The 70,394-nt window shown below is 44.1% G+C and overlaps 4 protein-coding genes across 4 annotated transcripts in view; 2 read left to right on the top strand and 2 right to left on the bottom strand.

Annotated features, from left to right (window-relative positions):
• ARMC5 (armadillo repeat containing 5) overlaps positions 1–7,111 on the bottom strand; it is a 13,067-nt gene extending 5,956 nt beyond the window's left edge. The window contains exons 1-3 of the mRNA XM_033084529.1: positions 6,757–7,111; positions 5,166–5,276; positions 3,305–3,738 (exon numbers count right to left, since the gene is read on the bottom strand). Coding sequence (XP_032940420.1) covers positions 3,305–3,738; positions 5,166–5,276; positions 6,757–7,033 — 822 coding nt within the window. The 5' untranslated portion in view covers positions 7,034–7,111. The remainder of the gene's footprint in view (positions 1–3,304; positions 3,739–5,165; positions 5,277–6,756) is intronic.
• Positions 7,112–7,930: 819 nt separating this feature from the next.
• Positions 7,931–18,685, top strand: NOP9 (NOP9 nucleolar protein). The gene is made up of 11 exons (XM_033084528.1): positions 7,931–8,075; positions 9,404–9,513; positions 9,658–9,778; positions 10,186–10,335; positions 11,255–11,396; positions 11,801–11,990; positions 12,159–12,299; positions 12,899–13,006; positions 14,895–15,110; positions 16,874–16,979; positions 18,540–18,685. Exons 1-11 carry the CDS (start codon positions 7,931–7,933, stop codon positions 18,683–18,685), a joined length of 1,575 nt encoding a protein of 524 aa, XP_032940419.1.
• A 20,758-nt stretch (positions 18,686–39,443) lies between these two features.
• On the top strand, positions 39,444–61,125 carry KAT8 (lysine acetyltransferase 8). Its single transcript, XM_033084527.1, has 12 exons — positions 39,444–39,496; positions 39,575–39,669; positions 40,765–40,839; positions 41,363–41,535; positions 42,708–42,761; positions 43,889–44,053; positions 45,602–45,691; positions 47,798–47,938; positions 51,332–51,425; positions 54,320–54,470; positions 59,062–59,216; positions 60,995–61,125. The coding sequence occupies exons 1-12, from the start codon at positions 39,444–39,446 to the stop codon at positions 61,057–61,059; spliced, it is 1,311 nt and encodes a 436-aa protein (XP_032940418.1). The 3' UTR covers positions 61,060–61,125.
• Positions 61,126–64,784: 3,659 nt separating this feature from the next.
• The window catches only part of LOC117010233 (serine protease 33-like), a 16,888-nt gene continuing 11,278 nt past the window's right edge, over positions 64,785–70,394 (bottom strand). The window contains exons 8-9 of the mRNA XM_033084526.1: positions 66,531–66,691; positions 64,785–65,060 (exon numbers count right to left, since the gene is read on the bottom strand). Coding sequence (XP_032940417.1) covers positions 64,785–65,060; positions 66,531–66,691 — 437 coding nt within the window. The remainder of the gene's footprint in view (positions 65,061–66,530; positions 66,692–70,394) is intronic.

The following is a 70,394-nucleotide window of genomic DNA, read 5'->3' as shown; positions in this document are numbered from 1 at the left end:
GGGAACTCCCAGGATCGGGTTTGGAGACCCCAGACTCGAATTGGGGGGGGAGGGAACCCCCAGACTCAAATTGGGGGGAGAGGGAACCCCCAGACTCGAATTTGGAACCCCCAGACTCGAATTTGGGGGTTTTGTGTGATTGGGAACCCCCAGACTCAAATTGGGGGCGTTTGGTTGATTTGGGACCCCCAGACTCGAATTGAGGGGACAGCGGGGGGAGGGAGACCCCAGACTCGAATTGGGAACCCCCAGACTCAAATTTGGGATTTTTATGGGGTTGGGAACCCCCAGACTCAAATTGGGAACCCCCAGACTCAAATTGGGGGGGCAGGAGGGGTTTGGTTGATTTGGGACCCCCAGGATCGGGTTTGGAGACCCCAGACTCAAATTTGGAACCCCCAGACTCAAATTGGGGGGGGAGCGGGGGAAGGGAACTCCCAGACTCGGGCTTGGAGACCCCAGACTCAAATTTGGGGTTTTTGTGTGATTGGGAACCCCCAGACTCAAATTTGGGGTTTTTGTGTGATTGGGAACCCCCAGACTCAAATTTGGGGTTTTTGTGTGATTGGGAACCCCCAGACTCGAATTGGGGGGGAAGGGAACACCCAGGATCGGGTTTGGAGACCCCAGACTCAAATTCGGGGTTTTTGTGTGATTGGGAACCCCCAGACCCAAATTTGGAACCCCCAGACCCGAATTGGGAACCCCCAGACTTGAACTTGGAACCCCCAGACTTGAACTTAGAAGCCCCAGACTCAAATTTGGGGTTTTTATGGGGTTGGGAACCCCCAGACTCAAATTGAGGGGGGAGGGGGGGGAGAGAACTCCCAGACTCGGGTTTGGAGACCCCAGACTCAAATTGGGGGGACAGGGAACCCCCAGACTCAAATTGGGAGGAGAGGGGGTGGTGGGAACCCCTAGGAACGAATTGGGGGGGGTGGGAACCCCCAGACTCAAATTGGGGGCGCAGGGAACCCCCAGACTCGAATTTGGAACCCCCAGACTCAATTTTGGGATTTTTGTGTGATTGGGAACCCCCAGACTCAAATTGGGGGCGTTTGGTTGATTTGGGACCCCCAGACTCGAATTGGGGGGAGAGCGGGGGGAGGGAGACCCCAGACTCAAATTGGGAACCCCCAGACTCGGGTTTGGGATTTTTATGGGGTTGGGAACCCCCAGACTCAAATTGGGGGGGGAGGGAACACCCAGAGTCGAATTGGGGAGGGAGGGGGGGTTTGGAGACCCCAGACTCGAATTGGGGGGGGAGGGAACCCCCAGACTCGAATTTGGGGTTTTTGTGGGGTTGGGAACCCCCAGACTCAAATTGGGAACCCCCAGACTCGAATTGGGAACCCCCAGACTCGAATTGGGGGCGTTTGGTTGATTTGGGACCCCCAGACTCAAATTGGGGGGAGAGGGAACCCCCAGACTCGAGTTTGGAACCCCCAGACTCAAATTTGGGGGTTTTGTGTGATTGGGAACCCCCAGACTCAAATTTAGAACCCCCAGACCCGAATTGGGAACCCCCAGACTCAATTTTGGGGTTTTTGTGTGATTGGGAACCCCCAGACTCAAATTGGGGGGACAGGGAACCCCCAGGATCGCGTTTGGAGACCCCAGACTCAAATTGGGAACCCCCAGACCCAAATTTGGGATTTTTCTGGGATTTGGAACCCCCAGACCCAAATTGGGGGAGGGATTGGGAACCCCCAGCCCCAAATTGAGGAGACTCTGACTCGAATTTGGGAATTTTGTGGGATTTGGAACCCCCAGACCCAAATTTGGGACCCCCAGACTCAAATTGAGGAGACCCTGACCTAAACTGGCAACCCCCAGACCCAGATTTGGGATTTTTATGGGATTGGGAACCCCCAGACCCAAATTGGGAACCCCCAGCCTCGAGTTTGGGACGCTTTGAGCCGGATTTGGAACCCCCAGACCCAAATTGGGGACTCCCCCCTTTTAATTTGGGACCCCCAGACCCAAATTTGGGATCCCCACCCTTTAATTTGGGACCCCCAGACCCAAATTCGGGCCCCCCATTCAAATGGGGACCCCCACCCAATTTGGGACCCTCAAATTTGGGACCCCCACCCAATTTGGGACCCTCAAATTTGGGACCACCCTCAAATTTGGGACCCCCACCCACTTTATCCCCCCCAAATTTGGACCCCCCACCCATTTTAGACCCCTCACCCATTTTAGATCCTTCAAATTTGAGACCCCCACCCAATTTGGGACCCTCAAATTTGAGACCCCCACCCAATTTGGGACCCCCACCCTCAAATTTAGACCCCTCACCCAATTTAAACCCCCCAAATTTGGACCCCTCACCCAATTTAGACCCCTCACCCAATTCAGACCCCCCAAATTTGGGACCCCCACCCAATTCAGACCCCCCAAATTTGGACCCCCCACCCATTTTAGACCCCTCACCCATTTCAGACCCTTCAAATTTGGGACCCCCACCCATTTTAGAGCCCCCAAATTTGGACCCCCCACCCATTTTAGACCCCTCACCCATTTCAGATCCTTCCAATTTGGGACCCCCACCCAATTTAAACCCCTCAAATTTGGACCCCCCACCCAATTTAGACCCCCCAAATTTGGACCCCCCACCCATTTTAGACCCCTCACCCATTTCAGATCCTTCCAATTTGGGACCCCCACCCAATTTAGAGCCCCCAAATTTGGGACCCCCACTCAATTTAGCTCCCTCAAACTTGGGACCACCCTCAAATTTGGGACCCCTACCCACTTTATCCCCCCCAAATTTGGGACCCCCACCCAATTCAGCTCCCTCACCCATTTCAGATCCTTCAAATTTGGGACCCCCACCCATTTTAGAGCCCCCAAATTTGGACCCCCCACCCAATTTAGACCCCTCACCCATTTCAGACCCTTCAAATTTGGGACCCCCACCCAATTTAGCTCCCTCAAACTCGGCACCACCCTCAAATTTGGGACCCCCACCCAATTCAAACCCCTCAAATTTGGGACCCCCACCCAATTTAGACCCCTCACCCATTTCAGATCCTTCTAATTTGGGACCCCCACCCAATTTAGGCCCCTCAAACTTGGGACCACCCTCAAATTTGGGACCCCAACCCAATTTAGACCCCTCACCCATTTCAGACCCTTCCAATTTGGGACCCCCACCCAATTTAGCTCCCTCAAACTCGACACCACCCTCAAATTTGCGACCCCCACCCACTTTCTCCCCCCCAAATTTGAGCCCCCACCCCAATTCCCCCCCCTCCAACTCCACCCCCTCCTCCCATTCCCCTCCCCCACCCCCCAGCCCCCTCCTCACCGCCTCCACCACCACCTCGACCACCCCCAGCTCCCCCAATTTGGGTCTGAGCCGGCCCTGAGCGCTCAGAGCCGCCAGCACGGCCAGGGCAGCCCCCCGGGACTCCTCGGGACCCCTCCCCAAATTCACCAGAACCTCCAGGGCGGGGGTGGCACCCTCGGCCACCACCCCCGGGCACGGCGGGGCCACCAAGGCTCGGAGGGACCTCAGGAGGAGGGGACAGCAGGGGTGGCACGGGGACAGCAGGGACAGGCGGGAGCTGAGGGTGGAGACGGCCAGGGCGCGGTGGGGGAGGGGCAGCGAGGGTGGGGGAGGGGTCTGCGGGGTGGGGGAGGGGCAGAGGATGCGGAGGGCGCGGGCGGAGTTGAGCAGGGGGGTGGGGGAGGTGCAGGAGGAGGCCAGGGAGATGAGGAGGGGGGCGGCGCCTGGGGAGGAAAGGGTTAAAAAAAATGGGTTAGAAAATTTGAATTATTTTAAAATTTTGGGGATTTTTTGGGATTTTTTAGGGAATTTTTGGGGATTTTTTGGGATTTTTTGGGGATTTTTTTGGGATTTTTTTTTTAATTTTTAAAGATTTTTTGGGGAATTTTTGGGGGTTTTTTGGGGATTTTTTTTATTTTTTGGGGATTTTTTGGGATTTTTCGGGGATTTTTTTTTGATTTTTTGGGGATTTTTTGGGGGATTTTTGGGGATTTTTTTTTTTATTTTTTGGGGATTTTTTGGGATTTTTTGGGGATTTTTTGGGGATTTTTAGGGATTTTTTGGGGGATTTTTGGGGAATTTTTGGGGGATTTTTTTAGGATTTTTGGGGATTTTTTTAAAGAATTTTTGGGATTTTTTTTGGAATTTTTGGAGGGTTTTTTGATTTTTTGGGGATTTTTTGGATTTTTTTAAAGAATTTTTGGGGATTTTTTTGGATTTTTTTGTGGATTTTTTGGGATTTTTTGGGGGATTTTTGGGGATTTTTTGGGATTTTTTTTGGATTTTTTGGGGATTTTTTGGGGATTTTTTGGGATTTTTTTTGGATATTTTAAAGATTTTTTGGGCATTTTTGGGAATTTTTCGGGACTTTTTGGGGATTTTTTAGGAATTTTTCGGGATTTTTGGGGGATTTTTTGGGAATTTTTTTGGGATTTTTTTTGGGATTTTTTAAAGATTTTTGGGGATTTTTTTGGGGGATTTTTTGGGAATTTTTGGGGATTTTTTGGGGATTTTTTTTGGAATTTTTAGGGATTTTTTAGGGATTTTTTTGGGGGATTTTTTGGGATTTTTTGAGGATTTTTTGGGTTTTTTTTAGGGAATTTTTGGGGATTTTTTGGGAATTTTTTTTTATTTTCGAAAGATTTTTTTACAATATTTGGGGGGATTTTTTTGGGTCATTTTGGGTGATTTTTGGCCGTTGTTTTGGGCTGATTTCAGGATATTTTTGGTCATTTTTTGGTGATTTTTTTGAGCTGATTTCAGGATATTTCTGTTGATTTTTTGGGCTGATTTCAGGATATTTTTGGTCATTTTTGGGGCTATTTGGGGTGATATTTTTGGTGATTTTTTGGCTATTTGGGGTGATATTTTTGGGCTGATTTCAGGATATTTTTGGTGATTTTTTGGTGATTTTTTTGAGCTGATTTCAGGACATTTTTGGTCATTTTTTGGTGATATTTTTGAGCTGATTTCAGGATATTTTTGTCATTTTTGGGGCTATTTGGGGTGATATTTTTGAGCTGATTTCAGGATATTTTTGTCATTTTTGGGGCTATTTGGGGTGATATTTTTGGTGATTTTTGTGTTGATTTTGGGTTGATTTCAGGACATTTCTGGGTTGATTCTGTGTCGTTTTTGTGTCTCCCCTCACCTGCCTCCAGCACCTCCCGCGCTCCCGGCGCCTCCAGGGCCAGGTTGGCCAAAGCTCGAGCGGCGCGGCCGGCCACGCCCTCGGGGACATTGGGGACAGCCAGGATGGACACTGGGGACACAAAGGTCAGAGGTTAAAGGTCACAGGGGTCACAGGCCGGCGACACCCTCGGGGACATTGGGGACAGCCAGGATGGACACTGAGGGACACAAAGGTCAGAGGTCAAAGGTCAGCAGGTTCAGGCATTCCCAATCATTTTCCCTCATTCCTGACACTTTTTTTCCCTCACACCCGACATTTTTTCTTCATTTTCTCTCATTCCTGGTATTTTTTCCCCTCATTCCCGCTATTTTTCTCTCATTCCTGGTGCTTTTTTCCCTCACACCCATCATTTTTCCCTCACTTCCAGCACTTTTCCCCTCATTCCTGGCACTTTTCCCCTCACACCTGACATTTTTTCCTCATTTTCCCTCATTCCTGGTGCTTTTTCCCCTCATTCCCGGCACTTTTTCCCTCATTTCTGTCACTTTTTCCCTCACTCCCATCACTTTTTCCCCTCACACCCGACATTTTTCTCTCATTTTTCCCGCACACCCATCACTTTTTCCCTCATTTTTCCCTCACTCCCAGCACTTTTTCCCTCACACTCGACATTTTTTCTTCATTTTCCCCTCATTCCTGGTATTTTTTCCCCTCATTCCCGCTATTTTTCTCTCATTCCTGGTGCTTTTTCCCCTCACATGTGACATTTTCCCCTCATTTTTCCCTCACACCCATCACTTTTTCCCTCAATTTTCCCCCACTCCCAGCACTTTTTCCCTCATTCCCGGCACTTTTTCTCTCACACCTGACATTTTTCCCTCAATTTTCCCTCATTCCTGGTGCTTTTTTCCCTCATTCCCGGCACTTTTCCCCTCATTCCCGGCACTTTTTCCCTCATTTCTGTCACTTTTTCCCTCACTTCCAGCACTTTTTCCCTCACTCCCAGCACTTTTTCCCTCATTCCCGAAATTTTTCTCTCATTTTTCCCTCATTCCCGGCACTTTTTCCCTCATTTTTCCCTCACTCCCAGCACTTTTTCCCTCACACTCGACATTTTTTCTTCATTTTCCCCTCACTGCCATCGCTTTCCCCCTCATTCCCGCTATTTTTCTCTCATTTCTGGTGCTTTTCCCCTCACACCCACCACTTTTTCCCTCATTTTTCCCTCGTTCTGGGCACTTTTTCCCTCACACCTGACATTTTTTCCTCATTTTCCCTCATTCCCGGCACTTTTTCCCTCATTCCCGGCACTTTTTCCCTCATTCCTGGTGCTTTTTTCCCTCATTCCCGGCACTTTTTCCCTCATTCCTGGCGCTTTCCCTCATTCCCGCTATTTTTCTCTAATTTCTGGTGCTTTTCCCCTCACACCCAGCACTTTTTCCCTCATTTTTCCCTCACTCCCAGCACTTTTTCCCTCACACCCAGCACTTTTCCCTCAATTTTCCCTCACTTCCAGCACTTTTCCCCTCATTCCTGTCACTTTTTCCCTCACACCCGACATTTTTTCTTCATTTTCCCCTCACACCCCTCACCTTTCCCCCTCACTCACCCAACCGCGGGACCCCCCCGAGGCTCCGGGCCTGCCGCCGGCAGCCGGGCTCGGTGCAGCAATTCCCGAGCACGCTCAGCGCCAGCTCCAGGACCCGTCTGGGCCTCTCGGGCCCCACCAGCTCCAGCAGGGGCCCGAGGCCTCCGCGTTCGCGGAACCGCGCGGGGCCCCCGGCCCGCCTCGTGTGGCGGCCGCGCAGGGCCTGCAGCGCCCGCGACAGCGAGGGCTCGGCCGCGGCCCGCACGGCCTCCACGCACCAGCCCAGGGACTCGGACATGGCGGGGGGAAATAAAAATTGAAAAATAAAAAAGCGGAACGGTGAGGGGCGGAACGGGCGGAGGGGGGAACGGCGGGGAGGGGGCACGGAGAGAGCGGGGGAAGGGAGAGGGGGAGGGACGCGGAGCGCGGGGGCTGATGGGAAAGGGGCGGGGCTTGGGGATTGACAGCGGCGTGTGAGGGGAAGGGGGCGTGGTGATCTGTGATTGACAGGTGTGTGAGGGAGAAGGGGCGTGGTGAGCTGTGATTGACAGTGGTGTGTGCGGGGGAAGGGGGCGTGGTTCTCTATGATTGACAGACAGTGTGTGAGTGGAAGGGGACCCATGGATGATTGACAGGTGTGTGTGACGGGGAAGAGGGCGTGGTAATCTATGATTGACAGGTGTGTGTGAGGGGGGAAGGGGCGTGATTATAAATGATTGACAGGTGGTGTGTGAGGTGGGAAGGGGGCGTGGTTATCTATGATTGACAGCTGGTGTGTGAAGGGAATTGGACCCATGGGTGATTGACAGGACTACGGATGATTGATTGATTTATTGATTGATGTAGAAAGGGGCATGATTCATCAGGTAATGATTAATTGATTGATTTAATTGACTAAGCATAAAGCGAGCTCCACAGACAAGAGAGGGGCCATGGATGATCAATAGCAAAACCGGTGATTGATCCATCGATTGATTGGCTAATTGATTGACAGGCAGCCAAAAGATTGAGGGGAAAAAAAAGAATAAATTATGCAAAATAGGCGGAGCAGCGAGTGATTGACAGCCCAGGGGCGGGATGATTGACAGCCCGGTGGGCGTGGCCACAGCCGCGGCGCGGGGGGCGGGGCAAGCGTTGATTGACAGCGGTGAAAACTCGCGAGATTTCCCGGGATTTGGCGCCGTTCCCGGCCAAGATGGCGGCGCACGCGGCGGCGCCCGCCGGGCCGGGCCTGTCGCGACAGCGGCGACAGTCGGTGCCTCGCCTCGATCCCGACACCGCCGAGTATTTCCGGAGAGCCCTGGAGATGCTGGAGGAGGGGCTGAGCGAGGAGGAGCTCGGTGAGGGGCGGCTTGGGGGGGGGGTTATGAGGGGATTTATGAGGGGATTTGGGGATTTATGGGGAAATTTCGGGATTTATGAGGGAATTTGGGGGTTTATGGGGAAATTTGGGGGTGCCTGAGGGGATTTATGAGGGGATTTGGGGGGTTTATGAGGGAATTTGGGGGGCTTATGAGGGAATTTGGGGATCCCTGAGGGGATTTGAGGGTTTATGAGGGGATTTATGAGGGAATTTGGGGGGTTTATGAGGGGATTTGGGGGTTTATGAGGGGATTTGAGGATCCCTGAGGGGATTTGGGGGGATTTATGAGGGAATTTGGGGGTTTATGAGGGAATTTGGGGGTTTATGAGGGAATTTGGGGGGCTTATGAGGGAATTTGGGGATTTATGAGGGAATTTGGGGGTTTATGAGGGAATTTGGGGGGCTTATGAGGGAATTTGGGGATTTATGAGGGAATTTGGGGGTTTATGAGGGAATTTGGGGATCCCTGAGGGGATTTGAGGATTTATGAGGGAATTTGGGGATTTATGAGGGGATTTGAGGATCCCTGAGGGGATTTGGGGGGATTTATGAAGGGATTTGGGGGTTTATGAGGGAATTTGGGGGTTTATGAGGGGATTTGAGGATTTATGAGGGGATTTGGGGGGATTTATGAGGGGATTTGGGGGGTTTATGAGGGATTTTGGGGATTTATGAGGGAATTTGGGGGTTTATGAGGGGATTTGTGAGGGGATTTGAGGATCTCTGAGGGGATTTGGGGGGATTTATGAGGGAATTTGGGGATTTATGGGGAAATTTGGGGGTGCCTGAGGGGATTTATGAGGGGATTTGGGGGGTTTATGAGGGAATTTGGGGGTTTATGAGGGAATTTGGGGGTTTATGAGGGGATTTGAGGGTTTATGAGGGGATTTGAGGATCCCTGAGGGGATTTGGGGGGATTTATGAGGGGACTTGGGGATTTATGAGGGAATTTGGGGGTTTATGAGGGGTTTAGGGGGTTTATGAGGGGTTTAGGGGTTTCTGAGGGGATTTTGGGGATTTATGAGGGGATTTGGGGCACTCTGAGGGCATTTTTGAGGGGACTTGGGGATTTATGAGGAGATTTTGGGGTCCCTGAGGGGAATTTGGGGGGCGTATGAGTGGATTCTGGGGTTTATGAGGCGATTTATGGGGGAATTTGTGGGGGATTTGCCATTTTTTGGCATTTTCCCCTCTCCTAACCCCATTTTATCGCATTCAATTCCGATCTTTTCGTACCTAATCTCCATTTTCTGTATTTAATTATTGTTTTATTATATTTAACCCAATTTTTTTTCTGTTTTTCAGCTCTCTTCGTCCCCGCCGTGCTCTCCGAAGCCGCCTCGGCCCCTCCCCAAATCCTGGCCGTGTCCCCAGGACCCTCCCGGCTCCTCCTGCGCCTCCTGCCCCTCAGCCCTGCCCCCTCCCTGCCCCCCCTGCTGCTCCCCCTCATTTCTGGGGGGCTCTGGGCCCACCCTGGGGGGTCCAGGCTGCTCCAGGCCGGCCTGGCCCGGCTGCTGGCCCTGCTGGGGGAGGGGCAGGGGGTGGGGGAGGGGCTGCAGGAGCTGCTGGAGGGGCTGGTGGGGGAGGTGGGCAAAGATTTGGGGGGATTGGCCCGGGACCCCAACGGGAGCTTCGTGCTCAGGGCGCTGCTGGGGGTGCTGGGGGGCACGGGGGATAAAGGTGAGGAGATTGGGGGGGAATTTGGGGATTTTTTTGGGGAAAATTGGGGGTTTGGGGGGGAAATTTGGGGATTTTGGGGCATTTTTAGGAGATTTTGGGGTGAAATTTGGGGATATTTAGGGGGAAATTTGGAGATTTTGAGAGAAATTTGGGGATTTTTGGGGGAAATTTGGGGATTTTGGGGAGAAATTTTGGGATTTTGGGGGGTTTGGGGGAGAAATTGGGGTGGGTTTAGGGAGAAATGTGGGGATTTTGGGGTGTTTTTAGGAGAATTTGGGGTGAAATTTGAAGTTTTTTGGGAGAAATTGGGGGTTTTGGGGGGAAATTTGGAGATTTTGGGGGAATTTTTGAGATTTTGGGGGAATTTTTGGGGAATCTCCCCCCCCAAATTTCTGTCCCTTCTCCAGTTCCTGACCCCGAGGGGGCGGAGCCAAAGAAGAAGTGGGCGTGGCCAGCGCTGGAAGGGGAGGAGCCAAAGCCAAAGGGGGCGGAGCTTCCGGCCTGGTTCCGCCCCCTGCTGGAGGAGCTGGCCCAGGGCTTGGAGAAGGAAATGCCAGGTGAGAGCCCCAAAATCACCTAAAAAAACTCCAAAAAAACCCCAAAATCTGCCCAAAAATCACTCCCAAAAAACTCCAAAATCACCCCAAAAAAACCCCAAAATCTGCCCAAAATCACCCCAAAAATCAGCCTAAAAATCACTCCCAAGAAAGCATTCAAATCTGCCCTGTTTCCCTGAAAATCCCAAAATTTCTCCTAAAATCCCCAAATTCCCACAAATTTGCCCTAAAATCCCAAAATTTCTCCTAAGTCTTCCCCCAAGTCCCCAAATTTCCCCCATTTTTGGTAAAATCCCCAAGTTTTCCCCTAAAACCCCCAAATTTCCCCTAAAATTTCCAAACTTCTTCTAAAATTCCCCAATTCCCCCAAAACTTCCCCAAAACTCACCAAAATCCCCAAATTTCTCCTAAATCTTCCCCAAAATCTCAAATTTCACCCAAATCCCCAAATTTCTTCTATAATCCCAAAATTTTCCCCAGATTTCTCCTGAAATCCCCAAATTTTCCCCCAAAATCCCAAAATTTCCCCCAAATTTCACCAAAATCCCCAAATTTTCCCCCAAAATCCCCAAATTTCCCCCAAATTTCACCAAAATCCCCAAATTTCTTCTATAATCCCAAAATTCCCCCAAATTTCTCCTGAAATCCCCAAATTTTCCCCCAAAATTTCCCCAAATTTCACCAAAATCCCCAAATTTTCCCCCAAAATCCCCAAATTTCCCCCAAATTTCACCAAAATCCCCAAATTTTCCCCCAAAATCCCAAAATTTCCCCCAAATTTTCCCCAAAATCCCCAACTTTCTCTTGAAATCCCAAATTTTCCCCCAAATTTCCTCCAAAACCCCCAAATGTCCCCCAAATTTCACCTAAATCCCGGATTTTTTCCCAAATTTCCCCAAATTTTCCCCAAATTCCCCAGCCCTGCTGAGCCCGGCCTGCGCCAGCCTCTGCCTGCAGGGGGCGCTCTCCGCCCTGCACCGCAGCCAATCCCCGGCCTGCTCCCGCTTCTGCCGCGCCCTGATTGGCTGCCTCGGCCAGGACAGCCCCGCCCACGGCCACAGGTGAGTGCTGATTGGCTGCTGCCTCCGCTGCTCCCTGCTGATTGGCTGGGAGGGATCATGGGCTCCCTGATTGTCTTTTCTCTGATTGGCTGCTGTTCCTGATCCCTTCTCTCTGATTGGCTGCTGTTCCTGATCCCTTTTCTCTGATTGGCCGCTGATTCTGATCCCTTCCCTCTGATTGGCCGCCCTCCCTGATCCCCTCTCTCTGATTGGCCGCCCTCCCTGATCCCTTCTCTCTGATTGGCCACTGTTCCTGATCCCTGTTCTCTGATTGGCCGCCGTCCCTGATCCCTTCTCTCTGATTGGCCGCTGATTCTGATCCCTTCCCTCTGATTGGCCGCCCTCCCTGATCCCTTTTCTCTGATTGGCCGCCCTCCCTGATCCCCTCTCTCTGATTGGCCCAGCCCCCTGCTGACGTCACTGCAGGACCCCGCCCGGTCCCGCCTCCTGGAGGCGGCCATGACAGCCCTGGACCCCCAGGGACTCCGGGAGCTCTTCCGGGGTCACCTCAAAGGTCACGTGAGGGGCGTGGCCTCGCACCGAGTGGCCAATCACGGCCTGCAGCGGCTCCTGGACCACGCCCCCGAGGATGTGGTAGGCGGGGCTTAAATTGGGGTGGGGCTTAAATGGCTGAAACCTTAAAGGGGTGGGGCCTAATGGGAGAATTTCATTGGCTGTGAGGGTGGTGGGCGGGGCTTAGGGTTGTGGGGGCGTGGCTTGGGTATGTTAATGAGTGCCTCACTTCCGGCCCCGCCCCCGCAGGTGTCGGAGGTGCTGTCGGAGCTGGGCCCCGCCCTGGAGGAGCCGCTGGCCCGGGGCCACCCCGGGGTGTTGATCGCCCTGCTGGGGGCGGCCCAGCGGCACCCGCGGCTCCAGGGCGACGCCCTCAGGTGGCTCTTCCAGGTGGGACACGCCCCCTTGGCGCTAGGCCACACCTCTTTGTGCTTAACCACACCCACTTTAGTGCTAGGCCACGCCTCTTTGTGCTTAACCACACCCACTTTTGTGCTAGGCCACGCCCATTTTGTGCCAGGCCACTCCCACTTTGTGTGAGGCCACGCCCCTTTGCTGCCAAAGCTTTGCTATAATTTTTTATTAAACCACGCCCAGTTTGTGCTAGGCCACGCCCCTTTATGCTAAACCGCGCCTCCTTGTGCTAAACCCTGCGTCCTTCAAGCCACGCCCACTTCCCATTAAGCCACACCCACTTTGCATTAAACACGATCAGATTTTATTTAAGCCACGCCCACTTTCTACCATTTAGACCCCGCCCCTTCAAGCCACACCCACTCAAATGTGCGCTCCCATTTTAAATACCCGAATTTGGTCCCACCCCTTTAGGCCACGCCCCTTTCAATTAAAAAGCCCCACCCATTTTAGACCCCGCCCATTTTCATTTTCAAATTAAGCCACACCCATTTACCGCAAGACCACGCCCATTATGAGGCCACTCCCCCCTTTTTTGGACCACGCCTGTTTAAGCCCCGACCCTTTCCCATCAGGCCTTGCGCTGCTGGGCCCCGCCCAAGCACCCCCAGTGCGTCGCCGCCCTGGCCCAGCTCCGCCCACTGGGGGGCGGGGCCGAAGACCAGGAGGGGGCGGAGCCTGAGGTAAGGGGGGAGGGGCTTAAGGGGTAAAGTAGGCGGGGCTTAAACTGGGATTGGTTTGTGGGCGGAGCTTAAAGTGGGTGGGGCTTAAACGCGGTGGGGTTAAAGTGGGCGGGGCTTGAGGGGGCGGGGTCTGACGGGGGCGGGGTTTTCCCGCCCAATTTTTGGTGCTGATTTGACTTCAATTTGATTTTTTTTGTGTTTTCTTTTTTCTCTCTTTTTTTTTTATAATCCTAAATTCCCATTTTTTCACCCTGAAATTTCCTTTTTTTCCCTCCAAAAATTTCATTTGTTTCCCCCTCAAAATTAACTTTATTTTTTCAACCAAAATTCCCATTTATTGCCTATAAAATCCTCATTTTCCTCCCCAAAAAATTCCCATTTATTATCCATAAAATTCCCATTTTCCCCACAAAAATTCCCAATTTTTGCCAAAAAAATTCCCGTTTTTTGCCCACAAAATTTTCATTTTTTTCCCATTTTCCCTCAAAAAATTCCCATTTTTTTTCCTGTTTTTCCTCAAAAAAATTCCCATTTTTTTTCACATTTCCCCCCGAAAAAATCCTTTTATTTTCCTATTGCTCCTCCAAAAATTCCATTTTTTTTTTCTCATTTCCACTCATAAAATTCTCTTTTTTTTCCCGTTTTTCCCTCAAAAATTCCAATTTTTTCCCCATTTCCCCCCATAAAATTTCCCATTTTTTACCATAAAAATCTCTTTTTTTCCCCGTTTTTCCCTTAAAAATTCCAATTTTTTCCCCATTTCCCCCCATAAAATTTCCCGTTTTTTACCATAAAATTCTCTTTTTTTTCCCATTTTTCCCTCAAAAATTCCAATTTTTTTTCTCATTTCCACTCATAAAATTCTCTTTTTCTTCCCCGTTTTTCCCTCAAAAATTCCAATTTTTTTTCCCGTTTTTTCCCATAAAATTCTCTTTTTTCCCCATTTTTCCCTTAAAAAATCACATTTTTTGCCCGTAAAATCCCCATTTATTACCCATAAAATTTTCTTTTTTTCCCCATTTTTCCCCCCAAAAATTCCAATTTTTTTTTCTCATTTCCATTCATAAAAATCCTTTTATTTTCCTATTTCCTCTCCAAAAATTCCAATTTTTTTTCCCATTTCCTCCCATAAAATTTTCCGTTTTTTCCCATAAAATTCTCTTTTTTTTCCCCGTTTTTCCCTCAAAAATTCCAATTTTTTTTCTCATTTCCACTCATAAAATTCTCTTTTTTTTCCCCCTTTTTCCCTCAAAAATTCCAATTTTTTTTCTCATTTCCACTCATAAAAATCCTTTTATTTTCCTATTTCCCCTCCAAAAATTCCAATTTTTTTCCCCATTTCCCCCCATAAAATTTCCCCTTTTTTACCATAAAATTCTCTTTTTTTTCTCCATTTTTCCTTCAAAAATTCCGATTTTTTTTCCCATTTTTTACCTTAAAATTCTCTTTTTTTTCCCCTTTTTCGCTTAAAAATTCCAATTTTTTCCCCATTTCCCCCCATAACATTTCCCGTTTTTTACCATAAAAATCTCTTTTTTTTCCCGTTTTTCCCTCAAAAATTCCAATTTTTTTTCTCATTTCCACTCATAAAATTCTCTTTTTCTTCCCCATTTTTCCCTCAAAAATTCCCATTTTTTGCCCATTTATTACCCTTAAAATTTTCTTTTTTTCCCCATTTTTCCCCCCAAAAATTCCCATTTTTTTTCCCATTTTTTACCTTAAAATTCTCTTTTTTTTTCCAATTTTCCCTCCAAAAATTCCAATTTTTTTTCTCACTTCCACTCATAAAATTCTCTTTTTTTTTCCTGTTTTTCCCTCAAAAATTCCCATTTTTTTCCCCATTTTTTACCTTAAAATTCCCATTTTTTTCCCGTTTTTTCCCCCCCAGCCCCTTCCCGCCGTGTCCCTCTGGGGGTCCCTGGCCCTGCAGCTCCTGCTGCGTTTCCGGGACCCCTCCCCAATTTGGGGGTCGCTGCTGGCGCTGCCCCCCCCGGCGCTGCCGGCGCTGGCGCGGAGCCCCCCCGGGAGCCGCCTCTGGGAGCGAATCCTCGACTCCCCAAACGTCCCCGGGAGCGCCCGGAAACGCCTCCTGCGCCGCCTCCAGGTAGGGAAAAAAATCAGAGGTTTTGGGGAAAAAATGGCATTTTTTTCAGCAAAAAAATGTGATTTTTTCGCAAAAAAATCTGATTTTTTAGGTGTTTTTTTGGCAAAAAAATCAGATTTTTTAGGTGTTTTTTTGGCAAAAAAATCTGATTTTTTTAGGTGTTTTTTCGGCAAAAAAATCAGATTTTTTAAGTTTTTTTAGCAAAAAAATCAGATTTTTTAGGTGTGCTTTTAGCAAAAAAATCTGAGTTTTTTTAGCAGAAATAATCTGACTTTTGAAGTATTTTTTGGCAAAAAAAGCTGATTTTTTAGGTGTTTTTTTGGCAAAAAAATGAGATTTTTTAGGGTTTTTTTTGGCAAAAAAGTCAGATTTTTTAGATGTGTTTTTAGCAAAAAAATTGGAATTTTTTTAGCAAAAATAATCTGATTTTTCAAGAGTTTTTTGGCAAAAAAATTTGATTTTTTAGGTGTTTTTTTGGCAAAAAAAGCAGATTTTTTAGGTGTTTTTTCGGCAAAAAAATCTGATTTTTTAAGTGTTTTTTCGGCAAAAAAATCAGACTTTTTAGGTGTTTTTTGGGCAAAAAAATCAGATTTTTTAGGTGTTTTTTTGGCAAAAAAATCTGAGTGTTTGGGGAAAAAATGTGATTTTTTTCAGAAAAAAAATGTGATTTTTTTCGCAAAAAAAATCGGAGTTTTTGGGGAAAAATGTGATTTTTTTCAGAAAAAAAAAGTGATTTTTTAGCAAAAAATCGGATTTTTTAGGTCTGTTTTTAGCAAAAAAATCTGAGTTTTTTTAGAAAAAATAATCTGATTTTTAAAGTATTTTTTGGCAAAAAGTCTGGTTTTTTTCGTGTGTTTTTAGCAAAAAAATCTGAATTTTTAGGTGTTTTTTCGGCAAAAAATTCTGAATTTTTTAGGTATGTTTTTAGCAAAAAAATCTGAATTTTTGGGGAAAAAATGTGATTTTTTTCAGCAAAAAGTGATTTTTTAGCAAAAAAATCAGATTTGTTAGGTGTGTTTTTAGCAAAAAAATCTGAATTTTTTTAGCAAAAATAATCTGGTTTTTAAAGTATTTTTCGGCAAAAAAATCAGATTTTTTACGTGTGTTTTTAGCAAAAAAATCGGAATTTTTAGGTGTTTTTTTGGCAAAAAAATCAGATTTTTTAGGTGTGTTTTTAGCAAAAAAATCTGAATTTTTTTAACAAGAACAGTCTGATTTTTAAAGTATTTTTTGGCAAAAAAATCAGATTTTTGAGATATTTTTCATCCAAAAAATAATTATTTTTTACAAAAACAATCTGATTTTTTAGGAAAAAATAAGTGGTTTTTAAGGTGTTTTTCAGAAGAAAAATCTGATTTTTAAGGAAAAAGATTTGTGGTTTTCAATGTAATTTGAAGTAAAATATAATTTTTTTAGGTGTTTTTAGGCAAAAAAATCTTGTTTTTTTAGGATAAAAATGTGATTTTTAAGGTGTTTTTCTGTAAAAAAATCTGATTTTTTAGGGAAAAAATGTGATTTTTATAGGAAAAAAATGTGATTTTTTTAAAGGTGCTTTTTGACAAAAAATCTGATTCTTTCAGAAAAAAATCTGATTTTTGAGGTATTTCAATGTAAAAAAAATCAGATTTTTAAGAAAAAAAATGTAATTATTTAGAAATAAAAAAGTGATTTTTGAGGTGTTTTTTAGCAAAGAAATTATGATTTTTTAATTTAAAAAAAAAAGGATTTTTTAGGATTTTTTTGTGATTTTTTTTCCCTCTCAGGGTCACTGGGCGCTGCTGGCGCGGGATCGGAGCGGGAGCCGAGTGCTGGACGCGGCCTGGACAGGAAGTGATGTCATCCAGAGGGCCAAGATGGCCGCCGAGCTCGGTACTGGGCCAAAATCCCAAAATTTGGGGAAAATTCACAAAATTGGGCATTTTTAGAGAGAATTTTTGGGGATTTTTAGGAATTTTTGGGGATTTTTTGGGATTTTTTAGGGACTTTTTGGGGGAATTTGGACAGGAAATGACGTCATCCAGAGAACCAAGATGGCCGCCGAGCTCGGTACTGGGCCAAAATCCCAAAATTTTGGGCAAATTCACAAAATTGGGCATTTTTAGAGGGGAATTTTTGGGGATTTTTAGAGATTTTTAGGAATTTTTGGGGATTTTTTTGGATTTTTTAGGGATTTTTTTGGGGAATTTGGACAGGAAGTGACGTCATCCAGAGAGCCAAGATGGCCGCCGAGCTCGGTACTGGGGGAAAATCCTGAGATTTTGGGAAAATTCACAAAATTGGGCATTTTTAGAGAGAATTTTTTGGGATTTTTAGGAATTTTTAGGGATTTTTTGGGATTTTTTTAGGGATTTTTTTGAGGAATTTGGACAGGAAGTGACGTCATCCAGAGAGCCAAGATGGCCGCCGAGCTCGGTATTGGGGGAAAATCCTGAGATTTTGGGAAAATTCACAAAATTGGGCATTTTTAGAGAGAATTTTGGGGGGTTTTGAGAGATTTTTTGGGAGGATTTTTTTTAATTTTTAGGGATTTTTTGGGGGAATTTGGACAGGAAGTGACGTCATCCAGAGAACCAAGATGGCCGCCGAGCTCGGTATTGGGGCAAAATGCCGGAATTTTGGGAAAATTCATAAAATTGGGCATTTTGTGTGTTATTTTGGTTGAATTTTAGCATTCTTTTAGGGAAAATTTTTGTGTTATTTTGATTTATTTTTGCATTAGTTTAGGATTATTTTATATAAAATTCCTGTGTTATTTAAATTTTAATTTAGAATTTTTTTGGATGAAATTTCGGTGTTATTTTGATTTGTTTTGATTTATTTTGAGATTATTTCATGTAATATTTCTGTGTTATTTTTATTTATTTTGGGATTATTTTAGGCAGAATTTTTAGAATATTTTGGTATATTTTGGGACTATTTTATGTAAGATTTCTGTGTTATTTTGATTTATTTTGATTTATTTTGGGATTATTTTATGTAATATTTCTGAGTTATTTTGATTTATTTTGGTTTATTTTGGGATTATTTTATGTAATATTTCTGAGTTATTTTGATTTATTTTGGTTTATATTGGAATTTTATTTTGGGATTATTTTCGGGCTAATTTTTACAATACTTTGGTTTATTTTGGAATTATTTTATACAAGATTTTTGTGTTATTTTATTTTCTGTTTTATTTTGGGATTTTGTTTTGGCATTTTTTTAGGGAGAATTTTTAAAATATTTTCATTTATTTTGAGATTATTTTATGTAACATTTCTGTGTTATTTTGATTTATTTTATTTTACTTTGGCATTATTTTAAAGCGAAATTTTAGAATATTTTAATTTATTTTGGAATTATTTTATTCCAAATTTTTTTGTTATTTTTATTGATTTTCTGACACTCCCTCTGACCCAATTTTTCCTTTTTTCTCCCCAAATTCTGCAGCCCCCCACCTGCAGGAGCTGCTGCGGGACCCCCACGGCCGCGGCGCCGCCCGGAATTTGGGGCTGGAATTTTTCCTCAGGGACAGGGGGGGATGGGAGCGGCTCCAGAGGGGGGAGGGGCGCAGGGGGCGGGGCCTGGGGCTCTGACCACGCCCCCTGTGAAATTTAAATTAAATTTTTTACATTTTTTTCCTTTTTTTGGTGTTTTTCTTTAAGTCTATTTAATGAGGGTGGGCGTGGCTTAATGGGAATGGGCGTGGATTAATGAGGGTGGGCGTGGCTTAATGAGGGTGGGCGTGGTTTAATGGGAGGGGCAATGGGCGGGGCCTGGTGCTCTGACCACGCCCCCTGTGAAATTTAAATTAAATTTTTTATATTTTTTTCCTTTTTTTGGTGTTTTTCATTAAGTCTGTTTAATGAGAATGGGCGTGGCTTAAGGGAACGGGCGTGGCTTAATGAGGGTGGGCGTGGTTTAATGGGAGGGGCAATGGGCGGGGCCTGGGGCTCTGACCACGCCCCCTGCAAAATTTAAATTAAATTTTTTAAATTTTTTTCCTTTTTTTGGTGTTTTTCTTTAAGTCTGTTTAATGGGAATGGGCGTGGCTTAATGGGAATGGGCGTGGTTTAATGAGGGTGGGCGTGGTTTAATGGGAGGGGCAATGGGCGGGGCCTGGTGCTCTGACCACGCCCCCTGCAAAATTTAAATTAAATTTTTAATGTATTTTTCGTTTTTTGGGTGTTTTTCTTTAAGTCTGTTTAATGAGGGTGGGCGTGGCTTAATGAGGGTGGGCGTGGCTTAGTGTGGGGCTGGGGGCTGGGGCTCTGACCACGCCCCCTGCAAAAATTTAAATTAAATTTTTTACATTTTTTTCCTTTTTGTGGTGTTTTTCTTTAAGTCTATTTAGTGAGGGTGGGCGTGGCTTAATGGGAACGGGCGTGGTTAAATGAGGGTGGGCGTGGTTTAGTGGGAGGGGCAATGGGCGGGGCCTGGTGCTCTGACCACGCCCCCTGCAGAATTTAAATTAAATTTTTTATGTATTTTTCCTTTTTTGGGTGTTTTTCTTTAAGTCTGTTTAATGAGGGTGGGCGTGGCTTAAGGGAACGGGCGTGGCTTAATGAGGGTGGGCGTGGTTTAGTGGGAGGGGCAATGGGTGGGGCCTGGTGCTCTGACCACGCCCCCTGTGAAATTTAAATTAAATTTTTTTATGTATTTTTCCTTTTTTGGGTGTTTTTCTTTAAGTCTGTTTAATGAGGGTGGGCGTGGCTTAATGGGAATTGGCGTGGCGTAATGAGGGTGGGCGTGGCTTAGTGTGGGGCTGGGGCTCTGACCACGCCCCCTGCAATATTTAAATTAAATTTTTTATATTTTTTTCCTTTTTTTGGTGGTTTTCTTTAAGTCTGTTTAATGAGGGTGGGCGTGGCTTAATGAGGGTGGGCGTGGCTTAATGAGGGTGGGCGTGGTTTAGTGGGAGGGGCAATGGGCGGGGCCTGGTGCTCTGACCACGCCCCCTGCAAAATTTAAATTAAATTTTTTATATTTTTTTCCTTTTTTTGGTGGTTTTCTTTAAGTCTGTTTAATGGGAATGGGCGTGGTTTAATGAGGGTGGGCGTGGTTTAGTGGGAGGAGCAATGGGCGTGGCCTGGTGCTCTGACCACGCCCCCTGTAAAATTTAAATTAAATTTTTAATGTATTTTTCCTTTTTTTGGATGTTTTTCTTTAAGTCTGTTTAATGAGGGTGGGCGTGGCTTAATGGGAATGGGCGTGGTTTAATGAGGGTGGGCGTGGTTTAATGGGAGGGGCAATGGGCGGGTCCTGGTGCTCTGACCACGCCCCCTGCAAATTTTAAGTTAAATTTTTTAAATTTTTTTCCTTTTTTTGGTGTTTTTCATTAAGTCTGTTTAATGAGGGTGGGCGTGACTTAATGGGAATGGGCGTGGTTTAATGAAAGTGGGCGTGGCTTAGTGTGGGGCTGGGGACTGGGGCTCTGACCACGCCCCCTGCAAAATCTAAATTAAATTTTTTATATTTTTTTCTTTTTTTTGGTGGTTCTCTTTAGGTCTGTTTAATGGGAATGGGCGTGGTTTAATGAGGGTGGGCGTGGTTTAATGAGGGTGGGCGTGGTTTAATGGGAGGGGCAATGGGCGGGGCCTGGTGCTCTGACCACGCCCCCTGCAAAATTTAAATTAAATTTTTTACATTTTTTTCCTTTTTTTGGTGGTTTTCATTAAGTCTGTTTAATGGGAATGGGCATGGCTTAATGAGGGTGGGTGTGGCTTAATGAGGGTGGGCGTGGTTTAATGGGAGGGGCAATGGGCGGGGCCTGGGGCTCTGACCACGCCCCCTGCAAAATTTAAATTAAATTTTTTATATTTTTTTCCTTTTTTTGGTGTTTTTCATTAAGTCTGTTTAATGAGAATGGGCGTGGTTTAATGAGGGTGGGCGTGGTTTAATGGGGGGCAATGGGCGGGGCCTGGTGCTCTGACCACGCCCCCTGTAAAATTTAAATTAAATTTTTTATGTATTTTTCCTTTTTTGGGTGTTTTTCTTTAAGTCTGTTTAATGAGGGTGGGCGTGGCTTAATGGGAACGGGCGTGGCTTAATGAGGGTGGGCGTGGCTTAGTGTGGGCCTGGGGCTCTGACCACGCCCCCTGCAAAATTTAGTTTAAATTTTTTATATTTTTTTCCTTTTTTGGGTGTTTTTCTTTAAGTCTGTTTAATGGGAATGGGCGTGGTTTAATGAGGGTGGGCGTGGCTTAATGGAAATGGGCGTGGCTTAGTGTGGGGCTGGGGGCTGGGGCTCTGACCACGCCCCCTGCGAAATTTAAATTAAATTTTTAATATTTTTTTCCTTTTTTTGGTGGTTTTCCTTAGGTCTGTTTAATGGGAATGGGCGTGGCTTAATGAGGTTGGGCGTTGTTTAATGGGAGGGGCAATGGGCGGGGCCTGGTGCTCTGACCACGCCCCCTTTAAAATTTAAATTAAATTTTTAATATTTTTTTCCTTTTTTGGGTGGTTTTCTTTAAGTCTGTTTAATGGGAATGGGCGTGGCTTAAGGGAACGGGCGTGGCTTAATGAGGGTGGGCGTGGTTTAATGGGGGGCAATGGGCGGGGCCTGGTGCTCTGACCACGCCCCCTGCAAAATTTAAATTAAATTTTTAATGTATTTTTCGTTTTTTGGGTGTTTTTCTTTAAGTCTGTTTAATGAGGGTGGGCGTGGCTTAATGAGGGTGGGCGTGGCTTAGTGTGGGGCTGGGGGCTGGGGCTCTGACCACGCCCCCTGCAAAAATTTAAATTAAATTTTTTACATTTTTTTCCTTTTTGTGGTGTTTTTCTTTAAGTCTATTTAGTGAGGGTGGGCGTGGCTTAATGGGAACGGGCGTGGTTAAATGAGGGTGGGCGTGGTTTAGTGGGAGGGGCAATGGGCGGGGCCTGGTGCTCTGACCACGCCCCCTGCAGAATTTAAATTAAATTTTTTATGTATTTTTCCTTTTTTGGGTGTTTTTCTTTAAGTCTGTTTAATGAGGGTGGGCGTGGCTTAAGGGAACGGGCGTGGCTTAATGAGGGTGGGCGTGGTTTAGTGGGAGGGGCAATGGGTGGGGCCTGGTGCTCTGACCACGCCCCCTGTGAAATTTAAATTAAATTTTTTTATGTATTTTTCCTTTTTTGGGTGTTTTTCTTTAAGTCTGTTTAATGAGGGTGGGCGTGGCTTAATGGGAATTGGCGTGGCGTAATGAGGGTGGGCGTGGCTTAGTGTGGGGCTGGGGCTCTGACCACGCCCCCTGCAATATTTAAATTAAATTTTTTATATTTTTTTCCTTTTTTTGGTGGTTTTCTTTAAGTCTGTTTAATGAGGGTGGGCGTGGCTTAATGAGGGTGGGCGTGGCTTAATGAGGGTGGGCGTGGTTTAGTGGGAGGGGCAATGGGCGGGGCCTGGTGCTCTGACCACGCCCCCTGCAAAATTTAAATTAAATTTTTTATATTTTTTTCCTTTTTTTGGTGGTTTTCTTTAAGTCTGTTTAATGGGAATGGGCGTGGTTTAATGAGGGTGGGCGTGGTTTAGTGGGAGGAGCAATGGGCGTGGCCTGGTGCTCTGACCACGCCCCCTGTAAAATTTAAATTAAATTTTTAATGTATTTTTCCTTTTTTTGGATGTTTTTCTTTAAGTCTGTTTAATGAGGGTGGGCGTGGCTTAATGGGAATGGGCGTGGTTTAATGAGGGTGGGCGTGGTTTAATGGGAGGGGCAATGGGCGGGTCCTGGTGCTCTGACCACGCCCCCTGCAAATTTTAAGTTAAATTTTTTAAATTTTTTTCCTTTTTTTGGTGTTTTTCATTAAGTCTGTTTAATGAGGGTGGGCGTGACTTAATGGGAATGGGCGTGGTTTAATGAAAGTGGGCGTGGCTTAGTGTGGGGCTGGGGACTGGGGCTCTGACCACGCCCCCTGCAAAATCTAAATTAAATTTTTTATATTTTTTTCTTTTTTTTGGTGGTTCTCTTTAGGTCTGTTTAATGGGAATGGGCGTGGTTTAATGAGGGTGGGCGTGGTTTAATGAGGGTGGGCGTGGTTTAATGGGAGGGGCAATGGGCGGGGCCTGGTGCTCTGACCACGCCCCCTGCAAAATTTAAATTAAATTTTTTACATTTTTTTCCTTTTTTTGGTGGTTTTCATTAAGTCTGTTTAATGGGAATGGGCATGGCTTAATGAGGGTGGGTGTGGCTTAATGAGGGTGGGCGTGGTTTAATGGGAGGGGCAATGGGCGGGGCCTGGGGCTCTGACCACGCCCCCTGCAAAATTTAAATTAAATTTTTTATATTTTTTTCCTTTTTTTGGTGTTTTTCATTAAGTCTGTTTAATGAGAATGGGCGTGGTTTAATGAGGGTGGGCGTGGTTTAATGGGGGGCAATGGGCGGGGCCTGGTGCTCTGACCACGCCCCCTGTAAAATTTAAATTAAATTTTTTATGTATTTTTCCTTTTTTGGGTGTTTTTCTTTAAGTCTGTTTAATGAGGGTGGGCGTGGCTTAATGGGAACGGGCGTGGCTTAATGAGGGTGGGCGTGGCTTAGTGTGGGCCTGGGGCTCTGACCACGCCCCCTGCAAAATTTAGTTTAAATTTTTTATATTTTTTTCCTTTTTTGGGTGTTTTTCTTTAAGTCTGTTTAATGGGAATGGGCGTGGTTTAATGAGGGTGGGCGTGGCTTAATGGAAATGGGCGTGGCTTAGTGTGGGGCTGGGGGCTGGGGCTCTGACCACGCCCCCTGCGAAATTTAAATTAAATTTTTAATATTTTTTTCCTTTTTTTGGTGGTTTTCCTTAGGTCTGTTTAATGGGAATGGGCGTGGCTTAATGAGGTTGGGCGTTGTTTAATGGGAGGGGCAATGGGCGGGGCCTGGTGCTCTGACCACGCCCCCTTTAAAATTTAAATTAAATTTTTAATATTTTTTTCCTTTTTTGGGTGGTTTTCTTTAAGTCTGTTTAATGGGAATGGGCGTGGCTTAAGGGAACGGGCGTGGCTTAATGAGGGTGGGCGTGGTTTAATGGGGGGCAATGGGCGGGGCCTGGTGCTCTGACCACGCCCCCTGCAAAATTTAAATTAAATTTTTAATGTATTTTTCGTTTTTTGGGTGTTTTTCTTTAAGTCTGTTTAATGAGGGTGGGCGTGGCTTAATGGGAATGGGCGTGGCTTAGTGTGGGGCTGGGGGCTGGGGCTCTGACCACGCCCCCTGCAAAATTTAAATTAAATTTTTTATATTTTTTTCTTTTTTTTTGGTGGTTTTCTTTAGGTCTGTTTAATGAGGGTGGGCGTGGCTTAATGGGAATGGGCGTGGTTTAATGGGGGTGGGCGTGGTTTAGTGGGAGGGGCAATGGGCGGGGCCTGGTGCTCTGACCACGCCCCCTGCAAAATTTAAATTAAATTTTTTATATTTTTTTCCTTTTTCGGTGTTTTTCTTTAGGTCTGTTTAATGGGAATGGGCGTGGTTTAATGGGGGTGGGCGTGGTTTAGTGGGAGGGGCAATGGGCGGGGCCTGGTGCTCTGACCACGCCCCCTGTAAAATTTAAATTAAATTTTTTATGTATTTTTCCTTTTTTGGGTGTTTTTCTTTAAGTCTGTTTAATGAGGGTGGGCGTGGCTTGATGAGGGTGGGCGTGGCTTAATGAGGGTGGGCGTGGCCTTGGTTCTGACCACGCCCACAACCTCCAGGCCCAGCCCCTTTAAGAAATTTAAATTACATTTTTTAACATTTTATTTCATTTTTGTCCTTTTAAAAGTCTGCCTAATGAGAGTGGGCGTGGCTTAATGAGGGTGGGCGGGGTTTAAGGGCTCTGGGTGGGGTTTAACCAAAGTAGGTGGGGCTTAAGGGATTGGGCGGGGTTTATCTGCTGTGGGCGGGGTTTAAAGGGCTCTGGGCGGGGTTTAAAGGTTGTGGACGGGGTTTATCTGAGGTAGGCGTGGTTTATCCAAGATGGGCGGGGTCTCACCGATGTGGGCGGGGTTTAAGGGCATTGGGCGTGGTTTATCTGATGTGGGCTGGGTTTATCTGAGGTAGGCGGGGTTTAAGGGCATTGGGTGTGGTTTATCCGAGGTGGGTGGGGTTTATCCAAGGGGGCGGGGTTTGAGGGCTGTGGGTGGGGCTTATCTGAGGTGGGCGGGGCTTATACTAAGTGGGCGAGTTTTAAAGGGCTCTGGGTGTGGTTTATCCGTGATGGGCGTGGTTTATCCGAGGTGGGTGTGGTTTATCTGAGGTGGGCATGGTTTATCCGAGGTGGGCGGGGTTTCTCCGAGGTGGGCGGGGTTTATCTGAGGTGGGCGTGGTTTATCTGAGGTGGATATTGTTTATCCGAGGTGGGCGTGGTTTATCCGAGGTGGGCGTGGTTTATCCGAGGTGGGTGTGGTTTATCTGAGGTGGATAAGGTTTATCCGATGTGGGCGTGGTTTATCCGAGGTGGGCGTGGTTTATCCGATGTGGGTGTGGTTTATCCGATGTGGGTGGGGTTTATCCGAGGTGGGCGTGGTTTATCCGAGGTGGGCGTGGCTTATCCGAGGTGGGTGTGGTTTATCTGAGGTGGGCGTGGTTTATCCGATGTGGGCGTGGTTTATCCGAGGTGGGCGTGGTTTATCCGTGGTGGGCGTGGTCTCCGGGCCCGGGCTGGGTGTGGGGTCCCTCCAGGAGGGGCCGGAGGGTCCCGGCGAGCCCCAGCAGGGCCTGGCCCAGAGCTCGGCTCAGCCAGGCCAGGACCCGCAGCAGCTCCCTGGGGAGGGGAGGTGGGCTCAGGGGACGGCGGGAGCAGCCGAAAAACTGCCAAAAATAACCCAAAATAACCCAAAAACCCACCCAAAATAACCCAAAAACAGCCAAAAATAACCCAAAATAACCCAAAACCCACCCAAAATAACCCAAAAACAGCCGAAAATAACCCAAAATAACCCAAAACCCACCCAAAATAACCCAAAAACTGCCAAAAATAACCCAAAATAACCCAAAACCCACCCAAAATAACCCAAAAACTACCAAAAATAACCCAAAATAACCCAAAACCCACCCAAAATAACCCAAAAACAGCCAAAAATAACCCAAAATAACCCAAAACCCACCCAAAATAACCCAAAAACAGCCATAATCACCCAAAATAACCCAAAACCAACCCAAAATAACCCAAAAACTGCCAAAAATAACCCAAAATAACCCAAAACCCACCCAAAATAACCCAAAAACAGCCGAAAATAACCCAAAATAACCCAAAAACAACCCAAAACCAGCCAAAAATAACCCAAAACCAGCCATAATCACCCAAAATAACCCAAAACCAACCCAAAACCAACCAAAAATAACCCAAAATAACCCAAAACCAACCCAAAACCAGCCGAAAATAACCCAAAAACTCCCCAAAACAACCCCAAAACAGCTGAAATCAGCCCGAAATAACCCAAAACCGTCTGAAAACAACCCAAAAACATCCAAAACCACCCGGAAACAGCCCAAGAGAACCCAAAGCCAGCTGAAATCAGCCAAAAAACACCCCGAAAACAACCCAAAATGACCCAAAATCACCAGAAAACAACCCAAAAATACCCCCAGATGCTCTAAAACGGTTCAAATCAGCCCCAAAACATCCAAAATCACCCAAAACTCGCCGAAATCAGCCCAAAATCTGCCCAGAACAACCCAAACCCACCTGAAAACACCCCAAACCCGGCTGAAATCACCTGAAATCAGCCAAAAAACTTCCAAAAAACCCAAAATCAACCCAAAAATACCTGAAAACATCCCAAAAACAACTCAACACCACCCAAAATCACCCGAAAAAAAACCCCAAAACAACCCAAAACCAAGCCCAAAACACCCTAAAACAGCCGAAATCACCCCAAAAACATCCAAAAACACCCGAAAACAACCCAAATACAACCGAAAAAACCCTGGAAACAACAAAAACCAATCCCAAAACACCAGAAATCAGCCCAAAATCCCCACCAAAAATCCAAAATCACCCAAAATCTGCCCAAAACGACCCAAAAAACCCCAAACTCAGCCCAAAAAAACCCCAAATGACCCAAAATCAACCCAAAAAAAACCCGAAATCAGCCCAAAACGACCCAAAAACCCAAACTCAGCCCCAAAAAAACCCCAAATGACCCAAAATCAACCCAAAAAACCCCGAAATCAGCCCAAAAACACCCAAAACCAACCCCGAAAAATCCAAAATCACCCAAAATCTGCCCAAAAAAACCCAAACTCAGCCCAAAAAACCCAAAATCAGCCCCCCAAAAAAACCAAAATCCACACCAAAAAAACCCAAATAAACCCCAAAATCAGCCCAAAAAAAAAACCCAAATTACCCAAAATCGACCCAAAAAACCCCAAAATCAGCCTAAATCAGCCCAAAAAAGCCAAAACTCAGCCCAAAAAAAACCAAATTACCCAAAATCAGCCCCAAAAAACCCCAAAATCAGCCCCAAAAAAACCCCAAAATCAGCCGAAATCAGCCCAAAAAAGCCCAAAAAAACCCAATCCCATTAATTTTGGGGTCAATCCCATTAATTTTGGGGTGAATCCCATTAATTTTGGGGTGAAATCCCATTAATTTTGGGGTGAATCCCATTAATTTTGGGGTGAAATCCCATTAATTTTGGGGTGAATCCCATTAATTTTGGGGTCAATCCCATTAATTTTGGGGTGAATCCCATTAATTTTGGGGTCAATCCCATTAATTTTGGGGTCAATCCCATTAATTTTGGGGTCAATCCCATTAATTTTTGGCTGAATTCCCATTAATTTTTGGGGTGAATCCCATTAATTTTTGGGGTGAATCCCATTAATTTTGGGGTGAAATCCCATTAATTTTGGGGTGAATCCCATTAATTTTTGGGGTGAAATCCCATTAATTTTTGGGGTGAATCCCATTAATTTTGGGGTGAAATCCCATTAATTTTGGGGTGAAATCCCATTAATTTTGGGGTGAATCCCATTAATTTTGGGGTGAAATCCCATTAATTTTTGGGGTGAATCCCATTAATTTTGGGGTGAAATCCCATTAATTTTGGGGTGAATCCCATTAATTTTGGGGTGAATCCCATTAATTTTTGGGGTGAATTCCCATTAATTTTGGGGTGAATGCCATTAATTTTGGGGTGAAATCCCATTAATTTTGGGGTGAATGCCATTAATTTTTGGGGTCAATTCCCCATTAATTTTGGGGTGAATCCCATTAATTTTGGGGTGAAATCCCATTAATTTTTGGGGTGAATCCCATTAATTTTGGGGTGAATTCCCCATTAATTTTTGGGGTGAATCCCATTAATTTTTGGGGTCAATCCCATTAATTTTTGGGGTGAAATCCCATTAATTTTGGGGTTAATCCCATTAATTTTGGGGTGAAATCCCATTAATTTTAAGGTGAAATCCCATTAATTTTTGGGGTTAATCCCATTAATTTTTGGGGTGAATCCCATTAATTTTGGGGTGAATTCCCCATTAATTTTGGGGTGAATTCCCCAATTTTTGGGGTTACCTGAGCAGCCTCTCGGGGCCCAGCCGGGGAATTTCCGGGGGGGCTCCCCCAGGAACCCCCAAAAAATCCCAGAGGGGGGAGGGGCCCTGGGGAGAAATTTGGGATTTTTTTGGGATTTTTTGGGGATTTTTTGGGATTTTTTTGGGATTTTTTGGGGTTTTTTGGGATTTTTTTGGGATTTTTTGGGGATTTTTTTGGGGTTTTTTGGGATTTTTTTGGGGATTTTTTGGGGTTTTTTTGGGATTTTTTTGGGATTTTTTGGGATTTTTTGGGATTTTTTTGGGAATTTTTGGGATTTTTTGGGGATTTTTTTGGGAATTTTTGGGTTTTTTGGGGATATTTTGGGGGTTTTTTTAGGAGATTTTGGGGTTTTGGGGGATTTTTGGGGGCATTTTTGGAAATTTTTGGGGATTTTGGGGAGATTTGGGGGATTTTTGGGGGGGATTTTGGGAAATTTTGGGATATTTTGGGGGAATTTTGGGGATTTTTTGGATATTTTGGGGTGGTTGGGGGGATTTTTTTTTTAATTTTGGGATTTTTTAGATGGAATTTTTTTAAATTTTGGAATTTTTTGGGGGATTTTTTTTTGGAATTTGGAAATTTTTGAATTTTGGGGAATTTTGGGGGGATTTTTTAAAAATTTTTTGTATTTTTTAGAGGGAAATTTTTTTAATTTTGGAATTTTTTGGGGAATTTTGTTTTAATTTTAGGATTTTTTTTTTGATGGAATTTTTTTTGAATTTTGGAATTTTTTTGGGGGATTTTTTTTTAATTTTTGGATTTTTTAGATGGAATTTTTTTTAATTTTGGAATTTTTTAGATGGAATTTTTTTGAATTTTGGAATTTTTTGGAGGATTTTTTTTAATTTTGGGAATTTTAAAATGGAATTTTTTTGAATTTGGAAATTTTTAAAATGGATTTTTTTTGAATTTTGGAATTTTTTGGGGGGATTTTTTTTTTTAAATTTTGGGATTTTTTGGGATAGAATTTTTTTGAATTTTGGAATTTTTTGGGGGGATTTTTTTTTTTGAATTTTGGAATTTTTTTGGATGGAATTTTTTTGAATTTTGGGAATTTTAAAATGGAATTTTTTTGAATTTGGAAATTTTTAGATGGAATTTTTTTGAATTTTGGAATTTTTTGGGGATTTTTTTTTCAAATTTCGGGATTTTTAAAATGGAATTTTTTTGAATTTGAAAATTTTTAGATGGAATTTTTTTGAATTTTGGAATTTTTTTGGGATTTTTTTTTCAAATTTGGGGAATTTTAAAATGGAATTTTTTTGAATTTTGTTATTTTTTGGATGGAATTTTTTTGAATTTTGGAATTTTTTGGATGGAATTTTTTTAATTTTGGAATTTTTTGGATGGAATTTTGTTTTAATTTTGGGATTTTTTAGATGGAATTTTTTTGAATTTTGGGATTTTTTGGGGATTTTTTTTTAATTTTTGGGAATTTTAAAATGGAATTTTTTTGAATTTTGGAATTTTTTTGGATGGAATTTTTTTGAATTTTGGAATTTTTGGGGTTTTTTTTTTTTTTAAATTTTGGAATTTTTTTGGAGGATTTTTTTTAATTTTGGGAATTTTAAAACGGAATTTTTTTGAATTTGGAAATTTTTAGATGGAATTTTTTTGAATTTTGGAATTTTTTGGGGATTTTTTTTCAAATTTCGGGATTTTTAAAATGGAATTTTTTTGAATTTGAAAATTTTTAGATGGAATTTTTTTGAATTTTGGAATTTTTTTGGGATTTTTTTTTCAAATTTGGGGAATTTTAAAATGGAATTTTTTTGAATTTTGTTATTTTTTGGATGGAATTTTTTTGAATTTTGGAATTTTTTGGATGGAATTTTTTAATTTTGGAATTTTTTGGGGAATTTTGCTTTAATTTTGGGATTTTTTAGATAGAATTTTTTTGAATTTTGGGATTTTTTGGGGATTTTTTTTTAATTTTTGGGAATTTTAAAATGGAATTTTTTGAATTTTGGAATTTTTTTGGATGGAATTTTTTTGAATTTTGGAATTTTTGGGGTTTTTTTTTTTTTTTAAATTTTGGAATTTTTTTGGAGGATTTTTTTTAATTTTGGGAATTTTAAAACGGAATTTTTTTGAATTTGGAAATTTTTAGATGGAATTTTTTTGAATTTTGGGATTTTTTTGGGATGGAATTTTGGAATTTTTTTTTTTTGGGGGGGGTCTCACCTCGGGGGGCTCCCAGCGCTGCCCCTCCCCCAACACCTGCAGGGGGGTGTGGGGGGGGAGGCTCCCAAAAAATTCCTCGGATTCCACCAAGGTCCCGTCCTGGGCCAGGGCCAGGCAGGGGTGGCCAGCCTGGAAATTCGGGAATTTGGGGGAAATTTGGGAATTTTGGGGGAAATTTGGGAATTTGGGGGAAATTTGGGAATTTTTTGGGGAAAATTTGGGGAAATTTTCGTGATTTTGGGGGGATTTTGGGGAGAATTTGGGAATTTTGGGGAAAATTTGGGAATTTGGGGGGAAAATTTGGGAATTTTTTTGGAAATTTGGGAAAATTTTCAGTGATTTTGGGGGCATTTTGGGGAATTTTGGGGAAAATTTGGGAATTTTGGGGAAATTTTCAGTGATTTTGGGGGGATTTTTTGGGATTTTTGGGGACAATTTGGGAATTTTGGGGAAAATTTGGGAATTTTTGGGGAAATTTGGGAAAATTTTCGTGATTTTGGGGAATTTTGGGGGAATTTTGGGGAAAATTTGGGAATTTTGGGGGAAATTTGGGGAATTTTGGGGGGAAATTTGGGAATTTTGGGGAAATTTGGGGAAATTTTGGGAATTTTGGGGAAATTTGGGGAAATTTTCGTGATTTTGGGGGATTTTGGGGGAATTTTGGGGAAATTTGGGGAAATTTTGGTGATTTTGGGGGAATTTTGGGGGAAAATTTGGGAATTTTGGGGAAATTTTCAGTGATTTTGGGGGATTTTGGGGGAATTTTGTGGAAAATTTGGGGATTTTTGGAGAATTTGGGGGAAAATTTGGGAATTTTGGGGAAATTTGGGGAAATTTTGGTGATTTTGGGGGGATTTTGGGAGATTTTGGGGGAAAATTTGGGAATTTTGGGGAAATTTGGGGAAATTTTGGTGATTTTGGGGGAAAATTTGGGAATTTTGGGGAAATTTGGGAAAATTTTTGTGATTTTGGGGGGATTTTGGGGAAAATTTGGGGATTTTTGGAGAATTTGGGGGAAAATTTGGGAATTTTGGGGAAAATTTGGGAAAATTTTCGTGATTTTGGGGGGATTTTGGAGAAAATTTGGGGATTTTTTTTTGGAAATTTGGGGAAATTTTGGTGATTTTGGGGGGATTTTGGGGAATTTTGGGGAAAATTTGGGAATTTTGGGGAAATTTGGGAAAATTTTCAGTGATTTTTGGGGAATTTTGGGGAATTTTGGGGAAATTTTGGTGATTTTGGGGAAAAATTTGGGAAATTTGGGGAAATTTGGGGAAATTTTCGTGATTTTGGGGGAATTTTGGGGAATTTTGGGGAAAATTTGGGAATTTGGGGAAAAATTTGGGAATTTTGGGGAGAATTTGGGAATTTTGGGGAAAATTTGGGAAAATTTTGGTGATTTTGGGGGAATTTTGGGGGAATTTTGGGGAAATTTTCGTGATTTTGGGGGGATTTTGGGGGAAATTTGGGGAAATTTTCAGTGATTTTTGGGGAAATTTGGGGAAATTTTGGTGATTTGGGGGGAATTTTGGGGGAATTTTGGGGAGAATTTGGGGATTTTGGGGAAAATTTGGGAAAATTTTTGTGATTTTGGGGGATTTTTGGGGAAAATTTGGGAATTTTGGGGGAAAATTTGGGAATTTTGGGGAAATTTGGGGAAAATTTTCATGATTTTTGGGGATTTTTGGGGAATTTTGGGGGAAAATTTGGGAATTTTGGGGGAAATTTGGGGATTTTTGGGGAAAATTTGGGAAAATTTTCGTGATTTTGGGGAATTTTGGGAAAATTTTCGTGATTTTGGGGGAATTTTGGGGGAATTTTGGGGAGAATTCGGGGATTTTGGGGGGAATTTTGGGGAAAATTTGGGAATTTTGGGGAAATTTGGGAAAATTTTCAGTGATTTTGGGGGATTTTGGGGGATTTTTGGGGAAAATTTGGGAATTTTGGGGAAATTTGGGAAAATTTTTGTGATTTTGGGGGGATTTTGGGAAAATTTGGGAATTTTGGAGAAATTTTCAGTGATTTTGGAGAAATTTTCAGTGATTTTGGGGGAATTTTGGGGGAAAATTTGGGAATTTTGGGGAAATTTGGGAAAATTTTTGTGATTTTGGGGGATTTTGGGGAGAATTTGGGGATTTTTGGGGGAAATTTGGGAAATTTTTCGTGATTTTGGGGGGAGGTTAATTTATCAATTCAGGGTGATTAATTAACTCTAATTGACGGGTATTAATTAATTAATTGGCGCTAATTACTGGAGGTTAATTTATCAATTCAGGGTGATTAATTAGCTCTAATTGACGGTTATTAATTAATTAATTAGCGCTAATTACTGGAGGTTATTTTATCAATTCAGGGTGATTAATTAGCACTAATTGACGGGTATTAATTAATTAATCAGCCTTAATTACTGGAGATTAATTTACCAATCAGGGTGATTATTTAGCGTTAATTGATGGGTATTAATTAATTAATTAGCGCTAATTACTGGAGATTAATTTATCAATTCAGGGTGATTAATTAGCTCTAATTGACGGGTATTAATTAAATAATTAGCATTAATTACTGGAGATTAATTTACCAATCAGGGTGATTAATTAGCGTTAATTGACGGTCATTAATTAATTAATTAGCGTTAATTACTGGAGGTTAATTTATCAATTCAGGGTGATTAATTAGCTCTAATTGCCGGTTATTAATTAATTAATTAGCGCTAATTACTGGAGCCTAATTAACTAATAAATGGTGATTAATTAATGCTAATTGACGGATATTAATTAATTAATTGGCGCTAATTAATTGAGGTAAAATTATCAATTCAGGGTGATTAATTAGCTCTAATTGACGAGTGTTAATTAATTAATCAGCGTTAATTACTGGAAGTTAATTTATCAATTCAGGGTGATTAATTAGCGTTAATTGATGGGTATTAATTAATTAATTATTGCTAATTACTGGACCCTAATTAACCAATAAATACTGATTACTTAATGCTAATTCACGGATATTAATTAATTAGCGCTAATTAATGGAGGTAAATTAACCAATTAATAGTGATTAATTAATGCTAATTGACGGATATTAATTAATTAATTAGCGCTAATTAATTGAGGTAAAATTATCAATTTAGGGTGATTAATTAGCTCTAATTGCCGGTTATTAATTAATTAATTAGCCTTAATTACTGGAGATTAATTTACCAATCAGGGTGATTAATTAGCTCTATTTGATAATTATTAATTAATTAATTAGCATTAATTGACGGGTATTAATTAATTAATTAGTGTTAATTACCAGCTCGCGGAGCTCCCCCAGTGACGCCGCCAGGACCCCCCGGGGCCGCCCCTCCCCCACCGGGAAGAGCCAGAAGGGGCGGGGGGGGGTGGGGGAGGGGCGGGGGGTGGGGGAGGGGCCCCGCACGAGCCGGGTCAGGGAGCTGGGGGGGGGGGGAGGGGAGGGGTAAAAAATATTAAAAAATAAAAAATAGATCAAAATTAAACCCCAAAAAACCCAAAATTGAACTCAAAAAACAGCCCCGAAAAACCTCAAAAATGAACCCAAAAATAATCCGAAATGAACCCAAAATAGCCCAAAATTAACCCAAAATAAACCCAAAATTAACCCAAAATGAACCCAAAATAAACCCGAAATAAACCCAAAATAAACCCAAAATAAACCCAAAATAAACCCAAAATAAACCCAAATTTAACCCAAATTTAACCCAAAAATAACCCGAAATTAACCCCAAAACAGCCCCAAAAAAGCCCAGAATAAACCCAAAATAAACCCAAAATAAACCCAAAATGAACCCAAAATGAACCCAAAATAAACCCGAAATAAACCCGAAATAAATCCAAAAAACAAGGAAAATAAACCCAAAATAAACTCAAAATAAACCCAAAATTAACCCAAAATTAACCCAAAATAAACCCAAAATAAACCCAAAATTAACCCAAAATAAACCCAAAATAAATCCAAAATAAACCCGAAATAAACCCAAAATAAATCCAAAAAACAAGGAAAATAAACCCAAAAATAACCCCAAATAAACCCCAAAATAGCCCAAAATAAACCCAAAATAACCCCAAAAACCAAGGAAAATAAACCCAAAATAAACCCAAAATTAACCCGAAATAAACCCAAATTAATCCGAAATAAACCCAAAATAAACCCAAAAAACAAGGAAAATAAACCCAAAAAACCCCAAATTAAACTCAAAAAACAGCCCCAAAAAAGCCCACAAAAAACCCAAAATAAATTCAAAAAACAACGAAAATAATCCCAAAAATAACCCAAAATAAACCCAAAATAAACCCAAAATAAACCCAAAATAAACCCAAAATAAACCCAAAATAAACCCCAAATTAACCCGAAATAAACCCAAAATTAACCCTAAAATAGCCCAAAATTAACCCAAAATAAACCCAAAAAACAAGGAAAATAAACCCAAAATTAACCCGAAATAAACCCAAAATAAACCCAAAAAACAAGGAAAATAAACCCAAAAAACCCAAAATTGAACTCAAAAAACAGCCCCAAAAAAGCCCACAAAAAACCCAAAATAAATTCAAAAAACAACGAAAATAATCCCAAAAGTAACCCAAAATAAACCCAAAATAAACCCAAAATAAACCCAAATTTAACCCAAAAATAACCCGAAATTAACCCAAAATAAACCCAAAATAAACCCTAAAATAGCCCAAAATTAACCCAAAATAAACCCAAAAAACAAGGAAAATAAACCCAAAATTAACCCGAAATAAACCCAAAATAAACCCAAAAAACAAGGAAAATAAACCCAAAAAACCCAAAATTGAACTCAAAAAACAGCCCCAGAAAAGCCCACAAGAAACCCAAAATAAATTCAAAAAACAACGAAAATAATCCCAAAAATAACCCAAAATAAACCCAAAATAAACCCAAAATAAACCCAAATTTAACCCAAAAATAACCCGAAATTAACCCAAAATAAACCCAAAATAAACCCAAAATTAACCCCAAATTAACCCGAAATAAACCCAAAATAAATCCAAAAAACAAGGAAAATAAACCCAAAAATAACCCCAAATAAACCCCAAATAAACCCCAAATAAACCCAAAATTAACCCCAAATTAACCCGAAATTAACCCAAAATAAATCCAAAAAACAAGGAAAATAAACCCAAAAGTAACCCCAAATAAACCCCAAAATAGCCCAAAATTAACCCAAAATAAACCCAAAAAACAAGGAAAATAAACCCAAAATAAACACAAAATTAACCCGAAATAAATCCAAAATAAATCCAAAAAACAAGGAAAATAAACCCAAAAAAACCCAAATTAAACTCAAAAAACAGCCCCAAAAAAGCCCACAAGAAACCCAAATTAAATTCAAAAAACAACGAAAATAATCCCAAAAATAACCCAAAATAAACCCAAAATAAACCCAAATTTAACCCAAAAATAACCCGAAATTAACCCAAAATAAACCCAAAATAAACCCTAAAATAGCCCAAAATTAACCCAAAATAAACCCAAAAAACAAGGAAAATAAACCCAAAATTAACCCGAAATAAACCCAAAATAAATCCAAAAAACAAGGAAAATAAACCCAAAAAAACCCAAATTAAACTCAAAAAACAGCCCCAAAAAAGCCCACAAGAAACCCAAAATAAATTCAAAAAACAACGAAAATAATCCCAAAAATAACCCCAAATAAACCCCAAAATAGCCCAAAATAAACCCAAAATAAACCCAAAATTAACCCGAAATTAACCCAAAATAAACCCAAAATAAACCCAAAATTAACCCCAAATTAACCCAAAATAAACCCAAAATAAACCCAAATTAACCCGAAATAAATCCAAAATAAATCCAAAAAACAAGGAAAATAAACCCAAAAAAACCCAAATTAAACTCAAAAAACAGCCCCAAAAAAGCCCACAAGAAACCCAAAATAAATTCAAAAAACAACGAAAATAATCCCAAAAATAACCCAAAATAAACCCAAAATAAACCCAAAATTAACCCCAAATTAACCCAAAATAAACCCAAAATAAACCCAAAATTAACCCCAAATTAACCCGAAATTAACCCAAAATAAACCCAAAAAACAAGGAAAATAAACAGAAAATAAACCCAAAATAAACCCAAAATTAACCCGAAATAAACCCAAAATAAATCCAAAAAACAAGGAAAATAATCCCAAAAATAACCCAAAATAAACCCAAAATAAACCCAAATTTAACCCAAAAATAACCCAAAATAAATCCAAAAAACAAGGAAAATAAACCCCAAAATAACCCCAAATAAACCCCAAAATAGCCCAAAATAAACCCAAAAAACAAGGAAAATAAACCCAAACTAAATCCAAAATAAACCCAAAATTAACCCAAAATAAACCCAAAAAAACCCAAATTAAACTCAAAATAAACCCAAAATAAACCCAAAATTAACCCAAAATAAACCCAAAATAAACCCAAAATAAACCCAAAATAAACCCAAAATAAACCCAAAATTAACCCCAAATAAACCCAAAATAAACCCAAAATAAACCCCAAAACTAACCCAAAATAAACCCAAAAACCAAGGAAAATAAACCCAAAAAACCCAAAATTAAACTCAAAAAACAGCCCCAAAAAAGCCCACAAGAAACCCAAAATAAATTCAAAAAACAACGAAAATAATCCCAAAAATAACCCAAAATAAACCCAAAATAAACCCAAAATAAACCCAAAATAAACCCAAAATAAACCCAAAATAAACCCAAAATAAACCCGAAATTAACCCGAAATGAACCCAAAATAAACCCAAAATTAACCCAAAATAAACCCAAAATAAACCCAAAATTAACCCCAAATTAACCCGAAATAAACCCAAAAAACAAAGAAAATAAACCCAAAATAAACCCAAAATTAACCCAAAATTAACCCGAAATAAACCCAAAATAAATCCAAAAAACAAGGAAAATAAACCCAAAATAAACCCAAAATTAACCCGAAATAAACCCGAAATAAATCCAAAAAACAAGGAAAATAAACCCAAAAGTAACCCCAAATAAACCCCAAAATAGCCCAAAATTAACCCAAAATAAACCCAAAATAAATCCAAAAAACAAGGAAAATAAACCCAAAAAAACCCAAATTAAACTCAAAAAACAGCCCCAAAAAAGCCCACAAAAAACCCAAAATAAATTCAAAAAACAACGAAAATAATCCCAAAAATAACCCAAAATAAACCCAAAATAAACCCAAAATAAACCCAAATTTAACCCAAAAATAACCCGAAATTAACCCAAAATAAACCCAAAATAAACCCAAAATAAACCCAAAATAAACCCAAAATTAACCCAAAATAAACCCACAATAAATTTAAAAAATAACGAAAATGACCCCAAAACCAGTCCCAAAAAAACCCAAAATCAACCCAAAATTCCCTCAAAATCCCCTCCAAAATTCCCGAAAAAATTCCCCCCAAATCCCCAAAATTCCCTCAAATCCCCTCAAAAAATTCCCCAAAATTTCCCCAAATCCCCCCAAATCTCCCCAAATCCCCCAAATCCTCCCAAAATCACCAAAATTCCCCCAAAATTCCCGAAAATTCCCGAAAATTCCCGGTACCGCAGCGCCTCCATGGCAGGGGGGGGAGGGGCAAAGTCCGAAAGTCCGCGGTGACGTCACGGTGACGTCACGGAAAGGGGAATCCCGGATTTTGGGGTTCAAAAAAAAAAGGGAATTCAAACGCGAAAATCGGGAATTTGGAACCAAAAATCGGGAATTCGGGGTGAAAAACCCGGAATTTTACCCCAAAATCCCCAATTTCTGTAAAAAAAAAATTCTGATTTTACGACACCCCCGGCTGCCGCGCTTTACGGCGCTCCCTGACAACGGTTTTCACGACACTTCCGCGCTTTACGGCGGTCCTTAGTAGCTGCTTTTGCGACACTTCCGCGCTTTACGGCGTTCCCTAGCACCCGGTTTCCACGCTTTACGACGCTCCCTGGTAAACGCTTTTACGACAGTTTGCGTCACCCCCGGGTTCCCCACGCTTTGCGGCACTCCCTAGCACCCGGCTTCCGCGCTTTACGCCACGCACGCCACTTTTACGACAGCCCCAGCAACCGACTTTTGCACTTTAAGGCGCCCCCCGGCACCCAACCCCCGCTTTACGGCATCTACCCGCGCCCCAACCGCGCCGTTTCCGGCGTCTCCTAGCAACGGCTCCCGCCGCCTTGAGTCACTTCCGGCGTCTCCCTGCAACGCTTCCCGGCTCCCTGTGCCACTTCCGGCGTCTCCCAGCAACGTAAACCGCCGCCTTACGTCACTTCCGGCGTCTCCCAGCAACGCGTCCCGCCGCCTCGTGTTACTTCCGGCGTCTGCAACCAACGCTTCCCGACGCCCTGTGCCACTTCCGGCGTCTCCTAGCAGCGCTTCCCGCCGCCCTGTGCCACTTCCGGCGTCTCCCAGCAACGCTTCCCGCCGCCCTGTGCCACTTCCGGCGTCTCCCAGCAACGCTTCCCGCCGCCCTGTGCCACTTCCGGCGTCTCCCAGCAACGCTTCCCGCCGCCCTGTGCCACTTCCGGCGTCTCCCAGCAACGCGTCCCGCCGCCTCGTGTTACTTCCGGCGTCTCCCAGCAACGCTTCCCGCCGCTCTGTGCCACTTCCGGCGTCTCTTAGCAACGCCTCCCGCCGTGTTACGTCACTTCCGGCGCGCTCCAAGATGGCGGCGGCGAGCGGCGGCGGCCCCGGAGCGGCCGCGGAGGCCCCGGGAGGGCCCGGGGGGGCCCCGGGCGGGCCCCGAGCGGCTCCGGAGGCTCCCGGGGGGCCCGGGGGGGGTCCCGGGGCCGCTCGGGGCGCTCCGGGAGCGGCGGGGCCCGCGCGGGACGCGGAGGTGGCGGTGGAGATCGGGGAGACGTACCTGTGCCGCAGGGCCGACGGCAGCTGGCGTCAGTACTGGGATTGTACTGGGAGTGTACTGGGATTGTACTGGGAGGGTACTGGGGGGGTACTGGGGGTGCTGGGATAGGATACTGGGAGTTACTGGGATGGGATACTGGGGTGTATTGGGGGTGTACTGGGAGTTACTGGGAATGGGATCGGGGGTGGGGAGCTGCTCCCAGTCCTTCCCAGTTTGTTACTGGTTCAGAACTGGTCCCAGTCCCCTTCTAGGCCCCGTTCCCACTTTGTAACTGGTCCCAGTTTGTTCTCAGTTTGTAACTGGTCCCAGTCCCATTCCCAGTTTGTTACTGGTTCCAGTCCCAGTTTGTAACTGGTCTCAGTTTGTTCCCAGTTTGTTCCCGGTTTGTAACTGGTCCCAGTTTGTTCCCAGTCTGTTCCCAGTTTGTAACTGGTCCCAGTTTGTTCCCAGTCCATTCCCAGTTTGTAACTGGTCCCAGTTTGTTCCCAGTTTGTTCCCAGTCTGTTCCCAGTTTGTAACTGGTCCCAGTTTGTTCCCAGTCCATTCCCAGTCCGTTCCCAGTTTGTAACTGGTCCCAGTTTGTTCCCAGTCCATTCCCAGTCCGTTCCCAGTTTGTAACTGGTCCCAGTTTGTTCCCAGTCCATTCCCAGTTTGTAACTGGTCCCAGTTTGTTCCCAGTCCATTCCCAGTTTGTAACTGGTCTCAGTCCCAGTTTGTAACTGGTCCCAGTTTGTTCCCAGTCTGTTCCCAGTTTGTAACTGGTCCCAGCTTGTTACTGATCCCATTCCCAGTTTGTAACTGGTCCCAGTTTGTTCCCAGTCCATTCCCAGTTTGTTTCCAGTCCGTTCCCAGTTTGTAACTGGTCCCAGTCCGTTCCCAGTCTGTTCCCAGTTTGTAACTGGTCCCAGTTTGTTCCCAGTCCATTCCCAGTTTGTTCCCAGTCCGTTCCCAGTTTGTAACTGGTCCCAGTTTGTTCCCAGTCCGTTCCCAGTTTGTTCCCAGTCCATTCCCAGTTTGTTCCCAGTCCATTCCCAGTCCATTCCCAGTCCATTCCCAGTTTGTAACTGGTCCCAGTTTGTTCCCAGTCCGTTCCCAGTTTGTAACTGGTCCCAGTTTGTTCCAGACTCGGCCGAGGTGATCCAGTCCCGCCTGAACGAGCAGGAGGCGCGCGAGGAATTCTACGTGCACTACGTGGGCTGTGAGTACTGGGCAAACTGGGCAAACTGGGAGGGACTGGGAGGGACTGGGAGGGACTGGGAGGGACTGGGATGGACTGGGATGGACTGGGAGGGACTGGGAGGGGACTGGGACAAACTGGGAGGGACTGGGATGGACTGGGATGGTTCCCAGTGCTCCCAGTATAAACCAGTGCTCCCAGTTAACCCTAGATCAGGAGCACTGGGATGGACAGGATGAGCTGGGATGGCTCCCAGTACAAACCAGTGCTCCCAGTACAAACCAGTGCTCCCAGACCGTGGGAATTTCGGGGAATTTCGGGGATTTGAAGGCACTGGGCTGTACTGGGGGTGTCCCAGTGCTCCCAGTACAAACCAGTACTCCCAGTTAACCCCAGTTTAGGATGATTTGAGGGGATTTGAGGGAGCTGGGATGGTTCCCAGTAACTCCCAGTACAAACCACACCGTGGGAATTTCGGGGATTTGAAGGCACTGGGCTGTACTGGGGGTGTCCCAGTGCTCCCAGTACAAACCAGTGCTCCCAGTTAACCGGCGCCTGGACGAGTGGGTGGACAGGAACCGCCTGGCCCTGTCCAAGAGCCTCAAGGAGGCCGCCCAGAAGAGCTCGGAGCCGTTCCTGGGCGAGCTGGCCGAGCCCGAGCGCAAAATCACCCGCAACCAGAAACGCAAACACGACGAGATCAACCACGTGCAGAAGGTACTGGGAGCACTGGGAGGGGACTGGGAGGGACTGGGAGGGACTGGGATGAACTGGGGTGGACTGGGAAGAAGCAGGAAGGAATTAAAGGGGACTGGGAGGGAATTGGAAAGGGATTGGGAGGGACTGGGATGGACTGGGAGGGACTGGGATGGATGAGGAGTGAGTTAAAAGGAACTGGGAGAGACTGGGGACCACTGGGATGGGACTGGGAGGGACTGGGAGTGAGTTAAAGGAGACTGGGAGGGACTGGGAGGGACTGGGATGGACTGGGAGCGAGCTAAAGTGGATTGGGAGTGGCTGGGAGGGAGTTAAAGGGGACTGGGATGGACTGGGAGCCACTGGGAGGGGAGTGGGAGGGGATTGGGAACCACTGGGAGGGACTGGGAAGCACTGGGAGGGGACTGGGAGGGACTGGGATGGGCTGGGATAAACTGGGAGGAACTGAGAGGGAAGTGGGAGGGACTGGGATTGAGTTAAAGGGGACTGGGAGGGGATTGGGAGGGACTGGGATGGACTGGGAGGGGACTGGGAGGGACTGGGAAGGATTGGGAGCGACTTAAAGTGGATTGGAAGGGACTGGGAGGGAGTTAAAGGGGACTGGGATGGACTGGGAGCCACTGGGAGGGGAGTGGGAGGGACTGGGATGGACTGGGAGGGACTGGGAGGGACTGGGATGGACTGGGATGGGCTGGGATAAACTGGGAGGGGACTGGGAGGGACTGGGATGGATGAGGAGTGAGTTAAAAGGAACTGGGAGGGACTGGGAACCACTGGGATGGGACTAGGAGGGACTGGGAGTGAGTTAAAGGGGACTGGGAGGGACTGGGATGGACTGGGAACAAGTTAAAGTGGATTGGGAGGGACTGGGAGGGAGTTAAAGGGGACTGGGATGGACTGGGAGCCACTGGGAGGGAATGGGAGGGGATTGGGAACCACTGGGAGGGACTGGGAGCCACTGGGAGGGGACTGGGAGGGACTGGGAGGGACTGGGATGGACTGGGAGGGACTGGGAGGGAAGTGGGATGGACTGGGAGGGGACTGGGAGGAACTGGGAAGACATTGAGTACTGGTCCATACTGGTCTATACTGGTCCATACTGGTTGATACTGGTCTATACTGGTCCATACTGGTCCTTACTGGTCCATACTGGTCCATACTGGTCCCCACAGACCTACGCCGAGATGGACCCGACCACGGCGGCGCTGGAGAAGGAGCACGAGGCCGTGAGTGGGGGAGGGGGGGATCCCAATTTTTTGGGGATTTTTTTGGGATTTTTTTGGGATTTTTTGGGGGATTTTTTTGGGATTTTTTGGGGATTTTTTTGGATTTTTTGGGGATTTTTTGGGATTTTTTGGGGATTTTTTTGGGATTTTTTTGGGATTATTTTGGGATTTTTGGGAGATTTTTTTGGGGATTTTTTTGGGATTTTTGGGGATTTTTTTGGGATTATTTTGGGATTTTTTGGGGATTTTTTTGGGATTTTTTTGGAATTTTTGGGGGATTTTTTGGGATTTTTTGGGGGGATTTTTGGGGATTATTTTGGGATTTTTTGGGGATTTTTTTGGATTTTTTTGGAATGTTTTGGGGATTTTTTGGGGATTTTTTGGGGAATTTTTTGGGATTATTTTGGGTTTTTTTGGATTTTTTTGGGATTTTTTTTGGGATTTTTGGGGATTTTTTAGGGATTTTTTGGGGATTTTTTGGGATTTTTTTGGGATTATTTTGGGATTTTTTGGGGATTTTTGGGATTTTTTTGGGGATTTTTTTTGATTTTTTGGGGATTTTTTGGGATTTTTTTGGGGGATTTTTGGGGATTTGTTTGGAATTTTTTAGGGATTTTTTGGGATTTTTTTGGGATTTTTGTGGGATTTTTTGGGGATTTTTTGGGGACTTTTTTGGGGATTTTTTGGTGGGAATTTTGGGATTTTTTTGGGATTATTTTGGGATTTTTTGGGGATTATTTTCGGATTTTTTTGGGGATTTTTTTGGATTTTTTGGGATTTTTTTGGGCATTTTTTGGGATTATTTTGGGATTTTTTGGGATTTTTTTTGGGGATTTTTTGTGGGATTTTTTGGGGATTTTTTTGGAATGTTTTGGGGATTTTTTTGGCATTTTTTGGGCATTTTTTGAGTTTTTTTTGTGGGATTGTTTGGGATTTTTTGGGATTATTTTGGGCATTTTTTGGGGATTTTTTGGGGATTTTTTGGGATTATTTTGGGATTTTTTGGGATTTTTTTGTGGGATTATTTTGGATTTTTTTGGGGATTTTTTTCAGGATTTTTTCAGGATTTTTTTTGGGGATTCTGGAGTCCCCAGGTGAGCTCACCTGCCTCACCTGTCCCTCCCCAGATCACCAAGGTGAAGTACGTGGACAAGATCCACATCGGGCACTACGAGATCGACGCCTGGTACTTCTCCCCGTTCCCGGAGGATTATGGGAAACAACCCAAGCTCTGGATCTGCGAATTCTGCCTGAAATACATGAAATACGAGAGGAGCTTCCGGCTGCACCTGGTGAGCACACCTGGGGACACCTGGGGGGGCAGGGACACACCTGGGGGGTGCAGGGACACACCTGGGGACACCTGGGGACAGCTGGGGGGGGCAGGGACACACCTGGGGACACCTGGGATACACCTGGGGACACCTGGGGACACCTGGGGGGGTCAGGGATACACCTGGGGGGGTCAGGGATACACCTGGGCACGCCTGGGGACACCTGGGGACACCTGGGATACACCTGGGGACACCTGGGGGGGTCAGGGACACACCTGGGCACACCTGGGGACACCTGGGATCCATTGGGATACACCTGAGCATACCTGGATACACCTGAGCTCACCTGAGTGAGGTTTGAGGTCACCTGGGGACACCTGGGCCTCACTTCTCTCACCTATCTCACTTGTCTCACCTGTCTCACCTCTCACCTGTCCCACTTGTGTCACTTGTTCATCTCTCGCCTGTCTCACCTGTCCCTGTCTCACCTGTCTCACCTGTCTCACCTGTCTCACCTGTGTCATCTCTCTTACCTGTCTCACCTGTCCCTGTCTCACCAGTTTCTCCTGTCTCTCACCTGTCCCTATCTCACCTGTGTCTCACCTGTCTCACCTGTCCATATCTCACTTGTCTGACCTGTTTCTATCTCACCTCTGTCACTTGTCTCACCTGTCCCACCTGTCTCTCACCTGTCTCTCACCTGTCTCACTTGTCCATCTCTCACCTGTATCTCACCTGTCCCTATATCACCTGTCTCACCTATTTCTATCTCACTTGTCTCACCTGTCTCACCTGTCCCTGTCTCACCTGTTTCTCCTGTCTCTCACCTGTCCCTATCTCACCTGTCCCTCACCTGTGTCTCACCTGTCTCACCTGTCCCTCACCTGTATCTCACCTGTCTCACCTGTGTCTCACCTGTCTCACCTGTGTCTCACCTGTGTCTCACCTGTGTCTCACCTGTCTCACCTGTGTCTCACCTGTGTCTCACCTGTGTCTCACCTGTCCCTCACCTGTATCTCACCTGTCTCACCTGTCTCACCTGTCTCACCTGTCTCACCTGTCCCTCACCTGTATCTCACCTGTCTCACCTGTCTCACCTGTCTCACCTGTCTCACCTGTCCCTCACCTGTATCTCACCTGTCTCACCTGTCTCACCTGTGTCTCACCTGTCTCACCTGTGTCTCACCTGTGTCTCACCTGTGTCTCACCTGTCTCACCTGTGTCTCACCTGTGTCTCACCTGTGTCTCACCTGTCCCTCACCTGTGTCTCACCTGTCTCACCTGTGTCTCACCTGTGTCTCACCTGTATCTCACCTGTCTCACCTGTATCTCACCTGTATCTCACCTGTCTCACCTGTGTCTCACCTGTCTCACCTGTCTCTCACCTGTCTCACCTGTGTCTCACCTGTCTCACCTGTGTCTCACCTGTGTCTCACCTGTGTCTCACCTGTCTCACCTGTCTCTCAGCTGTCTCACCTGTATCTCACCTGTCTCTCACCTGTCTCTCACCTGTCTCTCACCTGTCTCACCTGTGTCTCACCTGTGTCTCACCTGTCCCCCCTGCAGGGTCAGTGCCAGTGGCGCCAGCCCCCCGGGCGTGAGATTTACCGCAAGGGGAACATCTCGGTGTACGAGGTGGACGGCAAGGACCACAAGGTGAGCCCAGGGGTGCCCAGGTGTGCCCAGGTGTGCCCAGGTGTGCCCAGGTGTGCCCAGGGGTGCCCAGGTGTGCCCAGCTGTGCCCAGGTGTGCCCAGGTGTGCCCAGGGGTGCCCAGCTGTGCCCAGGGGTGCCCAGGGGTGCCCAGGTGAGCCCAGGTGTGCCCAGGTGTGCCCAGGTGTGCCCAGGGGTGCCCAGGTGTGTCCCAGGTGTGCTCAGGTGTGCCCAGGGGTGCCCAGGTGTGCCCAGGTGTGCCCAGGGGTGCCCAGCTGTGCCCAGGTGTGCCCAGCTGTGCCCAGGTGTGCCCAGGTGTGCCCAGCTGTGCCCAGGGGTGCCCAGGGGTGCCCAGGTGTGTCCCAGGTGTGCTCAGGTGTGCCCAGGGGTGCCCAGGTGTGCCCAGGTGTGCCCAGGGGTGCCCAGGTGTGCCCAGGTGAGCCCAGGTGTGCCCAGGTGTGCTCAGGGGTGTCACCTCACCTGGGCTGGTTTTGGGACATTTTTAACGGGATTTTTTGGGCATTTTTTGGGATTTTTTGGGATTTTTTGGGGATTTTTTGGGGATTTTTTTGGATTTTTTTGGGATTTTTTTGGGATTATTTTGGGATTTTTTGGGCATTTTTGGGCATTTTTTGGGCATTTTTTTGGGATTTTTTTGGGATTTTTTGGGATTTTTTTGGATTTTTTTGGAGATTTTTTGGGATTTTTTGTGGGATTTTTTTTGGATTTTTTGGGGATTTTTTGGTGATTTTTTTGAGATTTTTTTGGGGTTTTTTGGGGAATTTTTTGGGATTTTTTAGGGATTTTTTTGGGATTTTTTGGGATTTTTTAGGGATTTTTTTGGGGATTTTTTTGGGGATTTTTTGTGGGATTTGGGGGATTTTTTGTGGGATTTTTGGGATTTTTTTGGGATATTTGGGGATTTTTTGTGGCATTTTTTTTGGGGATTTTTTGGGGATTTTTGGGGATTCTTTTGGGATTTTTTTGGGGGGATTTTTTGGTGATTTTTTTGGATTTTTTTTTTATTTTTTGGGGATTTTTTTGGGGATTTTTTTTGGATTTTTTGTGGGATTTTTTGGTGATTTTTTGGTATTTTTTTTTTTGGGATTTTTTTGGGATTTTTTTGGATTTTTTGGGCATTTTTTGGGTATTTTTTGTGGGATTTTTGGGGATTTTTTTGGGATTTTTTGGGGATTTTTTTGGGGATTTTTGGGATTTTTTGTGGGATTTTGTGGGATTTTTTTTTATTTTCTGGGGATTTTTTTTGGGATTTTTGGGGGATTTTTCGGGGGATTTTTTTGGTGATTTTTTTGGATTTTTGGGGATTTTTTTTGGGATTTTTTTGGGATTTTTTGGGATTTTTTGGGGAATTTTTTTTGGGATTTTTTGGGGATTTTTTTTGATTTTTTGGGGATTTTTTTTGGGGATTTTTTTGGGATTTTTTGGGGATTTTTTGGGGATTTTTTTTGGGATTTTTGTGGATTTTTTTGTGGATTTTTTGGGGATTTTTTGGGGGGGATTTTTGGGGATTTTTTTGGGATTTTTTGGGGATTTTTTTTTTGGATTTTTTGGGGATTTTTTGGGGGGGATTTTTTGGGCATTTTTTTGGGGATTTTTTTGGGATTTTTTTTGGGCATTTTTTGGGGATTTTTTTGGGAATTTTTTTGGGATTTTTTGGGCATTTTTTTGGGCATTTTTTTGGGGATTTTTTGGGATTTTTTGGGGATTTTTTTTTTATTTTCTGGGGTTTTTTTGTGGGATTTTTGGGGATTTTTTGGGGGATTTTTTTGGGCGGATTTTGGGGATTTTTTGGGGATTTTTTGTGGGATTTTGGGTGATTTCTTTTGATTTTCTGGGGATTTTTTGGTGATTTTTTTGGATTTTTTTTTGATTTTTTGGGCATTTTTTTGGGGATTTTTTAGGGATTTTTTTGGGCATTTTTTTGGGGATTTTTGGGATTTTTGGGGATTTTTTTGTGGTTTTTTGGTGAATTTTTTTGGGGATTTTTTCGGGATTTTTTCGGGATTTTTTGGGGGATTTTTTTTTTGATTTTTCAAGATTTTGGAGTGCCCAGGTGAGCTCCCCTGAGCCCCGCTGTACCCTCCCCCAGATCTATTGCCAGAACCTGTGCCTGCTGGCCAAGCTGTTCCTGGACCACAAGACGCTTTATTTCGACGTGGAGCCCTTCGTGTTCTACCTGCTCACCGAGGTGGATCGGCACGGCGCACACATCGTGGGGTACTTCTCCAAGGTGACACCTGGGGACACCTGGGGACAGCTGAGATACACCTGGGGACATCTGGGGACACCTGGGGACACCTGGGGACACCTGGGGACACCTGGGGACATCTGGGGACACCTGGGGACACCTGGGGACACACCTGGGATACACCTGGGGACAGCTGGGACACACCTGGGACACACCTGAGATTCACCTGGACACACCTGGGCACACCTGGGGGGCTGGGACACACCTGGGGGGCTGGGGACAGCTGGGGACAGCTGGGGACACCTGGGGACACACCTGGGACACACCTGGGGACAGCTGGGGACACCTGGGACACACCTGGGGACACCTGGGGACACCTAGTGGGGCTGGGACACACCTGGGGACACCTGGGATACACCTGGGCACACCTGGGACACACCTGGGGACACCTGAGATTCACCTGGACACACCTGGGCACACCTGGGGGGCTGGGACACACCTGGGGGGGCTGGATACACCTGGGGACACACCTGGGGACATCTGGGACACACCTGGGGACACCTGGGGGGCTGGGGATACACCTGGGGACACCTGGGACACACCTGGGGACACCTGGGGACACCTGGGACACACCTGGGGGGCTGGGGACACACCTGGGGGGGCTGGGGAACACCTGGGGGGGTGGGGACACACCTGGGGACACCTGGGACACACCTGGGGACACCTGGGATACACCTGGGGTGCACCTGGGCACACCTGGGGACAGCTGGGACACACCTGGAGGGGCTGGGGACCCACCTTGATACACCTGGGACTTACCTGAGCAAACTTGGGGACACCTGAGACACACCTGGGGACACCTGGGATACACCTGGGGACACCTGGGATACACCTGGGGACACCTGGGGGGAGCTGGGGGGTTGGGGACACACCTGGGGACACCTGGACACACCTGAGCAAACTTGGGGACACCTGGGACACACCTGGGGACACCTGGGGACACCTGGGACAGACCTGGGGGGGTTGGGGACACACCTTGATACACCTGGGACTTACCTGAGCAAACTTGGGGACACCTGGGACACACCTGGGGACACCTGGACACACCTGGGGACACCTGGGGACACCTGGGGACACCTGGGACACACGTGAGATCCCTTTAAGATCTGAAGAATTTTCCCAAAATTTGATTTTTTCACAAAAAATCCCCCCAAGAATCCCCCCAAAAAAATCCCCAAAATTTCCCGAAAAATTCCCCAAAAAATCCCTGAAAAATCCAAAATATTCCCCAAAAAATTCCAAAAAAAAATGCCCAAAAAATAAGAAAAAAAATAAAATAAATTTTAAAAAATCCCCAAAAAATTCCAAAAAAAAACCTCAAAAAATTCCAAAAAAATCCCCAAAAAAATCCCAAAAAATCCCCAAAAATTCCCTTGAAAAATCCCAAAAAAATTCAAAAAAAATCCTCCCAAAATAAGAAAAAAAATCCAAAAAAATTCCAAAAAAACCCTCAAAAAATTCCAAAAAAATTCCAAAAAAATCCCCAAAAAATCCCCCAAAAATTCCAAAAAATTCCAAAAAAAATCCCTAAAAAATAAAAAAAAATTCCATAAAAAACCTCAAAAAATTCCAAAAAAATCCAAAAAAATCCCAAAAAAATCCCCAAAAAAATCCCAAAAATTCAGATTTTTTTAAATTTTCCCCAAATCTGTATTTTTTGCAGGAAAAGGCGTCCCCAGATGGAAATAACGTTGCCTGAATGTCCCAAAAATCCCCCAAAAAATCCCTAAAAATGCCAAAAAAATCACCAAAAAAATCACCAAAAATTGAAAAAAATTTATAAAAAATCCAAAAAAAAATCCAAAAAAATCCCAAAAAATTCCCTTGAAAAATCCCAAAAAAATTTAAAAAAAACCCCCCAAAAATAAGAAAAAAAGTAAAATAAATTCAAAAAAATCCAAAAAAAATTCCAAAAAAACTCAAAAAATTCCAAAAAAATTCCAAAAAAATTTCTAAAAAATCCCCAAAAAAATCCCAAAAAAATTCCCTTGAAAAATCCCAAAAAAATTCAAAATAAATCCCCAAAAAATAAGAAAAAAAATCAAAAAAAATTCCAAAAAAACCTCAAAAAATTCCAAAAAAATTCCCAAAAAATCCCAAAAAAATCCCAAAAAAATTCCTAAAATTCAGAATTTTTTAAATTTACCCAAAATTTGTATTTTTTGCAGGAAAAGGAGTCCCCAGATGGAAACAATGTTGCCTGAATGTCCCAAAAATCCCCAAAAAAATCCCTAAAAATCACCAAAAAAATCACCAAAAATTTAAAAAAATTTCTAAAAAATCCGAAAAAAATCCCAAAAAATCCCAAAAAATTCCCTTGAAAAATCCCCAAAAAATTTAAAAAAAATCCCCAAAAAATAAGAAAAAAAAAAAAAATAAATTTTAAAAAATCCCCAAAAAATTCAAAAAAAACCCTCAAAAAATTCCAAAAAAATCCCAAAAAAATCCCAAAAAAATTCCAAAAAAATCCAAAAAAATCCAAAAAAATCCCAAAAAATTCCCTTGAAAAATCCCAAAAAAATTCAAAAAAAATCCCCAAAAAAGAAGAAAAAAAATAAAATAAATTGAAAAAAATCCCAAAAAAATTCCAAAAAAAACCCTCAGAAAATTCCAAAAAAATTCCAAAAAAATCCCAAAAATTCAGATTTTTTAAAATTTACCCAAAATTTGTATTTTTTGCAGGAAAAGGAGTCCCCAGATGGAAACAACGTTGCCTGAATGTCCCAAAAATCCCCCAAAAAATCCCTAAAAATACCAAAAAAATCACCAAAAAAATCACCAAAAATTTAAAAAAATTTCTTAAAAATCCAAAAAAAAATCCAAAAAATCCCAAAAAATTTAAAAAAAATCCCAAAAAAATTCAAAAAAAAATCCCCAAAAAATAAGAAAAAAAAATCAAAAAAAATTCCAAAAAAATTCCAAAAAAAACCTCAAAAAATTCCAAAAAAATCCCAAAAAAATCCCAAAAAAATCCCTAAAATTCAGATTTTTAAAATTTTCCCCTAATCTGTATTTTTTGCAGGAAAAGGAGTCCCCAGATGGAAATAACATTGCCTGAATGTCCCAAAAATCCCCCAAAAAATCCCTAAAAATGCCAAAAAAATCACCAAAAAAATCACCAAAAATTTAAAAAAATTTCTTAAAAATCCAAAAAAAAATCCAAAAAAATCCCCAAAAATTCCCTTGAAAAATCCCAAAAAAATTCAAAAAAAATCCCCAAAAAATAAGAAAAAAAATAAAATAAATTCAAAAAAATCCCAAAAAAATTCCCAAAAAATTCCAAAAAAAACCCTCAAAAAATTCCAAAAAAATCCCAAAAAAAATCCCAAAAATTCAGAATATTTTAAATTTACCCCAAATTTGTATTTTTTGCAGGAAAAGGAGTCCCCAGATGGAAATAACGTCGCTTGCATCCTGACCCTGCCCCCGTACCAGCGCCGGGGCTACGGGAAATTCCTGATCGCCTTCAGTCAGTGAAATTGGGGCAAATTTGGGCAAATTTGGGCAATTTTGGGGATTTTTGGGGATTTTTGGGGGTCCTGAAAAATTTGGGATGGAAAAAAATGGCAGGAAAAAAAATTGGGAAAAAAAAAATTTGGGTGGGAAAGGGAAAAAATTAAAAAAAAAATCTTAAAAAATAAAATTTTTCCTTTAAAAAATTCAATTTTGAGGGAGCTCCTGAAAATTTGGGAAAATTAAAAAAGAAAAAAAAAATCAAGAAAAAGTTGAGAAAATTGGGGAAAGATTTAAAAAAAAAAAAAAAAAAAAAGGAAAAATTTGGGGAAATTTCCCCCCCAAAAAAATGGTATTAAAAAAACAAAAATGTTGCAAATTTTGAGATCATTTTTCTCCTAAAAAAAAACTAAAATTTGGGAAAAATTGGAGGAAATTTTAAAAGATTAAAATTTGGGAAAAATCTAAAAAAAAAAAAAATTAAAATTTGGGGTAATTTAAATAAAAAAAAATAAAATTTGGGAAAATATGGGGAAATTATTAAAAAATTAAATTTGGAAAAATTTCTCCTAAAAAAAAAAAAATTTGGGTAAAAATTCAGGATTTTTTATGGGAATTTTGCAGAATTTTGGGGATTTTTGGGATTCTCTGAAATCTCTGAATTCCCTGGAATTCCTTGATGGATTTTTGGGTTGGATTTGTTGGATTTTGATCAATTTTGGGTGGAATTTTGAGGATTTTGATCAATTTGGGGCTGAATTTGGGTGATTTTGGTCAATTTTGGGTAAAAATTTGGGATTTTTTTGGGGAATTTTGCAGATATTTGGGATTTTCTCTGGGAATTTTGAGATTCTCTGAAATCTCTGAATTCCCTGGAATTCCTGGATGGATTTTTGGGTTGAATTTGGGGAATTTTGGTCAATTTTGGGGCTGAATTTTGGTGATTTTGGTCAATTTTGGGTAAAAATTTGGGATTTTTTTGGGAATTTTGCAGAATTTTGGGGATTTTTGGGATTCTCTGAAATCTCTGAATTCCCTGGAATTCTGGGCTGGATTTTTGGGTGGAATTTGTTGGATTTTGGTCAATTTTGGGTGGAATTTTGAGGATTTTGGTCAATTTTGGGTAGAAATTTGGGATTTTTTGGGGAAATTTTGCAGATATTTGGCATTTTCTCTGGGAGTTTTGGGATTCTCTGAAATCTCTGAATTGTCTGGAATCCCTTGATGGATTTTTGGGTGGAATTTGTTGGATTTTGGTCCATTTTGGGTGGAATTTTGAGGATTTTGATCAATTTTGGGTGGAATTTTGAGGATTTTGGTCAATTTTGGGTAGAAATTTGGGATTTTTTTGGGAAATTTTGCAGAATTTTGGGATTTTCTCTGGGAATTTTGGGATTCTCTGAAATCTTTGAATTCCCTGGAATCCCTTGATGGATTTTTGGGTGGAATTTGGGTGATTTTGGTCAATTTTGGTCGAAATTTGAGGAATTTTCGTTCATTTTGGGTGAAAATTTGGCGTTTTCTGTGGGAATTTTGGGAAATTTTCCAGAACTTTTGGGGGAATTTTGAGGGATTTTGGGATTCTCTGAAATCTCTGAATTCCCTGGAATCCCTGGATGGATTTTTGGGTGGAATTTGTTGGATTTTGGTCAATTTTGGGGCTGAATTTTGGGTGATTTTGGTCAATTTTGGGTAGAAATTTGGGATTTTTAATGGAAATTTTGCAGAATTTTGGGGATTGTTGGGATTCCCTGAAATCTCTGAATTCCCTGGAATTCCTTGATGGATTTTTGGGTTGAATTTGTTGGATTTTGGTCCATTTTGGGCTGAATTTGGGTGATTTTGGTCAATTTTGGGTAAAAATTCAGGATTTTTTATGGGAATTGTGCAGAATTTTGGGGATTTTTGGGATTCCCTGAAATCTCTGAATTCCCTGGAATCCGTTGATGGATTTTTGGGTGGAATTTGTTGGATTTTGATCAATTTTGGGCTGAATGTTGGGGGATTTTGGTCAATTTTGGGTAAAAATTCAGGATTTTTTATGGGAATTTTGCAGAATTTTGGGATTTTCTCTGGGAATTTTGAGATTCCCTGAAATCTCTGAATTCCCTGGAATTCCTTGATGGATTTTTGGGTTGAATTTGTCGGATTTCCATCAATTTGGGGCTGAATTTTGGGGGATTTTGGTCAATTTTGGGTAAAAATTCAGGATTTTTTATGGGAATTTTGCAGAATTTTGGGGATTTTTGGGATTCTCTGAAATCTCTGAATTCCCTGGAATTCCTGGATGGATTTTTGGGTTGAATTTGTTGGATTTTGGTCAATTTTGGGCTGAATTTGGGTGATTTTGGTCAATTTTGGGTGGAATTTTGGCATTTTTTTGGGGAATTTTGCAGATATTTGGGATTTTCTCTGGGAATTTTCGGATTCTTTGAAATCTCTGAATTGCCTGGAATTCCTTGATGGATTTTTGGGTTGAATTTGGGTGATTTTGGTCAATTTTGGGCGAAATTTGAGGAATTTTTGTTCATTTTGGGTGAAAATTTGGCGTTTTCTGTGGGAATTTTGGGAAATTTTCCAGAATTTTTGGGGGAATTTTGAGGAATTTTGGGATTCTCTGAAATCTCTGAATTGCCTGGAATCCCTTGATGGATTTTTGGGTTGAATTTGGGGAATTTTGATCAATTTTGGGTGGAATTTTGGTGATTTTGATCAATTTTGGGCTGAATTTGGGTGATTTTGGTCAATTTTGGGTAGAAATTCAGGATTTTTTTTGGGAAATTTTGCAGAATTTTGGGATTTTCTCTGGGAATTTTGGGATTCTTTGAAATCTCTGAATTCCCTGGAATCCCTGGATGGATTTTTGGGTGGAATTTGTCGGATTTTGATCAATTTGGGTTGATTTTTCAGGTTATGAGCTCTCCAAGCTGGAGAGCACCGTGGGCTCCCCCGAGAAGCCGCTCTCGGACCTGGGCAAGCTCAGCTACAGGAGTTACTGGTCCTGGGTGCTGCTGGAGATCCTCAGGGACTTCAGGGGGACCCTGTCCATCAAGGACCTCAGGTAAAACCAGTATAACCCAGTACAAACCAGTATAAACCAGTACAAACCAGTACAGACCAGTATGGGCCCAAAAATCCCGATAGAAATACATAGAAACCAGTATAAACCAGTATGGAGTCTGGTTTTGGGAGATGCTCAGGGAGTTCAGGGGGACCCTGTCCATCAAGGACCTCAGGTAAAACCAGTATAAACCAGTATGGACCAGTACAAACCAGTACAAACCAGTACAAACCAGTACAAACCAGTACAAACCAGTACAGACCAGTATGGGCCAAAAAAACTCCATAGAAACCTATAGAAACCAGTATAAACCAGTATGGACTCTGGTCTTGGGAGATGCTCAGGGACTTCAGGGGAGCCCTGTCCATCAAGGACCTCAGGTAAAACCAGTACAAACCAGTATAAACCAGTACAGACCAGTATGGGCCAAAAAAACTCCATGGAGAGCTATAGAAACCAGTATAAACCAGTATAAACCAGTATGGACTCTGGTCTTGGAAGATGCTCAGGGACTTCAGGGGGACCCTGTCCATCAAGGACCTCAGGTAAAACCAGTATAAACCAGTATAAACCAGTATAAACCAGTACAAACCAGTACAGACCAGTATGGGCCAAAAAAACTCCATGGAGAGCTATAGAAACCAGTATAAACCAGTATGGACTCTGGTCTTGGGAGATCCTCAGGGAGTTCAGGGGAGCCCTGTCCATCAAGGACCTCAGGCAGGACCAGTATAAACCAGTATGGACCAGTACAAACCAGTACAAACCAGTATAGGGCAAAAAATCCCCATAGAAATGCATAGAAACCAGTACAGACCAGTATAAACCAGTACGGACTCTGGTCTTGGGAGATGCTCAGGGACTTCAGGGGGATCCTGTCCATCAAGGACCTCAGGTAAAACCAGTATAAACCAGTATGGACCAGTACAAACCAGTACAAACCAGTATAAACCAGTATAGGGCAAAAAATCCCCATAGAAACCTATAGAAACCAGTATAAACCAGTATGGACCAGTACAAACCAGTATGAACCAGTATAAACCAGTATAAGGTAAAAAATCCCCATAGAAATGCATAGAAACCAGTACAGACCAGTATAAACCAGTACAAACCAGTGTAAACCAGTATGGACCAGTATAAACCAGTACAAACCAGTATAGGGCAAAAAATCCCCATAGAAATGCATAGAAACCAGTATAAACCAGTACAGACCAGTATGACCCAGTACAGACCGGTACAAACCAGTACAGACCAGTGTGAACCAGTACAGACCAGTACAAACCAGTACAGACCAGTGTGAACCAGTACAGACCAGTACAAACCAGTACAGACCAGTGTGAACCAGTACAGGCCAGTACAAACCAGTACAGACCAGTGTGAACCAGTACAGACCAGTACAAACCAGTACAGACCAGTGTGAACCAGTACAGGCCAGTACAAACCAGTACAGACCAGTGTGAACCAGTACAAACCAGTATAAACCAGTATAGACCAGTATAAACCACTACAGACCAATACAAATTGGTACAGACCAGTATAAACCAGTACAGACCAGTATGAACCAGTACAGACCAGTACAGACCAGTATGGACCCATAAAAGTGTTCTGAGGCTGTGGGGGTCAGGGGTCACTCAGTGGTCACTCAGTGGTCACTGTGATCACTCAGTGGTCACTCAGTGGTCACTCAGTGGTCACTGTGGTCACTCAGTGGTCACTCCCACTGGTCAGTGGTCACTCAGTGTCACTCTGTGGTCACTCAGTGGTCACTCAGGGTCACACAGGGTCACTGTGATCACTCAGTGGTCACTCAGTGGTCACTGTGATCACTGTGATCACTCAGTGGTCACTCTGTGGTCACTCAATGGTCACTGTGATCACTCAGTGGTCACTCTGTGGTCACTCAATGGTCACTCAGTGGTCACTGATCACTCAGTGGTCGCTCAGTGGTCACTCAGTGGTCACTCAGTGGTCACTCAGTGGTCACTGTGATCACTCAGTGGTCACTCAATGGTCACTCAGGGGTCACTCAGGGTCACTCAGTGGTCACTCAGTGGTCACTCTGGTCACTCAGTGGTCACTCAGTGGTCACTGTGCTCACTCTGGTCACTCAGTGGTCACTCAGTGGTCACTGTGATCACTCAGTGGTCACTCAGTGGTCACTCAGTGGTCACTCAGTGGTCACTGTGATCACTCAGTGGTCACTCTGTGATCACTCTGGTCACTCAGTGGTCACTCAGTGGTCACTCAGTGGTCACTCTGTGATCACTCTGGTCACTCAGTGGTCACTCAGTGGTCACTGTGCTCACTCTGGTCACTCAGTGGTCACTCAGTGGTCACTGTGATCACTCAGTGGTCACTCAGTGGTCACTCAGTGGTCACTCAGTGGTCACTGTGATCACTCAGTGGTCACTCTGTGATCACTCTGGTCACTCAGTGGTCACTCAGTGGTCACTCAGTGGTCACTCTGTGATCACTCTGGTCACTCAGTGGTCACTCAGTGGTCACTCTGGTCACTCTGGTCACTCAGTGGTCACTCAGTGGTCACTCTCTCCAGCCAGATGACCAGCATCATCAGCCCTGTGCTCACTCCCCATTGGGACGGGCAGCACCGTGGGGTCGATGGTCACTCTGTGCTCACTGTGGTCACTCTGTGGTCACTCCCACTGGTCAGTGGTCACTGTGGTCACTCTGTGGTCACTCAGTGGTCACTCAGTGGTCACTCAGTGGTCACTCTGTGCCCAGCCAGATGACCAGCATCATCAGCCCTGTGCTCACTCCCCATTGGGACGGGCAGCACCGTGGGGTCGATGGTCACTCTGTGCTCAGTGTGGTCACTCTGTGGTCACTCCCACTGGTCAGTGGTCACTCTGTGGTCACTGTGCTCACTCTGGTCACTCAGTGGTCACTCTGGTCACTCAGTGGTCACTCAGTGGTCACTCTCTCCAGCCAGATGACCAGCATCATCAGCCCTGTGCTCAATCCCCATTGGGACGGGCAGCACCGTGGGGTCGATGGTCACTCTGTGCTCACTGTGGTCACTCTGTGGTCACTCCCACTGGTCAGTGGTCACTCAGTGGTCACTGTGGTCACTCTGGTCACTCAGTGGTCACTCAGTGGTCACTCTGTCCCCAGCCAGATGACCAGCATCATCAGCCCTGTGCTGAATCCCCATTGGGATGGGCAGCACCGTGGGGTCGATGGTCACTCTGTGCTCGCTGTGGTCACTCTGTGGTCACTCTGGTCACTCAGTGGTCACTCTGTGGTCACTCTGGTCACTCAGTGGTCACTCTGGTCACTCAGTGGTCACTCAGTGGTCACTCTGTGCCCAGCCAGATGACCAGCATCATCAGCCCTGTGCTCAATCCCCATTGGGACGGGCAGCACCGTGGGGTCGATGGTCACTCTGTGCTCACTCTGGTCACTCTGTGGTCACTCCCACTGGTCAGTGATCACTCAGTGGTCACTCAGGGTCACTCAGTGATCACTCAGTGGTCACTCAGTGGTCACTCAGTGGTCACTCAGTGGTCACTCTGTCCCCAGCCAGATGACCAGCATCATCAGCCCTGTGCTCACTCCCATGGGTCAGTGGTCACTCCCATGGGGTTGGTGCTCACTGTGGTCACTGTGGTCACTCTGTGCTCACTCCCACTGGTCAGTGGTCACTCAGTGGTCACTCAGTGGTCACTCAGTGGTCACTCTGTGTCCAGCCAGATGACCAGCATCACCCAGACCGACATCATCAGCCCTGTGCTCACTCTGTGCTCACTCCCATGGGTCAGTGCTCACTCCCATGGGGTTGGTGCTCACTGTGGTCACTGTGGTCACTCTGTGGTCACTCCCACTGGTCAGTGGTCACTCTGTGGTCACTCTGGTCACTCTGGTCACTCAGTGGTCACTCAGTGGTCACTCTGTGCCCAGCCAGATGACCAGCATCATCAGCTCTGTGCTCAATCCCCATTGGGACGGGCAGCACCGTGGGGTCAATGGTCACTCTGTGCTCACTGTGGTCACTCTGTGCTCACTGTGGTCACTCTGTGGTCACTCAGTGGTCACTCAGTGGTCACTCTGTCCCCAGCCAGATGACCAGCATCATCAGCCCTGTGCTCAATCCCCATTGGGACGGGCAGCACCGTGGGGTCGATGGTCACTCTGTGCTCACTGTGGTCACTCTGTGGTCACTCCCACTGGTTAGTGGTCACTGTGGTCACTCAGTGGTCACTCAGGGGTCACTCAGTGATCACTCAGTGGTCACTCAGTGGTCACTCAGTGGTCACTCTGTGCCCAGCCAGATGACCAGCATCATCAGCCCTGTGCTCACTCCCATGGGTCAGTGGTCACTCCCATGGGGTTGGTGCTCACTGTGGTCACTGTGGTCACTCTGTGCTCACTCCCACTGGTCAGTGGTCATTGTGGTCACTCAGTGGTCACTCAGTGGTCACTCTGTGTCCAGCCAGATGACCAGCATCACCCAGACCGACATCATCAGCCCTGTGCTCACTCTGTGCTCACTCCCATGGGGTTGGTGCTCACTGTGGTCACTGTGGTCACTCCCACTGGTCAGTGGTCACTCAGTGGTCACTCCCCTGTCCAGCCAGATGACCAGCATCACGCAGACGGACATCATCAGCACGCTGCAGTCGCTGAACATGGTGAAATACTGGAAGGGGCAGCACGTGATCTGCGTCACGCCCAAGCTGGTGGAGGAGCACCTCAAGAGCGCCCAGTACAAGAAACCGCCCATCACCGGTCAGTAATTAATGATTGGGGTTAATTAGGGCACTGGTTAATTGGGGTTGGGTCAGTCATTAATGATTGGGGTTCATTAGGGCCCTCGTTAATTGGGGAATTGGGTAATTAGTGCTGGGGTGGTGGGAAACCCCCCCGTGTGGGGAGTGGTTTGGTCCAGAAATCTCCTTTAGTTAATCTCCTTAATTAACTCCCTTAATTAACTCCCTTAATTAACTCCCTTAATTAACTCCTTTAATTAATCCCCCTAATTAATTTCTGTTAATGATTGCCACCCTAATGAGCTTCTCCTAAGGAATGTGCTCGTTAATTAATGTGTCTTAATTAGTCTCTGGATCCTCCCCCCAGTGATCAGCACTGAGTGGTTTGGTCCAGAAATCTCCTTTAATTAATCTCCTTAATTAACACTCTTAATTAACTCCTTTAATTAATCCCCCTAATTAATTTCTGTTAATGATTGCCACCCTAATGAGCTTCTCCTAAGGAATGTGCTCGTTAATTAATGTATCTTAATTAGTCTCTGGATCCTCCCCCCAGTGATTGGCACTGAGTGGTTTGGTCCAGAAATCTCGTTTAATTAACTCCCTTAATTAACTCCCTTAATTAACTCCCTTAATTAACTCCTTTAATTAATCCCCCTAATTAATTTCTGTTAATGATTGCCACCCTAATGAGCTTCTCCTAAGGAATGTGCTCGTTAATTAACACACCTTAATTATCCTTTGGATCCTCCCCCCAGTGATTGGCACTGAGTGGTTTGGTCCAGAAATCTCCTTAATTAACTCCCTTAATTAACACCCTTAATTAACTCCCTTAATTAACTCCTTTAATTAATCCCCTTAATTAATTTCTGTTAATGATTACAACCCTAATGAGCTTCTCTTAAGGAATGTGCTCGTTAATTAATGTGTCTTAATTAGTCTCTGGATCCTCCCCCCAGTGATTGACACTGAGTGGTTTGGTCCAGAAACCCCCTTAATTAACTCCCTTAATTAACTCTCTTAATTAACCCCCTTAATTAACTCCTTCAATTAATCCCCCTAATTAATTTCTGTTAATGATTGCCACCCTAATGAGCTTCTCTTAAGGAATGTGCTCATTAATTAACACACCTTAATTATGCTTTGGATCCTCCCCCCAGTGATTGGCACTGAGTGGTTTGGTCCAGAAATCTCCTTTAATTAATCTCCTTAATTAACACTCTTAATTAACTCCTTTAATTAATCCCCCTAATTAATTTCTGTTAATGATTGCCACCATAATTACTAACAAATCCCATTAATTACCCCCTCATTAACCCCATTAATTAATAACAAATACTATTAATTACTAACAAACCCCATTAATAAATAACAAATCCCATTAATTAATAACAAACCTCATTAATTACTCCTTCATTAACCCCATTAATTAATAACAAACCCCATTAATTACTAACAAACCCCATTAATTAATAAAAAACCTCATTAATTAATAACAAACCCCATTAATTAATAACAAACCCCATTAATTAATAACAAACCCCATTAATTACTAACAAACCCCATTAATTAATAACAAACCTCATTAATTACTAACAAACCCCATTAATTAATAACAAACCCCATTAATTACTAACAAACCCCATTAATTAATATCAAACCCCATTAATTAATAACAAACCCCATTAATTACTAACAAACCCCATTAATTAATAACAAACCCCATTAATTAATATCAAACCCCATTAATTCCCCCCTCAGGGCCCTAATTAACTGATTAATTATTGTTAATTGCAGTGGATTCCATCTGCCTGCGCTGGGCCCCCCCGAAGCACAAACAGGCCAAGGTGGCCAAAAAGTAAAAAATCAAAAATTTGCCCAAATTTGGGCTTTTTTACCCCAAAATTTTGGGATTTTTCCCTCAAATTTTCGCATTTTTTTTCCTCAAAATTCAGAATTTTTTTCCTCATTTTTTTGGATTTTTTTCCCTCAAATTTTGGGATTTTCCCTCATTTCAATTTTGGGATTTTTTTCCTCATTTTTGGGATTTTTTTTCCTCAAATTCTGGATTTTCCCTCATTTCAATTTTGGGATTTTTTTCCTCATTTTTTGGATTTTTTTCCTCAAATTCGGGGTTTTCCCTCATTTCAATTTTAGGATTTTTTTCCTCATTTTTGGGATTTTTTTTCCTCAAATTTTGGGGTTTTCCCTCGTTTCAATTTTGGGATTTTTACCCCCAAAGTTTGGGATTTTTTTCCTCAGTTTTTGGTATTTTTCCCTCCATTTTTGGGATTTTTTCCCTCAGATTTTGGGGTTTTTCTCCTCAAATTCTGGATTTTCCCTCATTTCAATTTTGGGGTTTTTGCCCCAAATTTCAGGATTTTTTCTTCATTTTTTGGGGGAATTTTTTTCTTCAATTTTGGGATTTTTTTTGCCTCAAATTTTGGGACATTTTCCTCGTTTCAATTTTTGGAATTTCCCAAATTTTGGAATTTTTTTCCTCAATTTTAGGATTTTTTTCCTCGAATATTTGGATTTTTTCCCTCAATATTTGGGTTTTTTTTTTCTCAATTTTTGGCATTTCAGTTTTGGGTTTTTCCCCAAATTTTGAGATTTTTTTTTTCCCCAAATTTTGGGGTCCCGAATAAAACAAGAACCAAAATCACGAGGAGTCTCAGAGTTTTAATTTATTTGTGGGGGGGGTCACAGAGATTTGGGGGGGTCCCAAAATTTTGGGGTGAAAATCCCGAATTTTGCAGATCCCAAAATTCCAATTTTAGAGTCCCACCCCCAAATTTTGGGGTCAAATCTCGAATTTTTGGGGTCCCAAAATTAGAATTCTGGGTCCCACTCCTAAATTTTGGGGTCCCTCCCATTTTGGATGCCCCAAAATTTGGGATTTTCACCCCAAAACCCAGCCCAGGACCCCCAAAATTTGGGATTTGTCGGGGTCACGTGGGAAATCCCGCCAAACGCGGTTCCGGCCACGCCCACTTCGGCGGGAACCAATCAGGAACCGATTCCGCTCGAAAAATCCCGCCCACACCTTTTGCAGCCAATCAGGAGGCACTTCTGCCCGGAAAATCCCGCCCCTCCAAGCGGCAGCCAATCAGAGGGCACTTCCGCCCGCCGCTTATCGTTTTAACCAATCATCGTCCACTTCCGCCCGCCTCTTCCAGTTTTAGCCAATCAGCGTCCACTTCCGCCCGCCACTTCCGGTTTTAACCACACAGCGGCCGCCATTCCCCGGCCCCGCTCCGGGCCCCGAAATCGCCGCTTTTTTCCTCAAAATTTCCCCCCCAAAAATCTCAAAAAAATTCCAAAATATTCCCCAAAAAATTCCCAAAAAAATAAAAAAAAAAATTAAAATGAAATCCCCAAAAATCCCCCCCCCCAAAAAAAAAAAAATTCCCAAAAATTTCAAAAAAAATAAAAATAAAATCCAAAAAAATCCCCTAAAAAATCCCCCCAAAAAATCCAAAATAATAAAAATAAACGTAAAAAATACCCAAAAAGTTCCCCAAAAAAATCCAATAAAATGAAAATAAAATTTTAAAAATCCCCCCAAAAATCAAAAAAAATAATAATAAAAATAAAAAATCCCCCCCAAAAATCCCAAAAAATCCAAAAAAATAAAAATAAAAAATTCCCCCAAAAATTCCAAAAAATAAAAAAATAAAAATAAAGAATTTTAAAAAATCCCCCAAAAAATCCAAAAAAAATAAAAATAAAATAAAAAAATTCCCCAAAATCTCCGAAATTCAATTACCGTAATTACGCCGCTTTTTTCCTCAATTTTTTCAGAATTTTTTTATTTTTTTGGGGGGGTTTTTGGGGTCCCCCTCCCCATTTTTGGGTTCCCTTCTCATTTTAAGGAGCCACCATCCGTTTTTACCCATTTTTTCCTATTTTTTTACCCATTCTTGGTCTTTTTAAACCAATTTTATCCTCAATTTTTTCCTCATTTTTTAACCCATTTTTTCCCCCATTTTCCCTCATTTTTAACCCTTTTTTTCCTCATTTTAACCCATTTTTAACCCATTTTTTCCTACTTTTTTCCTACTTTTTTCCCTTTTTTCCCTCATTTTTAACCCAATTTTTCCTCATTTTTAACCCATTTTTTCCTCATTTTTCCCCCTTTTTTCCCCATTTTTTCCCTAATTTTAACCCATTTTTTCACCAATTTTTCCTCATTTTTAACTCATTTTTTCCTCATTTTTAACCCATTTTTCCCCTTTTTTAACCCATTTCTTCCTCATTTTTATCCCATTTTTTTCTCATTTTAACCCATTTTTCCCTCATTTTTAACCCATTTTTCCCTCTTTGTTTTCCCTCATTTTTAACCCATTTTTCCCTCTTTTTTTCCCTCATTTTTAACCCATTTTTCCCTCTTTTTTTCCTCATTTTTTTGCCTTTTTCTCTTCTTTTTTAACCCATTTTTCCTCATTTTAAACCCATTTGTAACCCATTTTCCTCATTTTTAACCCATTTTAACCCATTTTTTCCTCATTTTTAATGCATTTTTTCCCTTTTTTCCCCATTTTTTCCTATTTTTAACCCATTTTTTCCTCAATTTTAACCCATTTTTCCTCTTTTTTTTTCCTTATTTTAACCCATTTTTCCTCATTTTTTCCTAATTTTTACCCATTTTTTCACCAATTTTTCCTAATTTTTAACCCATTTTTCACCCCTTTTTTCCCTCATTTTAACCCATTCTTTTCCCCATTTTTCCTCATTTTTTCCTCATTTTTTCCCCATTTGTTTCCTTTTTTCCCCCATTTTCCCCCATTTTTCCCCTCATTTTTTACCCATTTTCACCTCTTTTAACCAAATTTTTTCCTCATTTTCCCCCTCATTTTGACCCATTTTTTCCTCATTTCTTTACCATTTTTCCTCCTTTTTTAACCCATTTTCCCCTCATTTTTCACCTTTTTAACCCATTTTTTTCCTAATTTTTTAACCCATTTTCCCTGGTTTTTTTCCTCCTTTTTTCCCCATTTTTTCCGTATTTTAAACTTATTTTTCCTCAATTTTTTTGCCCATTTTCACCCATTTTTTATCCATTTTTCCCTCATTATTTAACCCAATTTTTGCCATTTTTTCTCCTCCTTTTTCTCATTTTCCCCTCATTTTTGTCCCAGTTTTCCCTCATTTTTTAGCATTTTTTTTCGTCATTTCCCCCTCAGTTTTTCCTCATTTTTAATGCATTTTTCCCCCTTTTTTCCCCATTTTTTCCTAATTTTTAACCCATTTTTTCCCTATTTTTTACCCATTTTTTCACCAATTTTTCCTCATTTTTAACCCATTTATTCCTCATTTTTAACCCATTTCTTTCTCATTTTAACCCATTTTTTCCTCTCTATTTTTCCTTATTTTAACCCATTTTCCCCTCATTTTTAACCCATTTTTTCCTCATTTTTTTCCCTCATTTTTAACCCATTTTTTCCTCATTTTTAATGCATTTTTTTCCCTTTTTTCCCCATTTTTTTCTAATTTTAACCCATTTTTTTTCCTCATTTTAAACCCATTTTTCCCTCATTTTTTCCCTTTATTTTCCCCCATTTTTCCTCATTTTTTAACCCCTTCTTTACCCCAAACTGACCCCCGCACTGACCACCGCACTGACCACCACACTGACCACCGCCACCGCCAGTCCTCCCACCCGCCAGGGGGCGCCGTTGCGTGGGCGGGGCGAGACGAAGGCCACGCCCCCCGCGCGGGCCGCTATCCAATCAGAGAAGGCGCTGACCCGCGTGTAGACCCCGGGGCGCTGCGGGACCCCGCACCCCTCCCCCCACGAGACGATCCCGGCCAGGACCCAGCGGCCGGAGGATGGACACACCAGGGGACCCCCGGAGTCACCCTAGAGTGGACAAATGGACAAGTGACCAGATGGACATTGGGGACATTGGACACACCAGGGGACCCCCGGAGTCAAACTAGAGTGGACAAATGGACATTGGGGACACTGAGTGGACATTGGAGACATTGGGGACAGTGACCAGACACACCTGGACACACCTGGAGTGACTCCAGAGTGGACAAATGGACATTGGGGACATTGAGTGGACACTGGGGTCACCTGGACACACCAGGGAACCCCCAGAGTCACCCTAGAGTGGACAAATGGACAGATGGACAAGTGACCAGATGGACACTGGGGACATTGGACACACCTGGGGTCACCTGGACACACCTGGACACACCAGGGGACCCCCGGAGTCACCCTAGAATGGACAGATGGACAAGTGACCGAGTGGACAAATGGACACTGGGGACATTGGGGACATTGGACACACCAGGGGACCCCCGGAGTCAAACTAGAGTGGACAAATGGACAAGTGACCAAGTGACCAGACAGTGGGGACACACCTGGACACACCTGGGGTCACCCCAGAGTGGACAAATGGACACTGGGGACATTGGGGACAGTGACTAGACATTGGGGACACTGACTGGACACACCAGGGGACCCCCAGAGTCACCCTAGAGTGGACAAATGGACAAGTGACCGAGTGACCAAGTGACCAGGGGCATTGGTGACACACCTGGACACACCTGGAGTCACCCTGGGATGGACAAATGGACACTGGGGACACTGAGTGGACATTGGGGACATTGACTGGACACACCAGGGGACAGTGACTGGACAAATGGACATTGGGGACACTGACTGGACACACCTGGGGACCCCCGGAGTCACCCTAGAGTGGACAAATGGACAGATGGACAAGTGACCAGATGGACATTGGGGACAATGGACACACCTGGGGACCCCCGGAGTCACCCTAGAGTGGACAAATGGACACTGGGGACATTGGGGACACTGACTGGACACACCAGGGGACCCCCGGAGTCACCCTAGAGTGGACAAATGGACAGATGGACAAGTGACCAGATGGACATTGGGGACAATGGACACTGACCGGATGGACAGACAGTGGGGACAATGGGGACATTGACTAGACATTGACTAGGAGTCACCCTGGGATGGACAAATGGACAAGTGACCGAGTGACCAGACAGTGGGGACACTGACCAGACACACCTGGACACACCTGGACACACCTGGAGTCACCCCAGAGTGGACAAATGGACATTGGGGACATTGGGGACACTGACTGGACATTGGGGACATTGAGTGGACGTTGGGGACACACCTGGAGTGACTCCAGAGTGGACAAATGGACACTGAGGACATCAGGGGACCCCTCAGGTGTGCCCAGGTGTATCTCACCTGTCCCCAGGTGTGTCCCCAGGTGTCCCCAGGTGTGTCACCTGTCCCCAGGTGTCCCCAGGTGTGTCCCCAGGTGTCCCCAGGTGTCCCTCTCACCTTGCAGGTGTCCTTGCCCCCCTCGGGGTGTCCGGCACACAGCATGTCCGGCTGGATCGGCCGCGGCGGCAGCGCCGGGCCCAGGTCGGTGCCGTAGAGTCGCCGGCACAGCCCCAGGGGCAGCAGAGGCACCTCGAGCTGGCGCAGGCGGCGTGGGGACTCTGGGGGGGAGAGTGACCACTGAGTGACCACTGAGTGACCAGTGAGTGACCAGTGACCAGTGAGTGATCAGTGAGTGATCACTGACCAGTGACCAGTGAGTGATCAGTGATCAATGAGTGACCATTGATCATTGAGTGAACACTGAGTGAGCACTGAGTGACCACTGAGTGACCAACTGACCAGTGAGTGACCAACTGACCAGTGAGTCAGCAGTGAGCACTGAGTGACCACTGAGTGACTCTGAGTGATCAGTGACACTGAGCGACCAACTGACCACTGAGTGACCAGAGAGTGATCACTGACCAGTGACCAGTGAGTGACCATTGATCAATGAGTGACCACTGATCAATGAGTGAACACTGAGTGAACACTGAGTGACCATTGATCAATGAGTCACCAGCAAGTGTCACTGAGTGACCACTGACCAGTGAGTGACCACTGAGTGACCACTGACCAGTGAGTGACCAACTGACCAGTGAATGACACTGAGTGACCACTGACTGACCACTGAGTGACTGCTGAGTGACCCTGAGTGACCATTGATAAATGAGTGACCACTAAGTGACCCTGAGTGACCAACTGACCAATGAGTGACCACTGAGTGACCTCTGAGTGACCAGAGTGACCCTGAGTGATCAGAGAGTGACCACAGAGTGATCAGAGTGACTACTGAGTGACCATTGATCAATGAGTGACCACTGACCACTGAGTGTCCACTGAGTGACCATTGATCAATGAGTGATCAGAGTGACACTGAGTGATGAATGAGTGACCACTGAGTGACTCTGAGTGACCAGAGAGTGACACTGAGTGACACTGAGTGACCAGTGACCACTGACCAGTGAGTGACCATTGATCAATGAGTGAACACTGAGTGAGCAGTGAGTGACCACAGTGACCAACTGACCACTGATCAATGAGTGACCACTGACCAGTGAGTGACCAACTGACCACTGACAGTGAGTGACCACTGAGTGATCACTGACCACTGAGTGACCATTGATCAATGAGTGACTCTGAGTGGCACTGAGTGACCACTGAGCGACTCTGAGTGACCACTGAATGACCATTGATCAATGAGTGACCACTGAGTCACCAATGAGTGACCCTGAGTGACCACAGAGTGACACTGAGTGACCCTGAGTGAGCCTGAGTGACTACTGAGTGACCAGAGAGTGACCATTGATCAGTGAGTGATCAGAGTGACACTGAGTGACCACTGACCAGTGAGTGACCACTGACCAGTGAGTGACCACTGAGTGACCACTGACCAGTGAGTGACCAACTGACCAGTGAGTGACCACTGAGTGACCACTGATCAATGAGTGACCACAGTGACCAACTGACCACTGACCAATGAGTGACCACTGAGTGACCCTGAGTGACCACTGAGTGATCACTGACCAGTGACCACTGAGTGATCAGTGACCAATGAGTGACCACAGTGACCAATGATCAATGAGTGATCAATGAGTGACTCTGAGTGACCACTGAGTGACCACTGACCAGTGAATGACCACTGAGTGACCAATGAGTGATCACTGAGTGACCACTGAGTGACCACTGAGTGACCAGAGAGTAACTCTGAGTGACTCTGAGTGACCAGAGAGACCAGTGATCAATGAGTGACCACAGTGACCAGTGAGTGACACTGAGTGACCACTGATCAATGAGTGACCACTGAGCGACTCTGAGTGACCACTGAATGACCATTGATCAATGAGTGACCACTGAGTCACCAATGAGTGACCCTGAGTGAGCCTGAGTGACTACTGAGTGACCAGAGAGTGACCATTGATCAGTGAGTGATCAGAGTGACACTGAGTGACCACTGACCAGTGAGTGACTCTGAGTGACCAGAGAGTGACACTGAGTGACACTGAGTGACCACTGACCACTGAGTGACCACTGAGTGACCACTGAGTGACCACTGAGTGACCACTGACCAGTGAGTGACTATTGATCAATGAGTGAACACTGAGTGAGCAGTGAGTGACCACTGACCACTGACCAGTGATCACTGAGTGACCAGTGAGTGACCAGTGAGTGACCACTGATCACTGAGTGACCACTGAGTGACCATTGATCAATGAGTGACCCCTGAGTGACCATGAGTGACTCTGAGTGACTCTGAGTGACCTCTGAGTGACCTCTGAGTGACCACTGAGTGACCACTGAGTGACCAGTGATCAATGAGTGAACACTGAGTGACCTCTGAGTGATCAATGAGTGACACTGAGTGACCACTGATCAATGAGTGACCACTGAGTGACTCTGAGTGACCACTGAGTGACCATTGATCAATGAGTGATCACTGAGTGACCATGAGTGACCAACTGACCACTGACCAGTGATCAATGAGTGACCAGTGAGTGACCACTGAGTGACTCTGAGTGACCGGAGAGTGACCAGTGATCAATGAGTGAACACTGAGTGACCTCTGAGTGACCACTGAGTGACTGTTGATCAGTGAGTGACCACTGAGTGAGCACTGACCAATGAGCAACCAACTGACCAATGACCAGTGAGTGATCAGAGTGACACTGAGTGACCAATGAGTGACTCTGAGTGACCACTGAGTGACCACTGACCACTGACCAGTGAGTGACCAGTGACCAGTGATCAATGAGTGACCAGTGATCAATGAGTGATCACTGAGTGACCACTGAGTGACACTCAGTGACCAACTGACCAGTGAGTGATCAGAGTGACACTGAGTGACTACTGAGTGACCACTGAGTGACCAACTCACCAGTGAGTGACCATTGATCAATCAGTGAGCAGTGAGTGAGCAGTGAGTGACCACTGATCAGTGAGTGACCATTGATCAATGAGTGACCATTGATCAATGAGTGACCAATGATCAGTGAGTGACCATTGATCAATGAGTGACCAATGATCAGTGAGTGACCATTGATCAATGAGTGACCATTGATCAATGAGTGAGCAGTGAGTGAGCAGTGAGTGACCAACTGACCACTGACCAATGAGTGACCAGTGATCAATGAGTGACCAGTGAGTCACCACTGACCACTGAGTGACCATCGATCAATGAGTGATCAGAGTGACCACTGAGTGACGTCTGAGTGACCATTGATCAATGAGTGACCACTGAGTGACCAGAGACCAACTCACCACTGAGTGACCACTGAATGACCACTGAGTGATCAGAGTGACCACTGAGTGACCCTGAGTGACCAATGATCAATGAGTGACCCCTGAGTGACCCCAGTGACCATCACTGACTTGAAGCCTTGATTTCCCAATCCCCTCCCAATCCCCTCCCAGTCCCCTCCCAGTCCCCTCCCAGTCCCTCCCAGTATATCCCAGTCCATCCCAATCCCATCCCAGTTTATCCCAGTCCCTCCCAATCCCCTCCCAGTCCCTCCCAATCCCATCCCAGTCCATCCCAGTCCATCCCAGTCCATCCCAGTCCCTCCCAGTTCCTCCCAGTTCCCATTAATAAATTCTCTGTCTCTCTGTCTCCCCCTGGTGGCGCCTTTGGGAACTGCGCCCTGTTCCCAGTTTATCCCAGTCCATCCCAGTTTGTCCCAGTCCATCCCAGTCCCTCCCAGTTCCCTCCCAGTCCCTCCCAGTCCCTCCCAGTTCCCTCCCACTGCCTCCCAATCCCCTCCCAGTTCCCTCCCAGTCCCTCCCAGTCCCTCCCAGTCCATCCCAGTTCCCTCCCAGTCCCCCCCACTC

The sequence above is a fragment of the Catharus ustulatus genome, chromosome 40, assembly GCF_009819885.2.
Source record: "Catharus ustulatus isolate bCatUst1 chromosome 40, bCatUst1.pri.v2, whole genome shotgun sequence".
NCBI classification, from domain to species: domain Eukaryota; kingdom Metazoa; phylum Chordata; class Aves; order Passeriformes; family Turdidae; genus Catharus; species Catharus ustulatus.
This window is presented reverse-complemented; position numbering and strand designations above follow the sequence as displayed.

Coding starts and splice junctions, on each gene's coding strand:
- NOP9 (XM_033084528.1), top strand. CDS start 7,931: ATGGCGGCGCACGCGGCGGCGCCCGCCGGGCCGGGCCTGTCGCGACAG. Junction 9,779..10,185: donor GGGGGGCACGGGGGATAAAG/GTGAGGAGATTG, acceptor TCCCTTCTCCAG/TTCCTGACCCCGAGGGGGCG. Junction 11,991..12,158: donor ACCACGCCCCCGAGGATGTG/GTAGGCGGGGCT, acceptor CCGCCCCCGCAG/GTGTCGGAGGTGCTGTCGGA.
- KAT8 (XM_033084527.1), top strand. CDS start 39,444: ATGGCGGCGGCGAGCGGCGGCGGCCCCGGAGCGGCCGCGGAGGCCCCG. Junction 54,471..59,061: donor CTGTCCATCAAGGACCTCAG/GTAAAACCAGTA, acceptor TCCCCTGTCCAG/CCAGATGACCAGCATCACGC. Junction 59,217..60,994: donor CAAGAAACCGCCCATCACCG/GTCAGTAATTAA, acceptor TGTTAATTGCAG/TGGATTCCATCTGCCTGCGC.